Source organism: Pagrus major, chromosome 1 (assembly GCF_040436345.1).
Source record: "Pagrus major chromosome 1, Pma_NU_1.0".
NCBI lineage: Eukaryota > Metazoa > Chordata > Actinopteri > Spariformes > Sparidae > Pagrus > Pagrus major.
This window is the reverse complement of record NC_133215.1, coordinates 32,194,623-32,259,863: the sequence shown is the minus strand read 5'-3', so window position 1 is coordinate 32,259,863 and position 65,241 is coordinate 32,194,623. Positions and strand designations below refer to the sequence as shown.

At 40.0% G+C, this 65,241-nt stretch overlaps 4 protein-coding genes across 10 annotated transcripts; 3 read left to right on the top strand and 1 right to left on the bottom strand.

The window, feature by feature from the left end:
* Positions 1–8,736: 8,736 nt before the first annotated feature.
* Positions 8,737–21,603, top strand: scrn2 (secernin 2). Of its 3 annotated transcripts, none has more exons than XM_073474899.1 (9): positions 8,743–8,924; positions 9,553–9,715; positions 10,700–10,881; positions 11,386–11,585; positions 15,235–15,450; positions 15,559–15,724; positions 18,150–18,330; positions 20,388–20,544; positions 21,225–21,603. In XM_073474899.1, the coding sequence occupies exons 2-8, from the start codon at positions 9,554–9,556 to the stop codon at positions 20,538–20,540; spliced, it is 1,260 nt and encodes a 419-aa protein (XP_073331000.1). In that variant the 5' UTR covers positions 8,743–8,924; position 9,553; the 3' UTR covers positions 20,541–20,544; positions 21,225–21,603. The 3 variants fall into 3 exon arrangements, with proteins under 3 accessions (XP_073331013.1, XP_073331000.1, XP_073331004.1); XM_073474903.1 differs by lacking the exon at positions 8,743–8,924 and adding an exon at positions 9,045–9,431; XM_073474912.1 differs by lacking the exon at positions 21,225–21,603 and having other exon boundaries at positions 8,737–8,924; positions 18,150–18,353; positions 20,388–20,469.
* Positions 21,604–27,272: 5,669 nt separating this feature from the next.
* On the top strand, positions 27,273–42,614 carry LOC141003481 (uncharacterized). 5 transcript variants are annotated; one of them, XM_073474834.1, is made up of 8 exons: positions 27,299–27,445; positions 28,320–28,992; positions 29,088–29,189; positions 34,169–34,712; positions 34,857–35,000; positions 37,409–39,061; positions 41,435–41,506; positions 41,878–42,614. In XM_073474834.1, exons 4-7 carry the CDS (start codon positions 34,209–34,211, stop codon positions 41,486–41,488), a joined length of 2,355 nt encoding a protein of 784 aa, XP_073330935.1. In that variant the 5' UTR covers positions 27,299–27,445; positions 28,320–28,992; positions 29,088–29,189; positions 34,169–34,208; the 3' UTR covers positions 41,489–41,506; positions 41,878–42,614. The 5 variants fall into 5 exon arrangements, with proteins under 5 accessions (XP_073330968.1, XP_073330935.1, XP_073330960.1 ...); XM_073474859.1 differs by lacking the exons at positions 27,299–27,445; positions 28,320–28,992; positions 29,088–29,189 and adding an exon at positions 33,691–33,711; XM_073474842.1 differs by lacking the exons at positions 27,299–27,445; positions 28,320–28,992; positions 29,088–29,189 and adding an exon at positions 33,718–33,861.
* A 784-nt stretch (positions 42,615–43,398) lies between these two features.
* On the bottom strand, positions 43,399–46,300 carry LOC141003471 (group XIIB secretory phospholipase A2-like protein). Its single transcript, XM_073474822.1, has 4 exons — positions 45,973–46,300; positions 45,223–45,311; positions 44,545–44,710; positions 43,399–43,932 (listed from the first exon to the last, which is right to left on the bottom strand). The coding sequence occupies exons 1-4, from the start codon at positions 46,229–46,231 to the stop codon at positions 43,814–43,816; spliced, it is 633 nt and encodes a 210-aa protein (XP_073330923.1). The 5' UTR covers positions 46,232–46,300; the 3' UTR covers positions 43,399–43,813.
* A 1,904-nt stretch (positions 46,301–48,204) lies between these two features.
* LOC141005985 (uncharacterized) lies at positions 48,205–58,166 on the top strand. Its single transcript, XM_073478062.1, has 11 exons — positions 48,205–48,572; positions 48,657–48,735; positions 49,365–49,727; positions 51,385–51,498; positions 51,614–51,729; positions 51,863–51,971; positions 52,070–52,206; positions 52,344–53,866; positions 55,161–55,262; positions 56,040–56,110; positions 57,486–58,166. The coding sequence occupies exons 1-11, from the start codon at positions 48,490–48,492 to the stop codon at positions 57,801–57,803; spliced, it is 3,015 nt and encodes a 1,004-aa protein (XP_073334163.1). The 5' UTR covers positions 48,205–48,489; the 3' UTR covers positions 57,804–58,166.
* The last annotated feature ends 7,075 nt before the right edge of the window (positions 58,167–65,241 follow it).

Genomic DNA, 65,241 nt, shown 5'->3' with positions numbered 1-65,241 from the left:
CCTTTAAATGTTAACGCCGCTGAGACCAAACCCATCCACCCATACAGGATACTTCTCACTGATCGCACTATTAAACACACACAATGAGTGCCAACAGTGTTCTTCTTTGGAACTCAGTATTAGGTCATAAGTGTGCTGTGCAATGTGGGGAAATTAGGGTGTGTGCTTACAGATGTCAATTAAATGCAGTTTTAGAACAAACAGCCAGAAATCAAATTTGAAAACTGCATAAATGCTAGTGGAAATATTTTGTCAAGGATACATTACTACTTTAATTTTGAGTTTTTGTGAGCGACAGTGGGACAATAGTGTCTATTACACCAGACTGAGAAAATTCCAATGCAGTCTGCCTTTCTTACATTTTGCAACTTTTCCAGTGTGTATTAATGTGTGTGTGTGTGTGTGTGTGTGTGTGTGTGTGTGTGTGTGTGTGTGTGTGTGTGTGTGTGTGTGTGTGTGTGTGTGAAACTGAGATGGACCATAATAGGATCAGAGTGGTGGAAAACTTGACCAAAGAACAGAGGCAGCAACAGACTCGATCAGCAACCAACGTTAGCACAAAGCACACATCTACAGCAGTGAGGGGTAGCTTCTCGGGCGGGGGTACTTTCGCGATGGCTATTTTGCTTCTGTTTATATGATTGTTTCATTTAACATCAGTTGTTTATATATGAATTTACAATTCAAAATCTAAGAGAGCTTGTTGTACTTAGTGAACTAACCGCTAACACATCTCCCTGTTGGCAGCGAGCGCTACAGTGCAGTACCTGTTCATGTGTACTGGAGGAGTGGGTCTGGAGGAGTGGGTCTGGAGGAGTGGGATTTTTTGCGGTTGGATACCTTCAAAATTTTGCTTGCTCTTGCTTGTTTCTACAATCTTATCAGCCGTATCTTTAAGTTATTTGACTTTTTTCCTGTCGAACCACAGTTTCTTAATTCAAGAATGACCTTTTAAACCCAACATTTTAGGAGTTAGGCCTAACAGCTTTTCTGCTGAAGATTGATACCATTCTAACGTTTGTTCGCCAGATATGAAGCTACAGCCAGTTTAGAATGAAGAACAGGGGGAAACAGCCAGGCTGGTTCTGACCAAAAGTAACATAATGTGTCTTCGCATTAGCATGTTATGTCTTGGAGTGTAAAACTATTTTTTAAAGGGGTTAGTAAGAAGCGTGACTAGCCAAGTAAATAGTTCAGCACATAACACTCACTTCTGTCTTTTACAGATTAAACAACCAAGACGTTATGAGTTGATTATTGAGCTGTAGAAGTGTAACTCTGGTAATAGTCTTTAGTCAAGGAAGTAAATCAGCTTATCTCCAAATGTAAAACTATTTATTTAATTGGTATAAATGACAATCCTGTAAGGAATTCTTCATCACTGCTTACTGCTGGAACGGTTTGGCTGTCCTATGTCCTACACACCCTGAACAGACTGTAGCATTGCTTGTTAGAATCTATTGTATTTTTGATTACAGTAATTAGTCAGGAGCAAGCTTTTGTTCCCCTGAAGGTCAAAATAATTTACGCAAGACATTAATCTGTTTTCTTGTGTGGTTGTTTTTTCTGTGTGCATAACTTGGACTAACTAACTCTAAAAGGAAATGTGTTTAGTATACAAGATTCCCACCATATAACGTTGGTTCTGATTCTGATTCACTGTCTGGTTTGACTTGCCTCTAGTCCCACGGGAACCACACCGGTGTCCCAGACAAATCCTCCTGCCAACACGCCAGCCTCCAGAGAGCTAGGCCGGCTAAAGCCTTACTTCCCCTCCAGAGGCAAAAAAATCCAAACAAAGTAAACAGTAAGCACCTAGTAGTCAACTTCCTTATCCTTGTTAATTATTCAAAATCCCGGAGGAGAGACCGGCCCACAGTTGTCTTCTGAGTCACTTTTTTTTCTCATACAGGCACTCACTCACCACAACGGCCCCCCTCTCCCCCTGCCTCCCCTTTCAACTTCAAACCCAGTCATTTCAGCAAGCTGCGCTTTGATTGTACCAAACACCTGTATTTTTCGAGGAGAGACTTCCTTGTGAGCCCCCGCCTCCCATCTTTGATTGTTAAACAGCAGTGGCGCCGTCATTACTGTCTGTGCGACTGATGCCGCCCAGCTTCCCCTCCCATCTTCCACCTCTGCCTTTTAACCGGAACTTTAATTGCTCAGAGAAAATTTGGATTGCTTTATTTTATCTAATTTTCAAAAACCCTCAGTTTTTTGTGGGTGAAGGGTTGTAAAACTTGAAATGTGCCTCGCTGGATTTATCAGATGAACTGGAGATGATTACACATTTCCTAACATCTTTAAAAAATGTGCTCAGATATGTTAAAAGATGCGGGAACTTGTTAAATGTAGAGCATAAAGTTGGCAGTAGCCAGATGGACACAGACACCGAACATTTTTTCTCTAGCTCACTAGTAATCCTCCAGGAAGACAGACAGACACTTAGACACACATACACACACCTTTGCAGCAGTAATACCATGCTTTATTAGACGGCCTCTCCTGCCATCCTGTCTCCCCCCTCAGATTAATATCCTCTGGGCTTCTCACCAGCTGTTTCCGTCTCTTAACACCCCTCATCTTCATCTGGCCGGCCCTCCGCTTCACATGGCAGGGCTTACGAACTGGGCCGCGACGCCTTTGTGGCTCTAGGAGAGGTCTTGGGCTTAGCACTGTGTGCGTACGTGTTGATGTGTGAGTTCACCAGGCGAGCTGAATGGTGGATCTCTTGTCCATGCAACTGTATCCCAGTGAGCTGAGACACAGTGTTGATAAGTTGATGAAATCTTTGAACTTGTGTGGTTTACACCATCTTATTTGCTCCCACTTGAGGGTGGACAGCCGCAGACAGACATAATTTCATACACCAAGTTTTTTCCTAATGGTCGGCCATTTCGCCACACTGGAACTGATTTTAAATATCAAAGAAATGTTTTAACAGGAAAAGCAAATCCATAGCCAATCTTTACTTGATTTAATCTGCGTCATAAATCATCATCACTTAATCATTCAACACTACTGTTTGTTGCCAACATGATTGGATTTATTGGTGTATTTACAAGGTTTGTTTTTCATTTGTGCATGTAGTTTCACTCTGTCTCTGCTTGTTTCTGTGCCAGAGTGTGTGTGTGGTTGTGTGTGTGTGTGTACTGTACATGTGTGCTAGCTCTTACTTGGGTGTGTCTGCCTTTGGCTCAGGTGGGTGTTTACCTCTCATGGTGTTTTTACTGTTTGTGTGTAAGGGCAGACAGGATGTGCGGTGCTTGTCAGCACACTACAGGAGATGAAAGGCCGGGGAGGGTGTGGAAGTAGACGAGTGCTGTTCAGGTAACAGGTTGTCCTCTCAGAAATCTCTCAAGAATTCAGCCCCATTGCCTTCAGCATTCCTATTGAGCCACAAGTGAACACCACTCACCACCAAGCTGCTTCAAAAATAACTCAACACCTCCGACAAATCTGGGCATAACTGAACACCAATGGGGTCCAGGTGGCGAATCTCAAAACACAACCATTTAGTTGAACATTTGGAGCAGCTCGGTTGGCGCTCCTTACTTCCTCGGAGCTCAGATGTGCGTGTCAACTCTTATTTCACAACTGCCATAAAACTGATGCATCACCAAAACTTGACAGACGCCACATGAGTCAGTTTTAAGAAGGGGGCCCACTGACATGCATATTGATGAGCAGTACCTGTTGGTGCGACAGCAGCCTGGTTATTACATTGGGAATGTCATTTCTAAGAAATGTCAGTCACTACAATGCAGTTAGGCAGGTTCATACCATTAGAGTGAGAACTCACAGGAACCATATCCATTATGATCTATTGTTAGCAGAGGTTAAGTTATTACCTTGAAATAACTGTGAACAGACACACTGTCAGTTTAGACAATTGGATGAGGTAACTAGAAAACACATGTGATTTATTACCTGTAGTAATTAATAAACCATACAGTTTTCTGCCTCAAACCCCAACTACAGTGGAAGTGAAAGGAGTTCTGTTTGCAGTGCTCACACTAAAATCTAAATCTGTTTTTACTCATTATTCAGTCTGACATCATGTTCATGTTAGATCTGTTAACCAATCAGTACTGAGTGATGTATCAATTCTATGGATGTCATTTTCAGTGAGCACATCAATGTTTAGCTTTAGCCAGCTTTTTACAGCTAGATTAATTCATATTCTTGTCTACTTGGTGGCAGCGAAACAATCTGTAAACACAAAATTGAAATTTGAAGGTCATATTGATAACATTTTTATGTATTTTTTTTTAAATAATACATCTACAGAACATGTAGAAAAGGGCTCTTTTTCTTAATAACATTATTAGGATTTTGAATTAGGCCTATTAATCTACAAAAAAATGGTCTGGTCCAAAATGATTGCTTTATCTCTGTGTAAGAATTTTGATAGTTGGTTTCAGCTTCTTACAAGGTTTGTCAGCCAATAGTGTAGCGCCATTGCATTGCAATCATGTGGTATCCGTGTTTCGTCAGCATCATGAGTCTTCGTAGTTGCCAGTTTGTGTAAGAAAAAAATGTAACAATGACTTGAGTTCTACAGTATACGCCCAGTTTACTGTACTGCCCTAATGTAAGCTAGCTAGTGTTAGCATCATTTACGTTAGCTAGCTAGAGTTATCAACGTTAATGTTAGCTAGTGCTAGCAATGTTAACGTTAGCAACATTAGCTGGTGCTACAAATTGGCCACTTGAGGCGGCAGATGATATTTTCTCAGTGTTTTGTTTTTAATGTATTTCTAGGCCCCTGCACAGCGCTTGGAATTGCCTTACATCCAAAAGATGTATACAGGATTAGCACTTACTGGGATTGGTGCTTCTGGACACCTGATGAATCTCCAGTCTAATATTAACTCTCTTTTTTATATTATTTTCACTAGCTAGTCGCTAATTTTGACTTTTGGTGCGAGGCAGGTAGAGGTAGTGTAGTCAGTAGTGTAGTGGTATAGGCAGACACCGGGTTCAATGGAGCTTTTTTTGTGTTAAACAGCTGCTTCCTACTGCTGGAAATTAAGCGTTACAGCGGTAAGAGTGAATCAAAACAGTAAGAATGCGAGCCATAAAACTGAACCAGATGGAGCTGCAGAGTCATGTAATAGCCATCTGTAGTATTGTCACTATAAGCAATGTCTTTTATATTGCGTGCAGTTATTTGATCCATTGTTACTATAAAAATATTGATGAGTGCAGCTTTAAAGGGGCTCCATGTAACAATTTGTAGTAATTTATATTAATCACTTTCGATTGGTCGTGTGCAGATTGTAAAGTGACGTGAAAAATGACACCTGCCCTGTCTCTCTTGGTTGCCTATACAAGCCTGTGGATGATTTGTTTTAAGTTGTTTATGCTCCTGGACTGTGAATTTCTTCGTGAAGTACTCAGGTCGGATTTTCCGGGACAGTCCAAAGGGTTTTTCTCAGGAAGGTGACAAATATAATTAGGATTCTTGCGTGAATACAAGCAATGAGCACAACAAGACATGTATTTGAATTTCTGATAATTAATAAATTCGAGGCTTGGGCAGAAATTCAGAGGCATGGAACCAGGCAAGGCTGAAAATGGCATTTAAAAGAATCAAATGTGTCTTTATAGAAACAGACACAATGTACACCAGAACCAATATCATACAGAGTAGCAGGGACATTGCTTATGACATGTTGCTGTGGATTTTTCTTTCTTAAAAACATTTCAAAATGATTTTTAGATTTCATTTTTAAATAATAAATCAATTCACTTCCACTGTAATAGGGTGGAGACAGAAATCTGAGAGACAGGTATGTCAAACTGTGGACAAACATGCAATGAATCAAGCCTTTACGACAAAGTGAAGTGCAACAAGCAGGTGGAAGGTGTTGGGAGGTGTGTGTGTGTGTGTGTGTGTGTCTGAGACTGAGCCACAGACAGGAAGTGTCAGCAACATAATTCAATGAAACACCAGTGATGGGAGACGCCCACTCGATAAAACCCACTGACACACAGGAATTCGCCCAACTTTAATTACACTGATTAGCCAACATGGGATCTAGAGTACTGGTTAAAAGCAGTAGTGTGGTTTTCACTGTGCCAAAAACTGTGACTCCTCAGAAAAGAGACTCTTTGGACTGCACAAGAAACATACAGTTGTGGTCAGGAGTTTACATACATTTGTAAGGAAAATATATATCATGGCAGTCTTCAGTTCCAATGATTTCTTCTTTCATTTTTCTGTGATGGAATGAGAGGAACACAAAGTACTTTGTGACAAATAACATTGATGAAGTTTGGTTTAAATATGAATTTATTATAGGTCTTCTGAAAATGTGACCAAATCTGCTGGCTCAAAAATATACATACAACAAACTGAATGACCAATTGTGGTGATGTATAAAGTTGTCTGAATCAAATTTGCTTTGTAGCATGGCCTCTTAACTTCTTCTGACTGATTCTGATTGATAACAGCCGGCGCATGGCAGAGTTGTGTCACTGCCACGATCAGGAAGAAAACACAAAATATCACCTGCTGCTGAGAGAAAACTGGTCAGGATGGTCAAGAGTCAACCAAAAACCACCAAAAAGAAAGTCTGCAATGAATTAGAAGCTGCTGGAAGACAGGTGTCAGTGTCCACAGTCAAGTGTGTTTTACATCAACATGGGCTGAGAGGCTGCCATACAAGACAGAAGCTCCAGACGTGGCGCCTTAAAGCTCGACTGAAGTTTGCTGCTGATCACATGGACAAAGAAAAAACCTTCTGGAGGAAAACTCTGTGGTCAGATGAAACAAAAATGTAGTTGTTTGGCCACAATGAGCAGCGATATGTTTGGAGGAGAGAAGGTGAGGCCTTTAACTCCAAGCACACCAGACCTACTGTCAAGCATGGTGCTGGTAGTATTATGCTGTGGGGCTGTTTTGCTGCCAGTGGATCTGCTGCTCTAAAGAAAGTAAATGGAATAATGAAGAAGGAGGATTATCTCCAAGTTCTTCAGGAAAACCTAAAATCATCAGCAGTAGATTGGGTCTTGGGTGCAGTTGGGCGTTCCAACAGGACAATGATCCCAAACACACATCAAAAGTGGTAAAAGAACGGCTAAATCAGGCTAGAATTGAGGTGTTGGAACGGCCTTCCCAAAGTCCTGACTTGAACCCCATCGAGAACATGTGGACTGTGCTGTAGAAACAAGTCTGTGACAGGAAGCCAACAAATTTAGTTCACCGATTCTATCAAGAGGAGTAGTTAAAAATTCATCCAGAGGACTACCAGAAGCTTGTGGATGGCTTTCAAAAGCACCTAACTGAGGTGAAAATGGCCAAGAGACATTTAACCAGATATCAGAAGTACTGTATGTATAGTTTTGAGCCAGCAGATTTGGTCACATTTTCAGAAGACCTATAATAAATTCATTATTGAACCAAACTTCATGAATGTTTTTGTGACAAAGTATTTTGTGTTAAATTACCCAACAGTGTAAAAAGCAGTCAAAATCAATTCCACTGCTGCTATCATTAACACTGTGCATCAGTAATAATAAGAATCCAGAAATAAATAATATAAGAAGTACTTTACATTCAAAAATTGTAACTAACCTTTTGTTTTTCACAAATGCTTTTTATCACTCATTTCTTTTGCTTTTTCATCACTTATAAACCATTAATAAGAACACCTTTTCTGTTGCCAGGTTATGTAAAAACCCTTCAGACACAGACTGGTTTTGTCTTTTTAGGTTGCAGACCATTTGCTGCTTTCTTTTGTAATAGTGTACTACAAAGTAAGGTACAAGTATAGGTATACATGAATTAAAATAAAAAATAAGGCATAAAGATAGAAAAAAAGTAGTTTTATAATTATAACTTATTATTACTATTTAAGCATCCATTTATATAATTCTGTCTTTGTGAGGAGCGTAAAGGGAATAATAATCATTTCATTGTACAATCCTTCATTTTATAATGGTATATTAATTTGATAATTTATTAATTTTATAACAAATTAGAAAATACATAAAATTGACAGAGGTCTACCTTTAGTGAAAATAGATACCAACATACACAACAACTTATCAACAAATATACAGGAATCCATGTCTATACCTAAACACTCATCCCTGACCCTCGTTTAGTACTTTTTAATGCATGGTCAGAATCATAGTTCTGACTTTCTCGAGTATGTGTTGAGCTCTTGAAACACAGGATCCTACATTTCCCATAATGCAACGCCATACAATCAAACCCTGATGACATCACAAGGGTTATTTTTCTCAAACTTTGTAAGGTTCCCTCCAGAGCTACAAAAGACAATATGCAGCTGTTACAGGCCCAGCCGTGCTCTTCTGTGCCAGTGAACTGGACCTCAGGCTCAGTTTGCAGCGCTGCTCCTAACTTATAACAAATATGAACTTGTTTACTTTAGCGAATGCAAGGTAAGACATTTGTCCAGCTCATCACTTTGAGTCACACAGACATGAACTCATGAGTTTAGCTGAAGCTGATAATCAGCAACTATGATGAAACAAATACTTTGCATATAATTACAGTTTTATACGCTCTTATTTTTATACAGTGGAAGTGGTGAAAGGGCAGAAATAAAGAAGAAGAAGAAGAAACAAAGTCTGTGTTTAATGTCAACTTTTTAGTAGTAACACAGGATTATGAAACATGATTCTCATGGACTGATTTCAAACCAGTCTTGGCTGTGAGGCCGACTCATGATGAAGAGCTGCATCATCATCACTCGGGCTCTGCTGTGCAGCTTTCCACAGGTGTGGACCGGACGCCTGTGCCTGTGTGAGACGGTGAGCTGTGCTTGTGGCCAGACGAGACGAGACCTTTAAGTACATACCTTTGGATTTCTCGGTCACGTGACCCGCTATCCACAACCTGCCTTCTCGCAGCCAGCCGTCCGCTCTCACCATTGAAAAAAAAAAAGGTAAACATTTTCCACACCAGCACGCACACACTAGCTCTAGTTTACGGACTATTAGCCTTGAACTCCCCCCCCCTCCTTTGACTAAACCCCCCGAGAAAGGCGGAATGACACGCGGCGACAGGCGCGACGCTGCTCCGGAAAGAGCCGGGGAGCGACAGTGTGCTGAGCCGGGCCTTATCTCTGGGACAGGCACTGCTCTCACACCGAGCTCCGCCACAGGCTACGTCTGAGATCAGAGCCGTGTTTTGGCGACATAATTTCCCGACATGAAAGCGTGTTCGTGTTCGCAAATGCGAGGCGAGGCGAGGCGAGGGGGGGTAACAGAGCAACGTGGCGGTCGGATTTGTGCAGATTACAGTCAATAAAGTGCTCGCACAAGACTGCCTTCCTAATCCTCGGGTGAAAGGGATGGGCAGTGCACCGGCTCAATCTGACTTTCTGCACAGAGCCTGGGTGGGGAAGGGAAGGAGACTCTTCCTCCTGACTCTACACATGTGGTCAGAAAAGGTGTCGTCACATTGTCAGACCCTGACGATTAGTTTAACTCAGGTTGTTTACATGAGGCGGTTACTTGGTTTGACAGACACTTCTGCTGCCCGCACATTATTTGGCTCTTTCTCTGTTGCAGGATGGCACAGGCTCCCATGTCATGTGACTGTTTTGTTTCCTTGCCCCCTGGCTCCCGCGATGACCATGTGATCTTCGGGAAGAACTCCGACCGTCCCCGGGATGAGGTGCAGGAGGTGGCTCACTACCCTGCAGCGTCTCACCCTCCAGGCTGCATGCAGGAGGTAAGGCAGGCCTGGACTCCTACAGTCTCACACCGCCAGACACAAACAAACAGGCATCACTGAAATGCACAGGTTGACTGAAACACTGTGCACTCCCACAGTCTGGTGCACTGCAGAAAAAGAATTCAGAATAAAAAGATTAAAATGATATTTTTGCTCATGGTACAAAGGATTATTATTTGCAATAAGCTTGTCTGCAACAGAATAGTTAATATTTACACAGGGCCTTCATGTAGTCACATTCTTTCCTGTTAATGTTTAAGGGGAAGGAAGTGAAAGTTTAAACCCACTGATTAAACCCCTCCTCCTTTCACCTCTTATGCAGTTTTTGACACATCTGTTTCTGAGATGCGTCCACCAACCAAAATACAGTCAAGGTGAAAGATATCATGTACACAACTTACAATTACATTATACATACATATAAAATCAGTAGTGTCAGTAACATAACACAGTGTCTTCCCTGTAAACATGTTTCAGTCGAAGAGAAAAAGTCCCTATACAAACTGTTGACAGCTTGTTCCATACAGTCTCCTACTAAGTTTTTAAAGGTAAAAATTGTCATTGCTTTTAGTTCCACCAACTGAACTGCATTCATACAGGTAGCTATTTTGGAACCTGGGCAAATTAAACCCAAATTAAAATCACCAGCGGTACTTTAAAATCATAATATAACTATTTCTTATTACTGTTAATTCTGAATGGATTTAATTGTTGCATTGATATATCTTAGAAAGTTCACCCAAATATGAAAATTCAGTCATTATCTACTTGCCCCCGTGCTGATGGAAAGTCGGGTGAAATCTCGTAGTCCACAAAACATTTCTGGAGCTTCTGAGCAAAACCGTGTTGCAGCATTCTTCTAAACAACTGAAGTAGATGGGGACTTGTTTTAAAACATATCAAAACAAAAACAAAAAATAATTTTTTGGTGAATTGTTCTTTTAATGTCAACTGTCTCTCACTCATTAATTTTGTCTGCAGTGCACATACATCCAGATCCCTCAGGTGGAGCACACTCATGCTGTCATCCTCAGCAAGCCTGCCTGGATGTGGGGGGCTGAAATGGGAGCCAATGACCAGGGAGTCTGTATTGGGAATGAGGCTGTCTGGACCCGAGAGCCCGTCACCCCTGGTGAGGCTCTGCTGGGCATGGACCTTGTCCGGTGAGCACTGAAAACCTTTTGATACTTAAATAACCCCACTATATTGATAATAAACAGCTTATCCAATTTTAGCAATTAAGAAAACATAATCTTCAGGGCTGATCAGAGCAACTATTGCATCCTCTTTAAGAGCAGTTTGAATATTGGATATTCAGTGGAAGCATTAGTTTAATCCTCTCAGGCTTTGATCAGGAGGGTGTGTAGATTGTCACAAGCATGTTATGACAGGTGTAGCAAGTACTGTTGGAGCGTGGCACTTAGAGTAGCATTTCCTTCTAAACATATTCAAAGATGAGGGTGTAGACAACAACTAAACCGGTTTTCATGGTTAGTTTGAAAGACTAACTGATCCAGCTATAAACTGATAAAGAAGTAAAAGTAGCTAAATACATAACAATGCAAGACTTTAATAAATAACAATATTATTAATAACATTAATACCTTGTATAGAGGAAACTAAGACTTTAGATTTTGAAGTAACCCGGCATGACTTTGGATCATCAGACTGGGGTTGGAGCGTGGTGACAGTGCCTGGGCAGCGCTCACGGTGATCACCGGCCTCCTGGAGCAGCATGGTCAAGGGGGGCCGTGCAGGGAGGATCCTGAGCCCTTCAGCTACCACAACACCTTCCTCCTGGTGGACCGCAACGAGGCCTGGGTCCTGGAAACAGCTGGAAGGCTGTGGGCGGCGCAGAAGGTCACAGGTGAGGCTGCATTGTAAAGTGTGCATGTATAGTCTAGATGGTTATTTGGTTCAATGGCTGCTGAGCTGTTAATGTATGCAGAACTATAGATATAATTCAGTGACTTAAAGGTGCAGTATGTAAGAATTGGCCTATTATTGAATTCATACTCAAATACAGGCGGAGCATATCACCAAAGTAACCACTAACTGCTGCTAAATGTCACTGCCCATAGCTAGCTAGCTCAGTTAGCCATGCGGCTTACAGTTTGAACTGGGAGCTCGAGGACCAGGGGAGTGTTAGCGCAGGAGCTTTGGACCGGGATGAGCTGGGGCTAGCTAGTTAGCATGCTGACTTCAGTAGATATCTCTGGAACACAGTACATAGACAGCATAATGTCAAAACTGCAATTTATTCACATTCTGTTGACAATTTCAGTTCATTTTTGAATGTTTTCAACTAAAGTTCTTACATATTCCACCTTTAAGGCTGCTGCTGGTCTTGTAAAGACCTCATGTTTGTCCTGCTCATGCTGAACAACCATCTGTGCTCGCTGTTTTTTCTTCTAATTTAAAGTGGCACACAATATTTGTATGGATTAAAGTTCAGTTTTTACTCATTGATTAATTTATATCCTCCATTTGTTCACGCCATATTGCAATAGCCGACATACAGCTGTTTGACTTCAATAAGTACGAAACTCGTGTATTATTGACCTGCTTAAGTGAAGCTGTAGCTAAATGTGCATGTGTGTGTGAACTTAGTTAATGTTTGTCTTGAGGAATTTGTGCAGAAAAAACATTTGAGAATTTGAGGTTAATTATGAATAATGAGGTCTAAAGATATAAACACAATATCTAGCTAGACTTTGTGCTGTTTGATATTTGCACTGTGTATGCAGCATCATATCTTGTTGTCAAGCTTATTTATAAAACCTTATAAAGAGGCCTTTGCAATCTGTAAAGCATGATACCTTTCTGCCTTTCTCCTTGTTTTAGATAAGAAAAAAACATTTTAAGGAAAAGAAATAGAGGGAGAAATCTCAAGAAGAGTAACTAAGGAGGGATCCCTCGTCCAGGTTGGACCTACAGTGCAATAGGTGCCACATGTGCAGAGTAGACAAAAGCAGCAAAAAGCATTACAATATGTAAAATGGTAGTATAGTATAATAGACAACCCACATATATCAGTGATGATGCAAAAATCATAATGATTATCACGAGTCTGAAATCTCAATGTACTCTTCACTATTGCGGAAACTATTAAGTGTTTACTATATTGTATAAGGCGGGCCTATTTAACTACTTTTTTTAGGTCCAGATTTGGAAATAAGCAAAAGTCCTAAGTGGCCAGATATTTACAGATTCTCACTGTCTGACCTGTAAAACTAATAATACTAATTATTGTTTATTAGTTTTCACAATTGAAAAAGAGACATTGTGTACACAGAAGTACAGGAGAACAATGCACCTTTTTAATTTTAGGTTGTCAGTTTGATGCTTTGCACGTGTTAAAACTTACATAACATAACTTACATTACATAACTAAAGCATGCTTCAATTAGTCTCATAATAAAATGATCAAAGGGCCAGAACGAGGTTGTTAATGGGCCACATTTGGCTCCTGGGCCGCCAGTTTAATAGGTCTGATATAAGGAGTAGTGAATGAGTTAAAAAAGGGTGGATTTTAGACCTTTGTAGTTCTGAGGCTGTATTTAGACACAGGGGTGTTTTGAGCTATATGCTAACATGATCACACTGTCAATGCTAATATGTTGCTGTTTAGCTGGTATACTGTTTACAAACATCAATTACTTAGTTTAAGATTGGCTAACTAGCACCAGACACAAAGTACAGATGAGGTTTATGGGAATCTGTGTTCTTTATGTATTTGGTTATAAACCAATGTACCGTTCAAATAGAACTTTTTCCTGATGGTGGCACAAGATATAATGTCAGGGATAATCAAAGTCTGTCCAGTAGCTGTTGAGATAGTTGTGCGCCGACTCACAGGATACATCTGTCACACTGCTCTATGGCTAAACGCATTTACAGAGCTAACGCTAAATTAGACCAAAGTTATGCATAGAGTGTTCAGCTGCTTAATCAGCCTTAAAAAACAAATCAACAACAAACCACAAAGGAGTGTTGAAAATCCATACGATTTTATCCATACTTACATTACATCAAACTCACACTAGCTCTTTAATGTGGGAAGCTAAACTGCAAAGTAAATAAAGCCCATTCAGATCTCTTTCTTCATTCTTCAACATGAGACCACAGCTTATAGAGATGTGTCTGGGAATCCTGAAATTGTGGTAAAGAGATGCTTATTCGTCAGGGATGGATCACTCTGTCAAGAGGAGATAAACCTTGCAAGCTTCTCTGCTCGGTGTCTATGCAAATACAAACGAGCATGCCTTACATAAACAGTATGCTTCTGGCTAACTATTTGTAAAATTTCAAACATGTTGCACTCACAAACAGGAGACTGTCTGCTTTTAAAAGGTAAAATTTTCAACTCCTTACGGACAGCAGCCTTAAATCTTTTGCACAGTTAAGGGAGGAATTCATGCTTCCAAACACAGACTTTTTCAGATATTTACAATTAAGAGACTTCTTCACAAAACATAAAGAATAGTGATAAGTTGTGAAGGCCACTCCTGTTGAGGAGTTCTTGATAAAAATACAAACAGAGAACTGGGATAAGACACTCTTAAGCTGTTTTTACCAATTATTTCTGTTTATGAATTTGAATAATACACTACAGATCGAGGGAAGATGGGAAACTGAGATGAACCTAGACATACCACAGGACATGTGGGAAGAAATATGCACCGAAGCACATTTATCAATGAGTAACCAGTTCAAATATATGGCGGGAATTTAAGTGGAAGGTAATCATGAGATTTCTCCGAACACCAGAAATTCAGATAAATGTTGGAGAAACTGTGGTACACAAATTGGCAAGTTTGGTCTTGCCCTAAGTTGGAGATATTCTGGAAGGAAGTGTTCAAAGCAGTTAAAAGACATAGTTCACCAAAATATTACAATAGATCTGAATAGATCTGGTGGAGCTACTGGATCTAATTCCAAAAGGCATTGATAGGAGAGCTAAAAAATATCTTTTGCAAATATTGCTAAAAGCAGCAATTAAATGCATTACATTAAGACGGTCAAAACCTGACCCCCGAATACAATATTTGGATTGAGAAGGTATGGGAAATTTTCCAGATGGAGCAAATAATGTAGTCCTTGAGACTCCAAAAATATATGTTTGTTAAATGATGGATGGAGTCTTACCTGGACACAACTTCTAAATCAAATATGTATCTTAGTCTCCCCTTGTCATCCTACACATGCTTGCATCCTACACATGCTTGCATCATTCATTCTTATTTATTTGCTTCATTTATTTGTATTATTTATTATATTTCCTCTAATTTCAACCTGTGTTGTATTCTAACCACTTCAATTAATATTTCCCACTGAAATGTGTATTTGTTTTATTTTGTTTTTTCTTGTTTTATCCTTTTATTTTCATTTTATTTTTTTGCTTACAAAAAAATGTAGTCAAAGTTGTGAATATGATTGTTTAAGTGCTGAAACTGCAATAAAACTTGTTTTTAACATGGCGTCTTCAAATGCTAACAGCCGCTTTCTCTTCTCAGAGGGTGTGAAGAACATCTCCAACCAGCTGACGATCGGTGCTGAGGTCTCGGCAGAGCACCCGGAGCTGCGGAGCGTTGCCCAGGCTCAGGGCTGGTGGGACGGTGAAGGAGAATTCAACTTCTCTCAGGTGTTCAGCCCAGAGAACCCTCCTGCCAGGATGGAGCTGGCCAAACAGCGTTACAAGGGAGGCACAGAGCTGCTCCAGCAACATGATGGTGAGGTTGCCCCACTACCATATTTCCCAGAATGCCTTTGGACATCACTGACAGAACACTTTAAGACTGAACTTCTCTATTACACTTTTGCACTGTCTCTGGTGTCAGGCTCAGTGACGGCAGAGGTGATGATCTCCATTCTGAGGGACAAGCCCAGCGGCATCTGCATGGATTCTGGAGGTTTCCGCACCACAGGCAGCATGGTGTCTGTCCTGCCCAGGGACACCAGCCTGCCCTGCATCCACTTGTTCACTGCCACCCCAGACCCCTCCAGGTATGTCACTGATTAAACTAAGAATTCCTCATAATACTGTTAATACAATGCTGCAGTAATCCATTAACATTACATTTGCTGTTCTAAATAAGCAGCACTGCAATAATATTGGAAAACCTTGTATCACAAATTGAACTCCTGTTGCAAGGTTTTAGCACAGAGTCATACTATATCTAAGTGTGAGCTGTTCTGGGTGTTCTCTTAGAAATTCTCAGAAATCAGGAAAGCAAAAGGTTAAAATACACTGCCTGGCCAAAACAAAGCAACACTCTAATATTTAGTGGGACCGCCTTTAGCATCATTTTGATAAGCTTATGCAATCTCACAACATTTATCTCTGTCCAGAGTCGCATTAATTTTATATTGATGATGGGAGAGTCGGGCGTCTTCAGCACATCCCAAAGATTCTCAATGGGGTAGTCAGCTGACCTCATGTTTTGGGCACATAACGTTGCTGAACCTAGACCTGACCAACTGAATCAACCCCAGATCATAACACTGCCCCCACAGACTTGTACAGTAGGCACTAGGTATGATGGGTGCATCACTTCATCCTCCTCTCCTCTTACCCTGATGCACCCATCACTCTGGAAGTCTCCAGAGTCCAGTCTTTATACTCCCTAACAAACTGAATCCTTTTTCTCTGGTCATCCTCACTGATAAGTGGTTTTCATAAGGCTACACAGCTGTATCCCTTGAGTTCTCTTTGTATTGTGTGTGTGGAAATGCTCTTACTTTCACTATTAAACACAGTCGTGAGCTCTACTGTTGATTTTTGATGATTTGATTTCACCAAACATTTAAGTGATCTCCGATCACGTTCATTCAAGATTGTTTTCTACCAAACTTCTCCCTTGAAGATGATGGTTCACCACTGTCCTTCCAGGTTTTAATAACGTGTTGGACAGTTCTTAACCCAGTTTTCAGCGATCTCCTTAGTTGTTTTCTTTGCTTGATGCAGGCCGATAATTTGACCTTCTGAAACAGAGTAACATCTTTTCCATGACCTCAGGATATGTCTTCAGACATGGTTGTTTACGAAATGAGAAGCTACTCGCTGCATCAGTTAGGGTTGAATAACCTGTTGCCAGCTGACACATATTAATCACTGCAGTAATTATCCAATGGAAGGCTCTTACCTATTTGCTTAGTTAAATCCAGGTGGTGTTTTTTTTGGCCAGGCTGTGTGTATTGGTAATGCCCCATTATACAGAGCCATTCATTCCATGGTCTTTCTTCACTGTAGGAGCATGCATTGGTATTAATCATAGGGAAAATAGAGAATGATTATTTCATACTTCAAAGCAATTACCAATGCCAAGCTAGCATTGCCTTGATATTTTTGGTCGCTGCAGGGCATATGAGTTGAAAAGAAATGTGACTGTCGTCTACAGACAAACATACAATTCAACATACATGTACATACACATACAAGAATAAAATTTCAAAAAATAGGTTAAAAATGAAAAGATATATACTTGGGTTCAAATACGTGCAGGTCTATCGGGAAAACTGATGATAAACTCATTAAACGGATTAAAACATCAGTCTTTAATCTTTGTTTCTGTGTGACAAAAATGGAAAAGTATGAAGTTATATTGTTCTTTTCAAAGAGACTTGCAAGAAATTATTTGGAAATAATGGCCCTGTAAAATAAAGAATTATCTATATGTTTTAAAGGTCCTACTTGTAATTTAAAATTAAAAATTTTGAATCTCACTCCCAACTCGTCAAAAACTGACGCTCTGGGATGGCGGCAGACCAGTCCTACAATCCTAAATGATTTTGTCTGTTGGTCCAAGGCTACTCCTGACTAAACCACCATCTGTGCTGGCATTATATAAGGGGAATTACCAAGGCAGGTGTTGTCATTTTAATTTATTAATCACAGGTGCATAAATTACAAATTGGCTTTTTTTATGCTCAACATTTTTTGTGAATCGAATTTAAGTATACCTTTTGGAAATAGTCTTAAGACTAAGGTCAGGCATAAATCTAAATGCATTTTTATAAATGAGGCCCCTGGTGTGTGGTAGGTTCCATCTGGAAAAACAAACTTCAATAGAAGTTATGTGTTTTACTTTTGTTGCATCAGAAACCAAGTTGGTAGCATAAGCACCAAAAGTTAATTGAATAATCAGGGAAAAGTCAAGAAAAGAACCTCTAAACTTGAATATAAATGGCTTCTGAAATGATTGATTGGTTGTAGCAAAATGTGTTTACATTACATTTATTTTTATTGAAATATCATTTCAATTTGAAATGCATGCATTACATGAAGGTGTGAGACTCCGGTGTTATTTCCCTCCTAAACTTTGCTTTTCCTGCATTCTGTGTCCACTTTGGGTCGATGGGAGTTTCTGAGTCTTCGTTTCTCTTTTCCTGTTCCTCTCCCTGTCAACCCACCCCACCTGTACTTCGGTAGGTCTGTTTTCAAGCCTTTTGTCTTCTCGGACTGTTGCACCCCAGTGCTGAGGGTGGTCTCTCCACAGTTCGGCGCAGATGACCCTGTCAGGAAGCAGCCACGCTTTCAGAGCCAGGTGGACAGAAGACATGACCTGTACAAGGCCCACCAGGTGGCGCTCAACACCATGGAAACCAACCCGGTGGGCACTGATGGATGACCTAGGTCAATGTTAGTCCTGATTAGATCCCGGCAGAGCTGGAACTTCACATTCATTTCACTTATACATCCAAATCTTTTTACTGAGAGTTGAACTTGGTCAGTTGCTGATAAATTACAGGCGAGTTGCACAGCTCAGGACTGACACTCCCAGTGGAGAGCAAAACATGACAGGACTTCACAGTTAGTACAGACAAGACACATGGCGTGAGACTAAACAAAAACATGCTGCACATCCAAACTCGAAGAGCAGGGTTTCAATCATAACTACAATGTGCAACCAAAGACCAAAATGAGATTGCTATTCGTGCTTCAGAACAAAGTAATATTTTCCATTGAAGCCGTTCAGCAGACTGTCCTGTCTGAGATGACTTGTGTTTTTTTGTTGAATCAGTGTCACATATGGTAAGTACACATATTTTAACCTCCATTGAGCTAATCATGTTATAATTTAGGTAGCATAAAATGAATTGACAGTCACAGAAGGCCGGTCTGCTGTCTACAGATACACTATTTTCAGGAGCTATAGTGACCAAATTCCCATTTTCATACCACATGCAAGTTCAAAGTGTTTTAATTGTGATATGCATTCATACTGTGAAAAGTGAAAAACTTAAGTATACTCAAAAGCTCGCCGTCCTTAACCAGCTGCTGTCGTGTCTAATGAAAACAAGAGTCCCAATTCTTACGTTCTTCGATGAAACACATACAGGAAAACATAAATCCGTGTAGTACATTATTTCACCGATACTTGTGCTGCATTTATCTAGCGTGACATGGCCCAGCGTTGCGGTCAAAAAACCATATGCCCTCCTCTAGAAACACCTGTTCCTCTATTAATGGTTCCTACTTATATAGGCTATGGCCCATAAGAGTGACACCTACTGGACCAATTAGCCTCCCACATATATTTACTCTAGGAATATAAAAAGTTATCTTTTTGATTTTACTGTGGATGTACACTACCTCCCACAATGCAATGCAAAATGGAAATGTATATACTTTATGAGCTGTAAAACTTTAAAGCAAGTTTATGTTACTTTGACTGAACAGCGGCCAATATGTCCACAAGTGACAATTAACTTTAAAACATGTGCACAATGTCAGTTTCACATTAATATCTGCCTAAAGGTTGCTAATGTTTGCCACTTTAAGCTACCAGACCAAGTCAGGCTGCAGTAGTCTGAGTGTACTTAATCAAGCAATGGTTTGTTTTATTACTTATGACTTAAACCTTTTATTTGTAATAGATTAATGAGATATTTTTGCTTTCTAACGTTACTTTAAATTATTGAATTAATAAATTGATGAGAAAAAGAAAAAGGGGTAAAAATATACAAAGCTCAAACTTCTAATTGCAATATTACAAAGAAGTGGACTCAAGTTCAACTTACTAGCTTTTATGGGGCTTTCAGCTTTACACAGTATTCATCAGCAAAGGGCTTTCCTTGGTTGGCAAGCTGTCATGACTTCACCCACAACAATTCAAGGACTTCACCCTGCTGGCTTAAAAATGTGCATACAAGTTTCTTTTTCACTTGGAAGCAGAGTCTGAGAGACCAATCACAATCAACTTACTAGCTTTTATGAAACTTTCATGTATTTCACATTTTGTGATTGTTACGTCCCCATAAGGCCAGGGGGTGAGGGCAGTAACATAGCGTTAGTATATATTACACACTGTATATTATCAGTATGTAGTATGGAATTGGGACACAACTATTGGTGCGTTTTTGGTGAGCAGCTAGAGATCCAGATTAGTCTGTAGAGGAAATGGAGTTGTGTGAGAGTAGGTGTGCGACTGCTGTCATTAAGTCTGCGCCTCCTACCACACACATCTGCTTCAATTAAACTCAGACTTTCAAAAGTTAGGGAGTGGGATCTGGATTCTTGTTAATGTACATACATATATTGCAAACAGATTCTTGACCAGGTTTGGATTTAGTCAAACGACTGCACTGCTTCAGCAAGTTTAAATGTACAAGTGTGTACTATTTGACCCAGGTGTTGTTTTGACATCTGTCTTTTCCTCTCTGTCAGGATGAGGGTCTAGCTATCCATGAGATCCTGAGGGAGCTGGAGTCACAGTGTCTGAGTGAGATTTCAGCCATGCTGAATGGAGAGATACCAGGAGAAGAACTGGGGGACTTGTTTTTCGATTGCGTGGACACAGAAATTAAGTTCTACCAGTGAGGAGGTGGGAGGCTTCAGGAGCTCTAATTGGTGTTGCATTGTGCATTAATGTGTTCCGGTTGTTGAATATGCATGACTATGATAATACAGGTTATGACTTTCAGTAACTCTACATGTTATAGAATATATTGTCCATATAGGGTCAGGATCTTAGAAAATGGCATAGAAAGCACCTTAGAGAGGTGGAGAGCTCTGCTTTGTCAGCAGTCCAAGAACACACTCAATAATCCCATCTGGTTCAAAACAAATGTTATGCTAATATTCAAGATCATTGAGAGTCTGTATTTGTCTGTGAAAGAGGAACAGGCTGCAGGAACAAAGGATTCAAATGTCATGCCTAACTGAGTGTGAGGCCAGCCAGAGCCGCCAGAACAACTTTTACGACTGAAATCTGGACAAACCTGATCATGATCCTTTAACAGCCGCTAAGTTTGTTTTTGGCATAAGCCAGCAGCTCTTTGACAATGTTCCTGAAGAGTAAATCACATAAAACAAACACAAGATTACTCAGTAAGATCAAAGCTTTTATGAAAACTTGAAAGTTGTGATTCTTACAAGTTTCTGGTGTCTCTTAAAGTGTGTGTCTGCCGCTCTAACACTTGTGTAAGTTTGATTGTGAATGTGTTCTCAGCAAAGCTAAATAAGTCCTTAACGTTTGCTGTGTTTAACTGTCCTCTGTTACAGCGCCCTCAGGTGGAAATCCCTAGCACTCGCAGTTGCAGGAGAAGGCCCAGGGACTGACAGAAACTCTGTTTCTCGTCTGATGGGCCTCTGCCTCACTCACACGACAAACATCTCTGACACCATTCCATCATTATCAATGTCAAACCTGCACTTGTGATTGGAGCATATTAATCATCTGTTTCACCCAGGGAGCAATGGCTGCACCTCATTAGTGAGTGTAATGATGTAGACTGCACAGGCGCCCATGTAGAGCTGTGTGAAGTTGCACAAATACTGTGAATATGGCTTTTTGTTGAACATTTTGTTTGTTGTTGCAAATAAATGGGTTATCAATTGACGGCTACCTGTAGAAATGATCTAATAAAGAATGTGCATAGTCTGTCCTGAGTATGTTGTGAGCTTTCTGGCCACCCAAGTGGTGCAGCTGTAGGTATTGGTAATGTTAGCATGCATCATCACATCACATTAAGCCGGTTGAAATTTGTACATCTCTCCATTTCAGCCCTCCATCCAGACTAATACCCTAAAAAGATTTACCAAAAGCCTTTTATGGCTGGCTTAGTGGTTCAGTGTGCGTGGGGTAAAAGGTCATCTCTAACTACAGTGCCTATTAAAAGTATTCACCCCTTTGGATGTTTTCCCCTTTTAATGCGTTTACAAAAAAAAACCTTTAATGTCAAAATTAAAACAGATTTCTACAAAATGATTTAAATTAATTCAAAATATATAATGTAAAATAAGTGATTGCATAAGTATTGCAGTGTTTGTTGTCTGCCAAACATAGCATCTAGTCTGATGGCTAAAAATACATTTTCTCATGAGACCAAAGAACCTTCTTCAAGTTGACCTTGGAGTCTCCCACATGCCTTTGGCTGAACTCTAGTGGAGATTTAATGAGCTTACTTCAACAGTGGCTTTCTCTTTGCCACTCTCCCACAAAGCTTTGACTGGTGAAGAACCCAGGGAACAGTTGTTGAATGCAGAGTCTCTCCCATCTCAGCTGCTGAAGCTTTTAACTCCTTCAGAGTAGTCATAGGTGTCTTGGTGGCCTCCCTCACTAGTCTCCTTCTTGCACAATCACTCAGTTTGTGAGGACGGCCTGCTCTAGGCAGATTATTTACACATGTGCCATATTCCTTCCATTTCTTAATGATGGATTTGACTGAACTCCTCTGACTTATACTTTTCAATAATCTTTTCACAGAGTTGCTTGGAATGTTATTTTGTCTTCATGGTGTAATTGTAGCCATGAATACTGATTAAACAGTGACTGGACCTTCAGACACAGGTGTATTTATATTACAATCACTTTAGACACATTCACTGCACTCAGGTGATCTCCATTTCACTAGTTGGCTGTTCCTCTGTTGAATTAGGTCAGTCACTTTAAACTTATGCAATCACTTATTTTACATTATATATTTTGAATTAATTGCAATTACTTTATAGAAATCTGTTTTCCCTTTTGACATTAAAGTTTTTTGTTTTGTAAATTCTCAAAAAAGCCAAATTATATTGACCATGATTCCGTTTATAAAAGCAATAAAAGGGGAAAACATCCAAAGGGGTGAATACTTTTTATAGGCACTTTATCTCTGTGATTGTGTCTTTTAAATGGCATGTGAAAACCGACTAATACGGGTGAACTTTGATAACGAAGCCAACAGTCAGTATGGGTCAAAGTACCATAACAGGCTGGTTTATTACAATCAGGGCCGCTAACATTGACTCTGCAAAGACAGGTTTAAAGCTGAGACGTCTTAATAATAATAATAATAATAATGATAATGATAATGCATTTTATTTAAAGGCGCCTTTCAAAGCACTCAAGGACACCTTACAAAACACACATAACATAACAACAGTACATCAAACAATATAATCAGGTAACAGTTGGATGCCAGTTAGGTTGGTAGATGGGGCAAAGAGCTGGATGGTAGAAGAGGATCGGAGAGTACGGGGTGCAGGGGTGTGCTATCAGTGGATAACCAAACTACACAAAAGAAAACCTCTTTAGCCAACAGAAGAAAAAAACACCCAAAATACTACTAGTTCCACAGCAAACCTTAAATGTTATCACCACAACTCAACACACTAAAACTATTAACACTATACTCAATCTACTAAAACACAAGCGGTAAAGCAATGTAAAATGAACAATGTAAAGTAATAGCAGCACCAGTAACACTTGTGAATTAAGCATAATACATTAATCTCAGTCTAACCACAGTTAAACAAAGCTCAACATTAAAGAGACATTCTCAGGAAGCAATAGCACTACACCAGAGGCCTGTACTACCTAGCCAATTCAACATACCCAGGATATGTTTATGTATATGCACCTCTGGACAATGTCCGAGCTTTATTCTGTGGGAATTGTCTGGAGTTCATATGAGATAACGGTTCGAGTGTCTCTGCCTCTGTCAGGGCAGGCTACACAGCAAATCAGAGCTGGATTCTTAAGTGATATTGTGCGTGACATCCAGCTGCCCCACAGGGTGACGTGTTGGGCAGCAGGACTGCTTACCACCTTCTCAAGTGACACGAGAGCGACAGTTGCTGCGGGTAATGCACCTCTATCACATCTCTATTGTTCTCATTCAAAACCTTAAAGCTTCCATTTTGTTTTTAACTTGTGCTGTCTCATGTGAGGCAGAGAAGGAAATAAACAAACATGATAAAGTACAGTGCGGTATGGTTATTTTAAATAATCTCTTAATTGAATTTACTGCATAATTACTTAACTATGATACACAATTAAATTACATACACTGTGATAGAATATTTTGGCCATAATGCCCACTCCTACATGAATGATATGTCAGTCAAAAAACAGGACAGTACCTTTTTGAAGAATAAAATTCTACTTCAGAGTGCAGATGACAAGATGACTGATGAAGGTGGGCTGCAGTGTTTGAACCGTACTGCTTAGTGGAAACAGGCCCTCAGATCACTGGAGGAACTCTGGATCAGTGTTTTGATCACTGGGTTCCAGTTTTGGCGGGGTCTTGTGCTCTACTGGCATGAGCACAGGACACACATGTAGGTGCGTGAGCATGTGAGTGACATGAAAAACATTTGTGCCGACGCTTTCACAGTTGTGAAAAGTTGTACTGAGTTACAACTGGTAACAGCAAGATTATTACTTCCACTGACTTTCACTTCTGATTCTGTTATAAGGCTTCACACCCTAATACTTCCTAACCTGCCCAGCACATGAAGGTGGGCGTTTCAAATGGTGGCGTGTTTATAAAAAGGCATCTAAAATGAAATTAGCTATGTCATTGCCAGTAAAGGGGATCACAAATCACAAATAAATGCACATTCTCTATTGTTCACTGGTCTTACCATATTTAAATTGTCGTGTGGAGGTCTGGGGTAACACCTACAAAAGCTCACTGCAATCACTATTCACACTTCAAAAAAAGAGCCATAAGAACAGTTCATAAAGGAGGATATTATGATCACACCAACTTATTGTTTTTAAATACCCGTGTGTTAAAGTTCATTGACCTGGTCGAATATCAAACTGCACAAATAATGTATAAAGCGAGAAACAAACTACTACCATGTAATATTCAGAAACTTTATTTTGATAGAGAGGGTGGTTATATTTTGAGGGAAAAGTTGAATTTCAACATGCTAGCTGTTCAGTAGACTATAAAAAGTAAGTGCATTTCAATCGGCGGTGTGAAATTGTGGAATGATATGAGCATGGAGATAAAGCAAGCAAGCGTCCAAGCATGATCCAGTTCAATAAAAGGTACAAGGAGATGAAAAGATACAGGGATGAGGGAGGGCCTTTAAAAATCACTCAGTGTTTTCTTAGATGTATGCATGTGTTTGTGTGTATGAAATATAAATATGTTATAAAATATAAATTTGTGGTAATAACTTAAATTTTATAATACGATATAGAAATTTGGTCAATGTATATACTGTATATTATGTATATTATAAGCTATGTATGTATATTTGTATGTATGTGTGAGTGTATGTATGTACATGTGTTCAGCACATGCATATATGGGTGTGTATGTAAATATATTTATATATAATATGTTATATATTAATTGCACATATAGTATATTGAATTATATATAGTTAGATGGGAGCGTACACAGGTTCAGGAATGGAAGTAAATTGATTATGATTAATTACTGAGTTGTGGAGAAGAGGTAGGATTAAATAAGTGTTTACTTCCTCCTACTCCTTTTTGGGTATGTCAATGCTTGTTAATAGAATATACTTTGTAACATGCTTTTCATTTTATTATGCTCATTTGTTGAACTAATTTAACTTTTTGTTTGATTTCACATGTCTGAAATAAATTTGCATTCATTCATATAGGAGCCAATCCTAGGCCTAGTCCACACGTACACAGGTATTTTTGCAAACACATTTTTTCCTCCTCCAGTTTAAAAAGAAAATCCCATCCACACCAACAGCATTTTTAAAAAAAATCTCTGTCCACATGAAAACGCAGGGTGTCTAGCACAAGCCAAAGCAACAGGTGGTGTTTTCCTGTCGACACATAAACACAGACAACGGAGTTTCTGAATGTCTTCACCCTGTCAGGAGTTTTCCAAAAGTTCCATTTTCAGTGACCTGAAACACTGTTTACATGTGTATGGAAGGCCAAAACAAGCTTCATTTGAAGAAATACCTGTGTACATGTGTACAGGGCCTTAGTTGTGAGTTTACCGAAACATTCAATCGATTATCAAAGTTGCTGATTATTGATTGATGGGTCATTATTATTGTTTCAGGTCTAATCACATCCATGGTCTGATTGAAGTTATTTTCATCAAGTTATCAAAACAAGACTGTATTTAGATTATCTGAAAATCCTACATAAAGTAACGGTGCTCTTCAATCCTGGTCCTGGACCCCTCATCCTGCTCCAACACACTTGATTCAAATGATCAGGTCATCATCAAGTTCTGCTGAAGCCTGATAATGACCCATTCATTTGATGGTGTGTTGGGGCAGAGAAACACCTAAAGCGTGCAGGACAGGGGAACTGACTTAATTTATATGAACACAGAGGGAGACACAATCAGCAAGTTTCACTTGAAAGCATTTATTCCCCTTTTTGGTGTAGCTGGTTTCATTTCTATGAAAGAGAGAAAGTATAAAAACACATTCAAATCTATCACATTATCTGGAATACAGAAATCAATGAGCAACTCTGCATCAACTTTATCAGTACATTACAATACATTTTCTAAATTCACAGATCTAATAATGTGATAATAAACTATAGATATTAGATGAACAACTGTACAGTAAGTATATGTGACCAAGGATATCAAATGAAATTTAATAAACAACCCATTCAATGCACTGAGGGACTGAGGACAAAGGGAACCAACTCAACTGGAACTAATGAACTTGATACACTCAATGCACCTGTGTCAGCTGCCCAATAAGCACCAGGTGTGCCTGTCTCCATGGAGTCCTGTGCTCCCCAACCCAGCAGCCATGTGACCGTCTTTTCTAACAGGCCTGTTGTAGAAGAAACAATTGTCACTGATAACGTTAACGATGGCTCAGCTCTATTCCAGTGTCCCATGTACAATACATAGACTTTCATAGAAAATTCAGCCATCATTAATCTTATTATTCACAGCCGTAGTTTTTCTACTGGGACATCTCAAAATGTCTATTGGAAATAAAAAGACCAACATTTCTATAATGATGTGCAGCTCTGTTTTGAATTTGAAGACCTCAGCTGGGACCAGAAAGCCGGGGGAAGACTAAATAAAATCATTCAGATGGAATAGTACATGACACAAAGCCTCTGTCAGGCCACAATGAACCTGTAGTTTAAGGAGGTCTGTGCGTGTGACTTCACTGTCAAGACGATCTGGACTAGCTCAAATATGTTTGGGTGGATTTTTCCTTTAGCATTAGATCGTTTCCTGACTCTTCAGGCCAAAAGGCGTTAATGCACCTGACGACTATGCTGTTGTTCGCACTCCATCCAGGTGGTGGCGCTACTTAAAAAAAATCCTCGATTATTAACTGGCCCAAGGTGGATGAACCAAACAGCTCCGTGGCGAGGCGGCACCGTCTGCCAGTTTTCTGTAACAACTGTTAACTAGCTGAATGTTTAAGAGTTTGTCGTTGTTAGGAGTGTTACACTTTGTCAAGCCTAATTTCAGTTTTGAACCCCTGCTCTCCCCAATTAAAGAAGGTGGAGTCGTCCACCAGAAAAGGTAGCTATTGTAACGTAACGTTGCGTTGCCACCTAATGCTATGCTGAGCTTAAGCTAATAACTTAACCAAAATCTCTTTAACTGTCGCTCTAGTTATTTATCTGAACACCAGACTAAGGGGTTTGTGCTTTTTTTTTATTTATTTTTTTTTACAGTAAATAAAATGATTTAAGCTCGATTTTGCGTACTAGCTAACGCTAACTAGCTAGACATTCGTTGCTATGCTAACTTTACCTTGCAGCCGACCTACTAGCAAAGCGCAAGCCAGTTACTGGTAACATTAGCTAATATAGGTCAATAGGTACTAAAGCCATTGCTAACCATTCCGTTGAATCTTTTTTAACTTTTTAAAATAGTCTCTGGTTGAACGCTGTCAGTGTTAATATAGTCTGGAGTGAAAAAATGCACAGCTTTAGCACACGGTTTGTGATTCCTGCTATCGTGTTTCTAGCTTCATAACTTCACTGTAGTCCTTTTACAAGGTATTTGAGGAGGCGTTCTCCTTTTTGGCCTGTTCTTAGATTTGCGTCATAAATCAAAAGTTTTTTACTTAGATGTGCTAATTGATAATTTCTGGCATAAGGACTGAATTGTGTACTGTGCATCCTTGAAGCCCTGTCTGATAGAAAGATCTCATTCTTCTCATGAAGTCCCCGAGCAAATCCTTTTAACTAAAAAAGATTTACACTCGAGATTAATGCATGAATTCTTCATAATGCTGTTAGGGCTCTTAATAGACCAACTATTATTATTTGTTAATAAGTCAGTGGAAGAACTGGGATTGTTGCATCTCTGATTTTATGGTTGGCTTATCAATCTTTTTGAATTCTTTACCTCATAATTTTAATGGTTATTTTAAATGTTTGTGTTGCAGTCTTTGACGTCCACTCAGCTGCTGGAGTTGCTGTGAGATAATGTACTCAAACAGGTCTGAGTACAGTCACAGTCGGCAGTACAGTGACCGAAGCTCAAGGCAGTGGGACGGCCATGATGACAAATGGGAAAGACGTGAACCTCACAGAGATACACAGCGAGATTCCCATCACAAATATGGTGGGGATGGACATGGTAGCACAGAGAGGACAAGCAGAAGTAGAGAGTATAGTAACTCACCTAAGAGGCTGTACAGTAAAGACTCATTGAACAGAGACAGGAGCAGAAGGAGCCCAGTAAGGAGACGCATGTCTTCATCTGATCGGGGTGCTTCTGAAAAGAAAAGACAAAAGTTTACAGAGGGGGGTGAAGATGATTACAGATACAGGCGTGTGCCTGAGGATAAAGCAAGCAGGCGATCACCAGACAGTTTTTCACATGGTCACGTAACCACAGATTTTAAACATGCACTACCACAGGAAGAAGCTGTCAGCTACAGGAAACCCTCTCAAGACTCCAGACACAGATATCGGCAGGAAGAGTTCACTTACAGGCAACAACATGACGATTCAACTTGCAGACGATCATCTGGATATTACAAAGATAGAGATGGTCATGAGAGGAGCTGGGACCATTCACCAGAAAGGACACGATCACAAGATTCCTCTATGAAGGTAAGTTACTGTAAACACTGTGTGTTAGGATCAGTCTAAGTATTTTGTGTTCATTGTTAAAGTGGTTTAATAAAATATTCTTCCTTCTCAAACAGGGTTATGTCAAAACAAGAGTGAGGAATGACAGCCCTTACATGGATCATGAGGATCATTGTCAAGATAGAACAAGGTTTTCATTGAATGCATCTAGTGGACAGGTGGGTTTGTTTTTCTCTTTTGGTAATTGGGGACTACCTTCATCATCAGCATGAGGTGCAGGCAGATCTGTTCGGGGTACTAAAGGCAAAAATGCTTTGCACTTTTTCACCTCATACATTGTTTCGCTTACTCTGGAGACAGTATGCCAACATTTCGACTCTTTTCTCTCCATAGAAGCAGTATTAAGGAAAATATATCCATCAGTGGAAAGTTGGGGTGCACATTTCTTAGGCCCTGTCCACACGCACAGTAGTACTTTTGAAAAACAGAGCTTTTCTATGCAGTTTGGCCTTTCATACACATGTATACAGCATTAGAACACCAGACGCCTTTTGAAAAAATTTAGGGTGAAAACATTCAGAAACTCATTGAGTGTTTACATATGGACGGGCAGAAACAGATTTTTGGAATGGATGATGCAGACACCTGCGCTGCGACGTCACTTGGGCGGTCCGCCTAGGTATAGCAATGGCCTCCAAGGTATATTTTCCGTCCCATTTGAGCATTTTATATGTATTTTTTTTCTCACCCGTCAGAGAGAACATCGTCTGTCCTGTCTACTGTCAACCACAGACAGTAGAGAGACGCTCTCTGGTATTACATCCCTCTTATAAACGCTCTGATTGTGATGCGACCTCTCCTATTTACTGTAGGCCTACTTATGTTGTTTTGTAAGAACTTGTAAGTGCACCTGGTTGTTGCAATGTCTTTGAGTGCACGTTGGTTTTGATCGACTACATAATTAACAAGTTCCCTCCACACGTGGCTCATCTGCTGTTAGGACAACGGAATAGTGGAATAATGAAAAAATCCTAAAGACGAGGGTTTTTTGGTCGACTATATAAAACTAACGTTGCTGAAAGAAAGAAAGAAAGAAGAGAGTAGACAATCTGCTTTCTATTAACACCAAACACGCATGCCCAGTGTACGTGATATGTGTTTTCAGGTGTGTATGGACAGAGATTATTTCTAATACGGTGCTAAAACCCACACCTGGATAGAGATAGTTTTGGTATTAAAACTCTGTTTTTAAAAATATCCGTGTACATGTGGACTAGGCCTTAATGGACAAAAATGCAGCTGTCCTTGGCTTTACTCATTTTATGATAGTTATGTGTATGTATGTGCCTTAAAATATATTATGGAAGACAAAAAATGTATATACATTTGAAATGAATATTGAATCAAACGGAATACTGAGGCTCAAAAAAATGGGACTGAGACTAAGGTTGGGTAGGTTTCCGGTTTTCCTGATCCAGTCTGGATCTTAAACCAATGTGACTCTGTGCGAGCTGACTGAACTGGTTTTGTTTTGTTGGGTGTAGGCGGAGAGAGCATGCAGCTAGTTAGCAGGAGCCCCGGGATAGCTACTGAGCTCAGCACCACTGTGCCTCCCTATTTTTTGTTGTGTACATAGTGCTACTACTCAAACCAACTCTTACTTTCTTTTATTTACAACTCAGACAATGAGGAGGTCATCACAATTTGTCCAATCCTTTGTCAGCATAAAAGGAAATCACTCATCTTAGTCAATTTAAAACACTATATTCCTTTAAAAGAAGCTTCTTTTAATTAATTAATGAAATAAGAGAGGGCCCCAATTCACTCAGCGATGTTGTGTGTGATGGCTATAAAATTCTCACAGGTTGTTCCATATACTACAGATGTGTTTGCCAAACAAAAACTACAGATATTAGTTATATAAACTGTGGTTGCTTCCGTGTGTTTCTCATCAGTCTTTTGAGAGCGATGTCCCCCACGACAGTGCTGCTGTTCCTGAGCGGAAGTCATCAACGAAGGGTTTCCAGCGTTTCCTCGATGTGCTCAACAAGGGTGTGAATGTCGATACACTCACCAAGATAGTGACTCAGACCTCTACAAAAGTGGATCATCAACCACCTTCTCCAGTTCCTTTTATAAACACTGCAGCACGTCCATGGTCTCCCAGTTGTGCTGGGAGGCAACAGGGAAGCCATCAAAATACCAGGCACTGGAGTGAGAGCGAGGGGTCCCAGACACTGCCTCCTCACCGGTCCTTCAGCCCACTGGGGCGCTGTCTGTCTGCTGAAAAATCTCTGCAAAGGGGTGATGAAGAACAAAGCTACATCAGCTCCAACAATAGATCCAGGTCTCCCTCAGCGGTGGAAAAGGTACCGCTGACACCTGAAGAGGAGCACAAGCACAAGCAGATGCAGGATGTATTGCAGGCTATTGGCATGAATTTAGGATTTGAGGAACTGGGCCAAATGTCACATCGGATCCAGGAGCGGTTATATGGAAAGAAGGATTGTGATGGAGGCCGCCATCGTAGAGGGAGCAGGGAAAGGGACACAAGACGAGCATTTTCCCCAAGAAGGCAAAATAGATCATCATCAAGCAGGTCTAGTTTTAGCCCACTAACTCAGGACATGATAAAAGACTCAAATAGTGCTCAGAGAGATGTAGTACATATACATCAAGCTGTTGAATATGGCCAGAACAGCAGCAGTAACATTTTACAGGAGCCTGCCGCATGTGAAACTAACTCCCTGGAAAGCACTGCTGTGTGTCAAACATTTTTGCAAAATCCCAGATACACTTTGTCAGAGCCACCTCCTACACCTGTGATGCCGATGTACTCTCCAGTGAGCTGTTCACCGCTGCCGTACCCAGCTCTGCCTCCGAATATGCCCCCCGTTGGACCAGGGCTTTTCTTGCCTCGTCTACCTCCTTTCCTCCCTTACCCTCGTGTCCCACCTTTGAACATCTTACCAGCAGTACTCGCTCAAACACAGCAACTACTCCCACAATACATTGGTAACCCTCAGCCACTTCTTAACCTGCCACTTCAGCCCCTGAACAACATGCAAAAATCCAAGACAATGTCAAGGCCCCGCTGTTTGCAGGTTATTGAAACCAAACTACCTGGATAGACATTTGCAGCGGGTGACTTTAAAACTACCCGATGTAGTTAAAAAAGTATCCTTTGCCTGTGAAGAATAAGATATTCATAAAGTAAACAGCTGGGCCTTCAGGGAGTCTTGTTTTAACAACAAAACATACATTGAACGTCATCCCAGTAAAAATCATCGTCGAACATTGGCAAGCATTAAAAAACATTAACAGAGTTTTTGACCACGTTTTTTGATAAACCTACAGGTGATGTTGGAGGTCTCTTCATTTGCTGGTCTGTTCTTATACCCAGAGCACAATGTCATGCTAGAGAAAAACAAAGTGTTTTTCATTTGCGGAAAATTTGTCATCTTATTTTTGTTTTTCAAAATTTGTTTAAACAACATGATTGAGGCATCTTGTCTAAAGAGGTCTTTTTGTGGGATGACCTAAGGAAAGAGCAACATTGTCCAGTGTTAAGTCTTCAGTGTTTTGGTTGACCTGTGGTTTCCTTCAGTATCCTTTTGTGTACAGATGCAGAAAAGTGTGTAAATATTTGAAATGCATAATATTAAACACATTGATTCAAAGTACATGGCAAATATTTCTTTATTTGTACTGACTTGTCTTGACTGTGTTGTAGTTTTTTTTTCCTCAGAAGAAGCAACAATTAGATGGGTCTGTGATGTATAAAAGTTGAAATATCATTGTCCTCGGTATGCTGCGTAGTACATTCACTTATTGTAATGAATTTGTACAGAGAACATAGAAGACTACAACATCAGAATATGAAAAATGTGGATGTTGGGAAACATTAAGAGAGATGTTCTCTGTATATACAGAGACTTTACATTAGGAGTAATCATTTAATTTAATTAATTTAATTTTAAGACAGATGCTAGTCAGAAATTGTTTGTCTTCAGTCTTTCGCTGACCAAAAGTATTCAATTACTAAGAGGTTATTTGTATTTTTTACGTGTTAATTGACTACAATGATCACTTATCAAAACTGGAATTGGTCAATTTCATTTCAACTCTGTCATGCCCTCGAACTAAGTCAGAAGTGAATGAAAAGCTGAAAAATTCCTTGAGAGCCTTATAATAGCTTTATTGGGTTAAAAGCGTGATGCCGATATCTGTCTCAAACCATTGTAAGAATTTGTATGGTCCTGCAGTGCACCAGGAGACTGCCATACAAACTCCTCAAAAGGTAGAAGCTGAAGAATTCACTGGTGACTATGCAATCTGGTAATGCTTCAGACACTAATAAAGAACCACTGTTGATCTATAAGATTTTGTTTCAATTTTTATTTTTTATTTATTTGTTGGTAACTGCACTAATAACTTGTGGTCAGCAAAGGTAGTGTGACATTAACCATATCCAGCAATGCCTGATTTTAAATCCCAGTGACGGCTCATGTTCAAGTGCTCAGACTCTAACTAGTTACTTTTATTAGAGGAGAAAAGAGTAGAGGAACATGTCAATGTACATCATTAGGTTTTTGTCCAAGATGAAAAGAACACGTATACAAGTCAAGGACTGCGATGGTTTCATGCATATGGTCACAGGTACTCCATCCAGCAGGTGTCGCTGTTATATACCGAAGCAGTGAGAGGGGTCCTGGTCCTCCTCTAGTCGAATTTTTTCATGTATGGGTAGTCCTCTCCCCCGCTTTATCTTATTTATTGTAACTTTAGCATTTTACATTGCAAAGAATTTAGTTAACGAAGTAATAGCCATATTATAACATTGTATCACTCCCAGATGCGACAGAGAAAGCGGTCATTTGAGCAGTTCCAGTAGGTAAACACTGTTAGCTGCCAAGCTAACGTTCATCTGAAGCCGTCTAAGAGAAGGATTAAGTCCGCTCTGTTGTCCTTAAATAACTAATACTACACACTGTTATCAGACACTATGCTTTGTATTTCCACATAAACTAAGTTAATGCTTTTCGTACTGAAAGTCTGTTAACAGTGGCTAGGCAGGGGCTGGTCCGTGAGACAGTTATTTTCTAATAAGCGAAGAGGTAGTCACAATACTGTCGGTCCAGTCTGCACACAGGTCATTAACTCACAGTCATTTGTCCACATTGTTTCTATTTAACAGAGTGTACTGACTTCATAAACTGTACGAGACTGGCTGAAGGATGAATCCACTTGACTGGGGAGGTACTTTTCGAAGCCAACAAAGAAATCTGGACTCAGCTCATCAGACTGTTGTTGACAGCAGCATGGAGACTGCCTCAGGAGCTGATAACTACTGGGACACTCACTGCAACTATCCAAGATACACTGTTGACGAACCACAAAGTATGCTACCAGGAGTGAACCTGGGATCTAAGGGACTTTGTCCACCCCTGCATAACTCATATGATCAGGAGGTGGATCTCGAGGACCCAAGTGGAAAACCCTTTGAAACTGATGAGGATCCAGAGCTGAGAAGAAAGCGGGAAGAGCTTAGAGAGATAGAGGAGCAGATCATTCGTAAGAAAGTTTCTATCGCTCTGAAAACAGTTAAACCATTGGTGGAGGAGACATCGCTCACAGGCTTTTCCTCTAATGAACAATCAGCTACCTGCAAAACTGCAGCTCTCAAAGACAGGGTGAATGCAATTATTCAGCAACGACATCCTGTCAGCTTTCTGTCAAAGGTGAGTAAAGATTAATTGATCAGATACTCATCTCTTTTAGACCATTAGTTTACTTTGAGAATACAGTGATTTTCAGCTAACAGGGCCACCTGCTTTTCAGATAATATACTCTATATTGTATTTCCTCCTCCTTTTGCTGCTCAGGTCCACTATCGCAAAGACAGAATGAACTCATCCAGCCTAAGCAAAGATGGTCTGCTGCAGGAAGACCATCCACTGAAGCTCAGAGTGAAAGCACTAATGATGCAGAGATGTAGGGATCCCCATGTTTTGCCAACAAACATTAAGGTTTGTAGTATTTTAATGCCCTCCACTTTGGATGGTAAATGGACTTTCATTTCTATAGCGCTTTTCCAGACTACTGACTACTCAAAGCACTTAACAACACTTCACCCATCCACACACACATTCATACACTTGCATGGCATACACTGCTATGTGAATTTGTGTCTAATTGCGTCTTATTATTGACTTTGTATGTAAACTAGTTGCACAAATAATTTGCGTTGCGTTTGGTCTGAACACAGCATTAGAGGTTAACCACGTCTCTGTGAAGATGTGCACACAGCAGTCTCTAATTTCGCATTGCTGAGTGAACCTCAGTCGCATCTCATCCACTTTATTCACCTGCAAACCTGTTGCAAATAAATCATGCTTCAGCAGAAGCGGGCATGGAATCGAAAAAATAGAAAAATATAATCATAAAAGTAGCGAGGATTTAAGGAGCTATTGGCCACCGCCGTTGTCATAGCAACAGATTATTTTAGTATTTAGAGTAATTATCAGCCAATACATCATTATCAGGTTTTAAGAACTCAAATATCGGTATTGCTATTGGCTTCCAAAATCCAGCATCTGTCAGAAAAGATCCAGAAGAACATCACAAAAAGGACACTTGAGCTATATCATCAAATGCTGAGAGGCAAAAATGACCAGAATAACAGACCGTATATATTAGAGGTGTGAATCTTCATTGGCCTCACGATTCGCTTCGAATACAATTCAGCTGTCAACGATTTGAATGCAAAACGATTTTCATCATTTAAATTCCCCTTTTATTCAGAAAGTCCTTCCAATAATCATACTATAGCAGTCTACAGATCATCTTTTCAATACATAAATATTACAAAAACAAAACATTTATCCATCTGCAGTGCCTTACACGTTTGTTGTAGTATATAGTACATATATTGTACAATAACATTGTTTTCACATAGCAGCTTTAAGATAAGGCATTTATTGACTCTGCTGCACACACCTCTCTCAAAGTTGACAGTGCCTCCTCCTCCTTAATATTTATGGCTGCAGACGTTAGCTTCAGGTGAAAATGGCTAACGTGATTAGTAATTGTTGTGAGGCAGCGTGGGTCTCGTCCAGTTCGTCCTTCCCAGCAAGTTAATAAAATCCGACATGTGCCCCGAGATGTCAGTTTAATAAAATATTCAGCAGGTTTTACACTCGCAGATGATCTCTGCCTCCCTCCGACATACCTCCTTCACAAGTAACTTTAGCCTAATGAATGTGTTCAATGCATGGGAGCAACGTTGCGACGTAACTTTATTGTCCAGCTGAGGCCGGACAATCAACATAAGCTGCAGACTCTCGATTATGTTCTGTCTTTGCATTGATGCAGAATCTTCGATGTCCGCATCACGATGCATCTTATAATCAAGAAATTTCCACACCTCTAGTAGATATATTGAAGTCAGTATTTCTTTCCAGGCAGTGCCTTTCAAAAGTTCATAAACTTTCCTGTTCATTAAAAAAGTAATTGGGTTGTTTTTAAAGGCGCAGTATGTTAGAATCGGCCCGTCGATGTATCTAGTGACTCAGACTGGGAGCTCCATGCACCAGGAGTGTTATTGTTTATACCACTTCCACAGGAATAGTGAACAGAAATGGGCTGTTGCTAGCTGGTTAGCATGTTAACTTTAGTAGATATCTCTGCATCACAATACATAGCCGTCATAATGTCAAAACTGGTATTTCTTCACATTTTGTTGATAATTTAAGTGGATTTCTGAATGTTTTCCACCAAAATTCTTAGTTATTGCACCATTAACGTTGTTAAAAAACTTGTTTGGACTATGAAACTTGAGCTGTAAATTTCTGAACAACCATTTGGGACTCATTGTATGAATGGACCATATTTATAGCTAAACAAGCACACAGAATCTAGCTTTGAGACAGCTTCCCACAGTTTTTTTTTTTTTTTTTGCTTTAGAATGTAACCGCTGTGACACAATCAGAAAATAACGTGTTATTTCACTGATTAACTGCTTTTTTCGCGATACCACCGCTCGCTCTCTTCATTCACTCTGTAGGTCACTCGACCACTGCTGTTCTGTCTCTCTGTCTCCTTCCTTGAGGTAGGGAGTCTGTGTTAATGGTGTTTTAATAAATAGCAACCGTCAAAATAATAAAAAGCATCATCTTCTACCTCCTTCTCATTTCTTCCAAGCAACAGTTTGGTCACTCTTCATGATTTGACTGTCAGCGAACTTCTGTGTGTGGGGCGGGGAGAGCATCAACGCTGTAACCTGCATGCAGCAGCTGAGTGGGAAACGCCTCCCGGTGACCTAATAAGCGTTCTTACAGATTAATTTTGAAAGGCCAGTGACCACTGAGCAAATGCTACTCAACTGCCTTGACCACTCACTCACTCTCTCTGTTTTTGTTAATCTGACCTTTCCCAGGTTCCTTGTGTCACACCGCCTCCTCTGAGCCAAATCGTTACTTCACCAGCCAAGGAGGAGAACAGTGTTGACCAGGGTTTCCAGCGCTTCCTCAGCGTGCTCAACAAAGGAGTGGACATGGACTTGCTCAGTAGAATTGTAAACGATGACAGTGAAGATCTTCCTTTAGGTGAGGAGCTCCTGAACATTCAGCCCCTTGCTGTGGAGAACAAGTCAGATCTGCCTCTCAGGGGCGAGAGCCCGTGTTCTAACAGCTGTGCCTTTCTGCTGGGCCACAGTCGGTCCAACAGTAGAGAGAGGAAGACCGACCTGCCCAGTCAAGAGAGATACCTCAACGATCATGTACGTGATGATAACGAGAAGAAGAATGAAGGAGGAGTCCATTGTTTTGGCTCTAGTAGTCGATCCAAGTCTCCCCCGCCAGTGAAGAAGAAGAGAAAGAAGAAAGAAGAAGAGAAACCAAATGTGGATAATCAGCATGCAGACCTTCAGAACATTCTTAAAACTCTGGGCTTTAGCCTGGAAGTGGAAGAGATGAGCAAATTAGCAGATCGGACTCAGGAGAGGCTGTATGGGAAGAAGCAAGAAGGCGTGAGGGCTGACAGCAGAGGGGAGCAGGAGAGTCAGCAGAGGGACTCCCACAGACAGCACAGGAGCTCCTCCTCTTCCTCTGACTCCTCCTTCTCCTCCTCCTCCTCAAGGTCGACCTCTAGAAGCGTTAGTCCAAGCCCCCCGCACCAAAGACGAACGCCTGAGCACAGCAGCTTGAGAGACAGAAGCAGAGATAGACTGACATACAAAGATAGCAAACAGGACAGCAAAGAAGCTCAGAGGCACAGAGACGGAGAAGACTCCAAAGAAACTTCCACTTATCAACATCCATATCTACAAAACCAAATGTATCCCCATCCCCATCCTGTTGCTTTGTCCCCATTTCCAGATTACAGTTCATCCCAGTACTCTCAGTACTTCAACAGTGGCACTTACAACGCTGCTACAAACTCTTACTGGACATATACTCAGGATGCAATTCCTCCATCACGTTATCCCACTGAGCACCCTTATCCACAGAACACCTACCAGCACTTTCCCACCTCTGTATCAGCACCTACAAAGGTTCTGCCTCATCAAAAAACTCTTAGAGACGTTAACCTGCTTATGAATCCAGATCTGTCTAAGAGTGAAGGCCAAACTGGAGCGACCTCTGGCCCTCGCTGCCTGAAGGTCATTCCCACCAAGCAGTTAACCCATCAGATATGTCTGAAGCAACTCACAAGCCACAATACTAAAAGGAAGAAGAAATCTATAAAGCAGAAACGTCGAAGGCGAAGAAAAGCAGAAAAAGACCGGCTTGCAAATTCTGTGAAGAAGGTGAAGAGACCACAGGGGGCTGAAGATGACTCCAACTCCAAACCTGAAGCCAAGCAGACAGAAGAGGAGAAAAAGCAGCCAACCAAGCAGTCAGAAGAGGAGAAAAAGCAGCCAACCAAGCAGACAGAAGAGGAGAAAAAGCAGCCAACCAAGCAGTCAGAAGAGGAGAAAAAGCAGCCAACCAAGCAGTCAGAAGAGGAGAAGGAGGAGCCAGCTGAGCACTTAGAAGAGGAGAAAAAGCAACCAACTGAGGAGGAGATAAAGATGAACCTGAGGAAAAAGGTTTGTAATGTTTGTTATAAGCTTCCTAATCCATCTCACGGAGGTTAGGCTAAGAAGAGGACATTTATATCCCATTTGTTTGTATGCTTGTAAGCAGGATTTATTTATTAGGATTTTAATTCAATTTGCTGCAATGTTGGGCCATGAGCCACGCAACAAGTGATATGTTTCATTTTTGGATCATGGCCTCTATTTATCAAGGTTCTCAAGGTACAAAATCATTCCAAAGTGACATGAATTTTGTCCTACTTTTAGGACCAAGGGCAGAAATATTTTATCAGCTTCCTTATCTGAGGAAACCACTTCTATTTCAGAGTTCCAGTGATGTTCTAGCATGTAAGAAGTTGCCAGGACATGACATTAAAGTAGAGATATACACACACATTTTGTGGAAGGTGATGCTCATTGCAAGCAAGCAAGCAAAGAATCCAGTCACAAAGTGCTTCACAGTCAAACAAAGTAAAATCAACAAAAATACAAGATAAAATGCCACATAAAATACAGAAGGACAGCTGATAAAACACAGGAGTAAAACATAAAACCTAATATTCTACCCAAATGCCTAAAAAGGAAAGTTTTTAACTGCTTTTTAAAAGAGTCCACGGAATCCAGAGATCTCAAGCATGCTGGGAGACTAATCCAAAGCTTGCTGATTGAAAGGAGCACACAAGTCTTGATATGTGTCCGAGGGACACTAAGAAAACTCTGGTTGGACGACCTAAGGGCTCGACTTGGAGTGTAGGGGTATAGAAGGTCATTCAAGTAATGTGGAGCCTGGCCATGTAGGGCTCTAAGTGAGCACCAAGATTTTAAAATTGATTCTAAAATTTACAGGAAGCCAGTGCAAGGTTGTTAAAATCGGTGGAATGTGTGACCATCAGTTGGATTGCGTTAGGTTTGCAGCAGCATTTTGGACGGTTTGTAGGCGAGGTAATGAGGAATGCTTAGGCCGCTGAGGAGAGAATTGCAGTAGTGTAAGTGTGAGGAGATGAATACATGTATTAGCATCTCCATTCTGTGTTTTGATACAACGGACCTTTGATACAAGTTTGGTTCCTAAGATGAAAAAAGCACGATTGGGTCAACGTCTGAATGTAGGCATCAAAGCTGATGGAATGGTCAAAGATTACGTCAACATTATGGAGACAGGGTTTACAGGATGATGATAGGGAACCAAGTTTCTGCCTGAAATCCGTCTGAAGGTTTTCAGGGGCAACAATCAAAACTTCAGTTTTGTCTGCATTTAGCTGCAGAAAATTATTCGCCATCTGGCTCCTGATGGCGTTTAAAAAGTTTTCCAGGATGTACAGTTTATGAAGCGCATGTGGTTTAAATGAGAAATGCAGCTGGATGTCATCAGCATGAAATTTCTGATTATCTGCCCATGGGGCAACATGTATATGGGAAATAAAATGGGCCCCAAAACTGATCCATGGGGGACACCACATGGCATAGCAGCAGAATCAGACAGGAAGTCACCCACAGTGACTGACAGTTCTATCTGAGAGACAGGAAGAGAACCACTCTAATGCAGTCCCAGAAATGCCCACCAGATGTCTTAGCCTATGGATTAAAATTTGGTGATCGACAGTGTCAAATGCCGCACTAAGATCTTGTAAAACCAATACTGAACAATGACCAGTATCTGCAGCCATTAAAAGCAGACTCTCTGAGGAGAGCTGTTTCTGTAGGATGTAGTTTACAGAAACCAGATTGAAACTTATCAAACATCTTCTCCAGTGTTTAAACATGTTGTTTTTCGACAACCTTTTCTAAGATTTTAGAAAGGAATGGATGTTTGGATATTGGTCTGTAATTCTCAGGCAAGGAAGAATCCAGATTAGGTTCCTTCAATAAAGGTTGGACAATAGCCTGCTTAAAATGACTCGAGACAAATCATGATAAAAGAGAGTGGTTAAAAATATTAGTAATGCCCGGGCCAATTGTGTTTTAAAAACCTTTAAAAGCAGAGCGGTGGGTAGGATATCAGAAGTGCTTGAGGATGGTTTAATTTTTCCTAGCAAGGCTGCTATATTATCTGTGGACACAGGAGAAAGGGAGTTTAAGATGGATGGGTTAGAAAAACTATCAGTGAGAGGACTGGATGAGGGTGAGATATTTGCCCTGACGTTAGCAACGTTGTCTATAAAATGAATGAGAAAGCTATTGCAGTCTCTGTTGGAGAAGATTGGTAAGTTAGAAGTGGTGGGAGAGACAATTCTGTGATTTTTAAAAAAATCAACATTTGTGTTGTGACTATGCTACAGATGAGAAATTTCACAATATTTTGTATGATTGAAATAACAGAAAAACATATTGTAATATTAATTACAAGATTTTCTTTGTCTTAATACACCATTGTTTTTTTTCTAGCTGGAAGCATTTAACCAGATGGTGAAGCAAAAACTGACACAGTCAGCTCTCTAACCTCTCAGACTGGTTAAAGTAAGTAAAAATATGTGCGACATCACTGACATTTGATGAACATGAAAAAATGGGTTTCTCATGAATTTCAAATTAAATTTTAGTTAATTTTCCAATGCAATATAAATTGTTATATTGTACTACTAAACTAATGCCGACCAAAAAACAGCACATAATATCTTTCTTTCCTTACTGACATAATATTGTAAGAAATAAATCTCCATAAAAAAGAAATTAAAATGTGTGAAATGGATGGATGGATGGATGGATGTTTTTTTTTAAATTAAACTCCTCATGAACTGTATGATTTATAACAACGGATATATGCAAGCAGCATTGAGTTACTGCCATTTGGTTTGCATGCTTATCATTTTTTTCTCCTTTTTCTATAGGCCTGTGGAGTGTCCTGAGTGTCTTTAATTTGAACTTGCTGTGAGCCCCAACAGACGATGTGGACCTCATATTTAACATCATTTACACATGCAGTTCATAGGGTAACAGGACCATTTAGTGTTCTAGTCATATTTCCAGATTTGTACCGAATTTGAACTCTTTGAACTCCTACTTTAAATGAGATCTTCTTCAAAAGAATATTCTTGTGCAAATAATTGCCAATTTGTGTTAAGACAGGTCTCTATATTTCAGCACTACATCTTGGTGAATATGCCTACTTCTGTTCTGAGGTTTTTTTCTTGGAATGGTATACATTTGATTAAGCAAAATATGTTTTACAAGGTAAATTTCAATACCTTTTGTAGGCTGTCTTAATTTGTTTATATTTTTTTGTTTGTTTGTTTGTTTGTCATAAAGGGTTCACTGTAAAATTGGTCAGGTCCTTGTATTTTGTTTTCACTACCTAATGGTCCTTCCTATCCCTTTGAAATAAAAAAAATGGAAACGTGTTTGCCGTTTACACAAACACTTGTTGTACCAAGGCCATTAATGTTTTTTGTTGAGGACAAAAGCTAGCCTGAACATTTTAGAATACTCATGGAGGAGTCACTAGAGGATGAATCCTAATGACTGTGATGTGTTCACTGTCATTATGTCAAGTCTGGATGCTGTGAGACTAATATTAGCTGCTGATAGACAGACCTAAAGAGTACAATAATAAAATGCAGTTCAATTAGTGCAGCCTGTACTTCTTCATATTCCTGTACTATAATGTGGTTGAGTATTATTTCTCACATACATGATTCAAGTAATTTTTTAATAAAGTTATTGTTTTACACATTCACAATAAGTTGTATAACGTCAAATTGCAATGAATTGTGGGTAATTATGTGAAGTTCGGTGAAGTCTGCACTTCAGGCAGACTGAAGGTTTGCAGAAAGTCTGCTTGAGGGCCCTTGTGGACTGGATTAGTTGTGGGTTTGGAGCCTTTTATGATGTTTCAGGCATAATGCTAACATTAGTATACTAAAGTACCACACATTAAAGGGGGATCGCCATGGGTTTTACGCATTAATATTCTGCTTACAGTTCTTGGGGAGTACTCCTGCATATTACAAGTTACATAAGCTACCACCATAACGCATCCGAAATGCATGGGATAAAAAAGACTGCATCTCTGGTTCTGCTGCATTGTTTCTTTTAAGCTTTGATCATAAGTCCCAGAAATTGACAGGAGTGAGATGCTAAATCGGTGAAATACTCTCTTTAAGGCAACTCTGTTAGCAGTGCAAACATTAGTACTTTAACATGTTAGCCTTCAAATGTAAGCACTGAGCTCAAAGAAGAGCCTCTGGCAGTCAAAGGACAGTTTAAACTGACCACTTTGATGTATGAGTTATGTTTTGTTTTTGTCCTATTAGGGCTGTAGCTCAGATTTGGACACACACACATATTTTATTTTCTTAAAGGTGATGAACACTGTTCATATACCATGAAATGAAACAAGGAATACTTAAATGTATGTGTTAATAACATTTATTTATCAGGTAGGCTAAGTATTGTATGGTAACATGCAAAGACTGAAACATAAAGGCTATCTGTGCATTTAAAGTATAGTTCACACCACATACTGTATATTTGTACTTTTCTAAAATCATGCTCCATCGACAACTGCATAGGTGCTTCACCACAGACAGCACTGATGCAAGACACAAATACAGTTTTGGCTTGTGATACAGTGTGCTGTTGAACTTAAAACAATTCATTAAAAATGTTGTTGCAAAGTAAAACAATGTCTTCAGAGGGAGAACTTCCAAATAAATTACTCAAGTAGTCAGACGGCAGTCTTTGCAACACCATCACTCAGAGCGCTATCATCTGATATGTCGTACTAGTTGATACTGTAATAAATAGGAGCGTGGTTCATTTCTAAATCTAAAGTTCATCTTTCTCCTCTCCTTGACAGAAGCATGCTGCTCTCTGGCTGTTCATGTAGGGTCTGCAGCCCAGAGTCCACACTGTGTTGAACAAGGTGTCTGCTACCGTTTCACATGCTGAAGAGAGGAAGTGAGAGAGAAACACATAAGAACATCAGTCAGAACAGAGCAGTGTGCACAGGAGAGGGTAATGTTCAACCTTTAACTTTGATCTGAGATTTACTTAGCCTACAGTTAATATTTTAATAATACAGTACATTTAATTACTAGTACTTGAAGCAATTTTAATTGTTCAAGAATCAAAACCAATTTTTATATTATTAGGGACCGATTTTTAGGGATGTTTGGATCACTTCTAACAGGTTTTATATACTACACCAATTCCCCATTCATAACTTTTGAACTTGATGGAATCACAGGCTTACGAAAGGTCACTGGCTCAAATCCCCAGACCAGCAGTGAACTATTCAGTCCCACATCCTTTTATAAGGAGGAAGATTTAAGTTTTAAGTATCAAACCTGGTCATTTTGACATAATTTTAGCTGTCACATAACTTGGTTTTTGTAAGTCAACTCAGGTTCATGACCATGCAAGTGTCCTCAAATCTGGTTTCATTGATTCCAGCTTTTTGATTATTAAAGGTGACACTGAGGCTGAATAGTGCTGAAGAATGGGGATGGGATCAGTATCCCTGGCCTGGAAGGACCAAGGGTTTAAAGGTTACCGACCTTCAACTTTTGACACAAAGCCAAGGCTCTTCTTGAGGTCAGAACAGATGCTGTGGAGGCACCAGCGGAACTTGCAGTCGCAGCGGTACTTGTTGGAGCCGCAGGTGTCGTAACACATATCCAGCTGGTTGCAACACTTGGTCATGGCGGGGATCCCCATGTCCATCTGGTACACAACAAAGGTGATTAATGTGTTTGTATGCAAGTGTGGGGAGTTTACAGAGTATTAGTTTTGCTTCACACTAAAAACTCAATTATTCAGTCAAATGTAGACTTGTGTGAACATTTAGGGACTGGGTTAGGGTCCCTGTTCACTTACTCAGTGTCAGTGGTAATAATTGATAATTTAGTGGAACTTGATGAAAAATAGTCAATAGTTGAATGTTAAACTGCACACATTATTTGTTACATTTTCCACAATTTTGGCAATTGTCAGTTGCATAGCTTATGTGCAGTTTGGGCTATGTAAAAAGTTCAGATATTAGTGAGGAGGGTGTAGCATTTTTCACAATAAATTTGAAAAATCAAACAAGTTTTGGCTCTTCCTCTTACAGTTTATTTTTCTATATTCTATTCTCCCTAATTAATGTTGATTCAGGTTTTTATAACGGTATCAATTACATTTGTAAGTAACATAAATCTACTTAAATTTGCCCTGAACACATAGAAAAAGCATACCCCCTCTGGAACAGGAAGACCAAAGAAGTAGGAGCTACATCCATCAGGTTCAGGCATCTGGTAGCCAGGACGAGGAAGTGGAGCTTTACCTGAGAGAGGAAGGACAGCAAATTGTCAGATGTAGGTAATGTCTCACAGTGGGCCAGTGGAAATGTGCTGGACTCTGTTTGACAACCATGTGGGTTTTGAAATAGATCCATGTTGCTACACAGAGGCACAAAGTTTACTTGTTTAATTCTGTTCACATGATATTTGACACATTCCCCAGTCACCACATGAAACCTCTCCTATCATGCTTGGGTCACAGTCCAGTTCCAGGCTTCTTACAGATGATAACAAAGATGATAAGAAGAAGTAAATCCTATTAGGTGTTTAGTATCAGGGCATTCTTGTTATTGAGTTTTAAATTGTTGCTTTTTTTTTTCTCAATACAGTCAGTTTCCAAACAATAACTACTTACATTAATGGTGTATTATGAATGTACTATTCATTAATATACTGTCAATTACCTCAATTATTGATTTTACATGATTATAAAATGCACTGTTCATAAACTCCCTGTCCTGGGTGATGATTTGATTAATATTTTATTTGGATTTTTTTAAAAGTAATAATGTTAATGTAAAAATCTTGTCTTAAGACAATTTACAAAAATGGTAATTCTAATGCAAGGTTTGACATACTCCACAGTATAAAACTCATATGTTATCAGTTAAACGTCTACTCTAAAGTATATTCAAACTGACTTACCATATCGACAGCGGTATTGGCACACTCCATCACGTCCGCCCATGAACTCCAGCATCGAGTCAAAGTAGCCTCCGACAGACTCAAAGCCACCTCTAAGGGAATTTAGTCCCCATTCCTCGTCCTCGTCCTCTGCCTGCGTGCCATCAGAGGCCTGGCCTGGTGGTGGTGGTGGTGCAGCTGGGTCCTCAGCCTCCTGGCTAACAGCAATGTGGATGAACAGGCCCAGCAGGAGGGAAGCAAGAAGGGCCCAACGGGTCATCCTGTAGCACTCAGTATGAACAGAGTTAGAGTTTAGAGACTGAGGGGAAACACAAACACAGTCACAGAGGCAATACTGAAACTGTCTGCATGACCTGAACTTTGAGCCAGATGCAGTGACGGCCTCATATGTGGAGGAACAAAGTCCAGCTTCTATCTTGTCTTTTTGACATATCTGAGCTTTTATCACTCATGCTGATTGATCAGAGTGTGCTTGCTCACCACTGAGACAAGGGAATTACATTACATTTTAATGAAGAGTTAATCTCCCTTGACAGTAACACAGCATCAAACGGAATTGAGTGAATTTGCTGTAAAAAAAATAAAATTGGAGAGCATCACCTCTGTGCCCTGGTGCCTTGTTTCTCATGTTAGTAAATTCATATTCAAATTGTGTGTTAATATAAGCAAATGATTCAAAATACTTCATGGTAACTACCACATCTGGTAGTATTTACCAATGAAACCCTCAAATTAGCTCATAACTGCTATTTTTGAGGGGGAAACTGCTTTATATTAAGATGCTGACCAATGTGATCACCAGACTGTGGACTGAATCTTAGTACTCAATCAGTGTTTGTGTGTATGTAGGCATCCAAAAGCACATTTTATGTTTCTCTTTGCTTGTACTTTGCTAAAGTATTTGGATGGAAGACTTTGTTGTGGGTTAGTACAGATCACAGTTAATTATGGCACAGACTAGAACCTGGAGGGGGCTGCTAGGGTGGCTTTTTCTTCAAATCCCTCATAAAATGTCAAGGTGTTTCACCACAGGGAAACACATTTGATACATGAAAAATAATTATAATGTGACAAATCATAAAAATTAAAATATGTTTATTTACTGAACTTGACATTTTTATGGGCTAAATTAGGGAACTTTCAATAAGCAAGTGGGTATAAATCACTTACAAGACAACACTTATCACATGTACAACCACTGATTTGTAGTGAGAACATGACAACATTTCAAACTGAGTGATACAACAATAATAAACAGAAAATAATCACTTAACACAGGTGGATAGTCAGGTAAAGGCCTCATACTCATCTAAATAATAGTAAAACATGAGATATGAGGACATTTCATTTCTGCCTTTTTTGTTGAATGAACACACTTTTTAGAATTTAAAAATATAATTTAAGTCATAATTAAACCGTGTAACGTTTGGATGAGTGTTTCTGTTCATTTGCATAAATGGATATAATATTTACCAGGTAGTATTAGAGGCAATGTCGCAGCAGACATTGCACAGGTGTTACCTATAACATAAACAATGGCTCTGTTCTATTGAAGTGTCCTAGTAAAGCATGATAATGTGACAGTGAGCCAACATGCACTGTACCAGGACACTGAGGATGAAGCAGCTAAGTGGGATTCCACCATCATTAATTGTATTATTTACACCTGAGCTTTTGCTACTGTAACATTTCAATATGTCTTTGGTGAGAAAGACTTAGTAACTGGCAAATTCCCCAAATGAAGTAGAGAATATAAGCAAAGAGACATGAGTAAAAAAGGAAAACAAATAAATAGTACATGCATTTTATGGACACTGAGTAGGATTTAAATGAAACCTTAATTTCAGGAAATCAGCAACAGAGAAAGCTGCTGTGACAATTAGTGGCTTTTTGTTAATGTAGAAGAAGACACAATATGTTCATACATGACGTCACCAAATAAACCAGACAATACAAACTTTACTACTAGATGGCGCCACGTGTCATGTATCCATGTGTTATACTGTTTCATCCATACATGTAATTATTTACTTTATTCTATTAACTGATGCTGTAATTCGTACGTGCTTTTATTGATTTTAAATAGTTTTTCATAATTGTGCCTTGTCAACACGAAAATGTCATGCTGAGATGAACTGACCCATATCTCCTCCCCCTCTGTCCTTATATGGTAGAGTCCAGGGAGGTGACGTTTGACGCCAACCCGGAAGAAGCGGCAATCGATGGAATCGTGCAGAGAAGTCACGTTCATGTAACGAAGCCGTGAACCACTGGACTGCAACTCAAACCAATATGTTTGGGCAAGTCAGGGTCTGACAGAGAAGCAGGCTAAGATAGATAATACATTCAGAAGACTTGTTTATGTGCGCGAAGTAGCTTTTGTCATCACGAGTATCTCTTGTGGGCAGTTTGAAAGTTTGTTGTAGCTATACATGTGAGTGGTCACATCCTCGGTTATGAGCGCTGTGCTAGTTTTTACACAAGGAGAAACAATGAACCAGTGAAGAGTGAAATAAAATGTCTTTCGCTACGTTGTTCACAAGACTATCTGCTGTGGCAGAGGAAGTAAAAGGCCCTGGTCACCGAGCCTTCAAACGCAGGTATTTAACGATACATTAGCTTGTTTGAAGTAGCAGGTCTTTTTAAATCTACATATTCATTAGTGGCCCCGTTTTGTTTTATAGAAACGAGACTGACGATGGTAATGGAGGCAATGACAGAAAGAGGGGGACCCAGGGTGAGCGGACGGGCCCTTACACAAAGGTGAGTTAATAAACTAATGTTTATAATTACACCATAAAATTAACATCACATATTTAAAAGTAGGCTCAGAGATTCTGTGAGAAATCCACTGAGCTAACTGACCAAAAGGACACACCAGCTCCAGACTGGATACTCACAACCTTTCTGCTGCTGTGGCTTACATGTCTGTTAGTCAGAGTACAGAGTGACCTGAAAGTCTGTGGGCAATTTAACCTAGAACCTTCAGTATATAAAAAAAATAACTAAACTGTTTTAGTCTTTCAGACCTTCATTACACTATTTTGGAAATGTAACTCCTTGAAAAACTTTCAGCCCATTATACAATTACCTAGTCAGTGATTTTAATTTTCCACTACCTAACTAATGGCAGGGATACTACGAGCCAATAGTTCATGAATGTGTCGGCACAGAATTGATGTGACGCAACAGACGAACATCGACCACTGCCAGTGGTAAATAGGATAGGCTGATGGCAGTCAATAAGGCAAATGTCTTTGGGACAATTTTTTTTTGTTCAGTCAATATTCTTTATCTGTGCATTCCTAGTTTGTGCTGCTTGCCTGCACAACATGGATTTGTATTCATAGACTTCGCTTGACATTCACTTTGAATGCATTTTCTTTCCACAGAAGCGATGTTACCAAGCCCAGACGACCAGAACGTATAATGCTACAGAGGATGACTCCGAGGCCAAACACTTTCATATGCATACCACTGACAGTGAACATGCAAGTGTTGGCTTCACCAAAGAACTGAGACATCACATTAATCAAGCTGGCCACATTAACATGTGGCACAAAGGTCAAAAGTACAAAACTAGAAATGACCGTAATGTGAACAAGCAACAAGAGCAGAATAAGAAGATGGAGGGGCAGAAAACTTGGCATCAACAGAGGGGTAGAGGTAGACCTGCCTATAGAGGTGCAGGCCATCAGACTGGACCTACTTTGAGAAAACATGGAGAGGACAGGACACATGAAAATTATAAACAGGTAAGTTTGAGGTATGACACTTGGCTGTGCCTGTCAGGACAGATATCATCCATCATTGGCAAATTATCTGTTGCAGTTTGAATGAAAGAAACCTGCTGTTGTGGCAGAAGCAGCATTCAGATCAGTCATGTTGCATATCTAATGAAAACAGGACCAGAAATGAAGCGACGATGCCCAGTTCTGACCTTTGCTGCCTGTCATCCTCCACTCTGTCTCTGCATGCTATGCCTCCCTCTCAGCTGTATACAGTCAAAATGAAGGCAAAAATGATTCAAATATTTTTCCAAACCGGGTCAGATAAAAAGCAGCAACTGGGCTTAGGTGCTTTTGACACTTATGGAAACACCCTTTAAAAAATGGCATGACATTTTGCAACACTGCTATTGAGTGTTTCAACCTGTCAACACTTAAGTGGCAATATTAGCCCAATACTATCTTGAAAATCAAAAAATCTCAAGTCTGTTATAATACATATATTTTTTAACATTTTGCGTCAGAAACAGTAACTTTGAAAATCTAATGCCGTTTTTACATTACATCTTGCGGCCTGGCTCTACTCTGTTTGACTCTGCGTGGCAGCTGGCCACGGCCGGGATTTGCATTTTCCACCACAGCTCCCAATCCCTGCAGTACTATCTCAAAATCACCTCTAACAAAGAGACTCCGCTAATTCAGTTATAAACATTTTTTAGCAATTTTACTATAACTTCTTCACAACAAAATCCTCCATTATTTAGTCATTTAAAAGCTTTTATTATGAAGCAGCATTACAGGAATCGTTGTGTTTTCAGCAGCAGTAACTAAACATGACTCCCGAAACAGCTGAAAGTGAACACGATGAAACAGTAAAACACAGCAGATGTTTGAGAGAACACACAGGATGAGAGAAACTAAAGAGATTCAGTTAGAGGCTACAAAAATACTGAGAGCTGAACACACTGACTTTTAAAAATGGCTTTCTCTCAGGTTTCCTTCACATACTTGAGCTGAGAATCAATTTTAAGGGGAGACAGGTGCTTGTTATGAGTTGGCCACAGTCGCGAGACAACACTGCAGCCCGCTTGGAGGCGGGGTGGTCACAGCTTGGCCCTAACCTGCTATTGGCCCTACTTGGCTCAACACGGTAAACTGGTAATGGAAAAGCAAATTGATGCGGCTCAGTTTGACTCGGCGTGGCCAAAAGTGCTGGTGGAAAAACTGCATATGTTTTTGTTGTGCAGTGAATGCTACAGGCATGTCTGAATGAAAACTAGGTGTTTATGTCCTGAACTCTCAAAGGGGCCCTGTGGAACTTGTGCTGGAAGCCAGTAGTTAGTTTATGTTAGCGGACTCCATTTCTAAGCTAACGTTAGCTACTGTTGCTCTCTGTTAGTGGAGGAGACAGAGGCACTGAGACGAGGAGCTCGAGAAAGGTTGAGGGAAAAGTCACATCCAGGCTTGTATAGGCAACTGAGAGAGATGGGGATGGTCTCATTTTTCATGTCATGTTACAATCCGCTCACATATGGCCTAAATTATGGCCTGAATCCTAACTGCCCCTAACCAAATCTCAGAATTCCACTACAAATTGGTTAAGGGGCAAACAAAAAGGTTTATTTGAGAATGTATTAATGAAAATGTTTGGGAATATTACTGTCATGCTCATCTTTTCTCTTAGGGCTTCCAAGAGAAGCGTACAAGGTTCATGACACAGGAGTTCAAGGACCAGAACGTTGTGGTCGTGGATGGGCGGTCACTTTGTCGACATTTCCTTTATGGAAGGTGCATCAAGGTGGGTTGTAGGATAGAAAAACATCTTATTATTCTGCCCTCAGGCTTTTATTGAATGCTGTTATAACTCCCTCTGTGTTGTCCTAACATTGCTCCCTTCCCTTTACTGTACGCAGGGTGACGACTGCCAACTGGAACATGTTCAGGGTTACAACAATCTCGTCAAAGAACTGTGCAAATTCTACGTCCAGGGATTCTGCGCAAAGGGGGACAGCTGCCCATACATGCACAATATCCTTTGGTTCAAAAGCAATAATCTGCACATCTTCCTTCCATATACTGATTGCAGTGATGAGTATTGTACTGCTATTTGTGAGAAACTGGAGGCTGTTGAATATCTGATATTTCCTTTACTAAGCTGCACAGTCCTTCCCCTGCAAGTTCTTCCATAGAAAAGGAAAATGTTCTCAAGGAGCAGATTGCAGGTTTTCCCATGAGCTGCTTAATGAATTCACTAGCCAACTCTTAGATGAGGTGTGTATGCAAAAGTACCATGGTGGAAAATGTCTAAAACGTTTTATATGCATTGCTGTGTGCTGATTTCGCATGTGCTTCATTTCCTCTCACTGCAGGCATTAAAACGGGAAAGTGACCTCTCTGAACTTGCAAAAAAAGCTGGACAGGAGTCCCCAGGACAGCCAGCGAACACAGACGAGTCCAAAATTATAGAAGCAACTAGAACCCCTGATATGTTAAATCAACCAGTCAGGTGTGCACATACAAACTTAAACCTGCCATTGTGATTCAATACATGAGTGTGATTCTTGCATAAGATTTTATCTCATAAATGACATTTGGTTGTGACATTTGGGATTTTCCCCTTCACCTGACATTTGTATTTTTCAGGCCAAACTTTTACAGAAGCGCAGACACAAATGCTGACCAGGGAGCTGTCCCACCACATGCATCAGATGCTGCCCAACCCCAAAGCCCTCCATCAACTAACCTCACTCAGGAAGAGCCAGTGTGTTATTCAGTTGAAGCAGTGCTTGGACCTCAACTATCCAAACCTTTCTCTAGTTTCTTAACAACTCCAAGAAGTCAAGGATCCGCCTCTCTCTCTACTTCTGATTGCGCGACAGGCTCTGCAAACCAAAGCCAAGTTCCGTACTCTGTCAATGCTGTTCTCAGGTCTTGTAAATCTGTGGAAAATTCTTCCTTCAGTGACAAACCTATCCCTCCTACTGCACAAACTGTATTCTTTACCCCCAAAACTCACTTTGAAGAGATCACTGATCCTCAGCTAAGCTCAGAAACCCCAAATAAGGAGGTCTTGAATTCTGTTAATACGAGAAAGGAAGCAAACAAATCCCAGGAAAGACTGTTCAAAAGCCTGCCATCTCTCCAAGTGCACACCAGTCTGATGTCAGAGACCTTCCCTAATTGTACTCTGGCCTACGCGGACAGCAGGAAACAAGCTTCTCAAACAGCCGCTCATGAAGTCAAGTCGGAGTTGTCGTCTACAGATATTACATACTCTGTAACCTGCAAAGGTGGAGGTGTTCTTCCATCAGGGCCCCCTAGTCAGATGTCCTCTTCCAAACATCCTGCACAGTTGAGGCCACACCTCTCTGCTCTGGTATCAGATTCACAAGGATCCTTTAAGCCTTTTTGTCCCTCGTCTGGCCCCATTAAATCAAGTGGTTCGGCAATCTCAGTCAATCATTATTTTGCACCAAAACAACCCACTAAGATCTATATGCACTCCAAAGAGACACAATCTGGTCTCAACCTTGGCTCAAAACAGCATTATTCAACTGAGACCACAGCAGAGTGCAGCAGGAAAATGGTGCATTGTGGTGATTCAACAGTTGGATGTAAAAAGACCAAGAAGAGTCCCTATCGCAGCCTTTTCGCAAGCCCCATCACTGACGCTCCACAACCTATAGACGATTGTTTAACAAGTTCCTTCCTTCCCCAACCTTCATGTACTGCTCCACCGGCTTCAGATAGCAGAGGTACTCATCTTAAAACTGCACTTGAACCTGACAAAGCCTCTGCCAGACCGTTCCTCAGCCTTTTTGCTGCTCCTCTCAGTGCTGCTCCTCTCCCATGTGTGCAGTCCCAACCAGATTATTCAAAGACTTACTCCTCTTCTAAACAGTCAGTCCACTCACTTGTTAATACATCTCATTTATCAGACTCCAAACAAAAAGCTACTAATGTAGAGGCACTTCTCTCATGCCCAGTCTCTCATGCACCAAGATCCCCTGATTTCTCCTCTGATGCCGAAATAGGAAAAGACAATTCAACTGGGCATATAAATCAACCTGTGAAACAGCTGGTGAATCCTGTCTGCAGCCGTGTGTCTAGCAGTCCAACTTGTAGTGGTGACAGTCCATCGACAACCACAGCTCATCGACACAAAGGTGGGATGCCACATACTTCTTACCAATAATAATAACCCCCTTAGATGTTTTCCCCTTTTATTGCTTTTATGAAGGGAATCATGGTCAATATAATTTGTTGTTTTTGTTTTTTTACGAGAATTTACAAAAAAACCTTTAATGTCAAAGTGAAAACAGATTTCTACAAAGTAATGTCAGTTAATTAAAAATATATAATGTAAAATATGTGATTGCATAAGTTTCCACCCCCTTCAAGTCAGTATTTAGTAGATGCACCTTTGGCTGCAATCACAGCACTGAGTCTGTGTGGATAGGACTCAATCAGGCCTGGACACATCTGGACGCTGCAATTTTATTCAATTCTTCTTTGAAAAAATGCTCAAGCTCTGCCAGGTTGCACAGGGATCAGGTGTGAACTGCCCTTTTCAAGCCACAAATTCTCTATTGGATTGAGGTCTGGGCTTTGACTCGGCCACTCCAGAACATTCACCTTGTTGTCTTTAAACCATTTCTGTGCAGCTTTCGCTGAATGCTTTGGGTCATTGTCTTGCTGGAAAATAAATCTTCTCCCAAGTTGTAGTTCTCTTGCAGACTGAATCAGATTGTCCTCCAGGATTTCCCTATATTTTGCTGCATTCATTTTACCTGTACCTTTACAAGCCTTCCAGGGCCTGCTGCTGAGAAGCATCCCCACAGCATGATGCTGCCACCGCCATGCTTCATGGTGGGGATGGTGTGTTTGTGGAGATGTGCAGTGTTCGATGTCCACCAAACATAGCGTCTAGTCTGATGACCAAAAAGCTAAATTTTGGTCTCATCAGACAAAATAACCTTCTTCCAGTTGATCTTGGAGTCTCCCACATGCCTTTGGGTGAACTCTAGTGGAGATTTAATGAGCTTTCTTCAACAGTGGCTTTATCTTTGCCACTCTCCCATAAAGCTTTGACTGGTGAATTAAGACACATTCACTGCACTCAGGTGAAGTGAATTTCCATTTCACTAATTGTAAGACTACTAGCACCAATTGGCTGGACCTCTGTTGAATTAGGTCAGTCACTTTATAGGGGGTGAATATTTATGCAGTCACTTATTTTTCTTTATATATTTTTAATTAATTGACATTACTTTGTAGAAATCTTTTTTCACTTTGTTTCACACTTTTTTTTGTAAATTCTTGTGAAAAAAGCCAAATTATATTGACTGTGATTCCATTTATAAAAGCAATAACAAGGAAAGGGAAGGAAAACATTCAAGGGGGTGAAAACTTTTTATAGACACTGTACATAATGTTGTTAATGTCTCGTTCATATTTTAGGATCTGCAGGAACAACCGCTGCAAATTCAGTTCTGAAGACTCTGTTTCTGTCCCTGAGCCCGTATCATCAGGATGGAGAGCATCAAGACGGTGTCCTGTCGGGTATGCTGTTCATCCAGTCCTCACATTTATATATTAGAGAGCCCCTTCCGGTTTCGCTCATGGGACATTATTTTGGAAAATAATTTGTATGGTAGTGAATGGAGAGAGAATAATTTTTTGATCCCGCTTGAATTGTGCCCCGAGTTACACACGTTTGTCAATTTAAAAGATAATTTTCCAAGTCAAGAAAGTTGCAGTTGGTCATAAAACTAATGAAAGGTGAGACTGTGAAAATACGTAATTTTAAAGACTACACAGCCAACAATCACGTCGGTGTCTCAAGCGGCACCAAAACCTGTAACTTAAACATTGTGTGCTGGTCCTGTATATTATCTTGCTCACAGAACTACCAAACTCTTCTTTCGCATAACTACAATTGTAAGTATGGCCAGATTTATTTTGATTTTCATCTTTTTAAGTACCTTTTCTGTGCCAAGACGGCGGCCGTGTTGGTGACATGTGTTGAGAAAGACGATGTGGTTCACTGAGTGGTAAAACACAAAAACTAGATGGTATTTATCTTTAGTTACGACTAACTGCAACGTTCTTGACTTGGACAATTATCTTTTCAAAGGAAAAACATGATATTTGTGTTTCATGGCACAACTCAAATGGGATAAAAAAATTTTGTCTCTCCACATTGATTACTGTACAATTTTTTCCGAAATGAGGTCCAGCGGAAGGGGCATGACTTCGGCTCTCCATATCCATGTATAAAATGTGTCATCCTGGCAGAATTGAACAATATTTTTTTTTATTGTTTTGATTTTATTTTAGGAATTGAAGAGAAGGACAAAAGCAGCACAAGGTGTGTCTTTGTGAAGCAACAGCAGAAGAATAAGTTCGAGGTAGGTACAGTCATTGTCAACAGTTTACATACACTTTCTACAGCTCTCATTTTTCTGTGGTGGAATGAGCGGAACACAAACTACTTTGTCACAAAAAGTGAGACTTTTTGCAGTGTTTTGGCTGACAGTGATACTCAGGCAGGATATGTATTGAAGTCAGAGTAAACAGCTGAAGAAATCCAGTGGAGAGAGGCCGAGCTGCAGCTGAATTAACGTTAGAGGACATGGTTGACAGTGACTGTCCAGAGCTGTAGACAGAAAACAGCGACTGGTAAAGCCTTTGCTCACTTTACCCTCCGACGGCATCAGAAATGGAATATTTTTATTGCAGTGAATTTTAAGCATGGGCAGTTTTTGTTCAATACTGTCACTTTGAAAACTCCAAAAATTACTTTCTTTAATGAATTTCTTTTGCTTATACAATGGATTACTTTTAAAAATCATTTTCATGAGGCTCTTCTTCTCATCAGACAGACCACAGGAAATACACTTGGCATGTAATATTCCTACTCGCAGCTGTAGCAACATTTGAGCTGAATGTTTATTAAGTGCTGTTCTTTTGATCATTACTTTGAATCTTTATGAGTGTTTCTCTCTGAAACTTTGTATGGATAAATGTACCAGTTATTGGATGAAATGGTTGCTATACCTTAATACAGCTGGGAATTAACAAAAACTTTGTTTTATGTGATCTTGGATCCTGTACATAGATATTTACTTACTTATTTTTATGTATAGGGTACATTGATTTGTTAATTTATATTATCACTGCCGAACATGTGCTCTAATTGGGACATACGCTGTGGGAAGTTATAATTTGGTACTTGCTGGTTATGTAAGGTGCAGTTGTTTTCTAAAATAGTTGGGCACTGGAGGATTTAGTAAATGTTAGTCAAATAGGAGCAAATGCATTGTAAGTGGATTTACTGGGGACTGTTTTCAACGGCAGATTAATACAGATTTGGTGCACTAGTAAACGTGCTGGTGATCAGTGTATGTGGGATTGACTTCAAATAAACTACAGTGCCTAGGCTCATTGTAATTAAAGAACATCAACCCTTTTGCCCACTGTGTGCTCTTAACAGCTTTTAGACAAAAATGAAGCTCTACGGCACAGAATACTTGTTAGTAAGATCATTTGTTGATTTTGGTCTTTTCAGGGATTTGTTGAAGATAAGGAAACGCGTGCCAGCTTTATAGTTTAAACTCACACTTTGCATGCTGTTGGGTTGATTCTTTGAATTTCAATTGGGGACTTTCTAGCTTTATGCTCTGTAGTTCTGTTGTATCCTACAATTTCCGGTTAGTGTTTGAAAGCTGATAACTTTGTACCTTTCTCCTGATTTCCTTTTATTGTCTGTCACTGGTTCCTCAGACTCAAGATTCCCACAAACGGTCCACTGTGAAATCAGTTGCACACTCAGGAGAGCACCAGCCTTTTCTTCAGACTCCTCAAATCTCCTTGGAGGCAACAGGCTGGTCAACCCTCAGCTGTCCAGGGACTACGGAACCAAAGGTTACAGACTCCGGCACCCACAATTTACCAGTGGTGCCACTGATGCTGCATTACACCCGACCAAGACTGAAGCACACATCAGAGGAAGCAAAGTGTGTGAATGGGAATGCCGCAGCCACACCACTCAAGGACCTTTTTAAGACTTTAGACACCACTGTCGTCCACTCAGGACTTTAATGTGGGAATTACTATTTGTGTGTAATCAGACTAATAATCTGGATACATTTTTTTTTTAGTTGTTGTGCAGTTTTTATTACTTCATTTTTGGGCACTGTCAACATTTTTTTAAATAATAAAGGTGCAATATGTAAGAATTACTCACCTTAAATTTGTACTTGGCATAACACCAGAGTAACTGCTAACTACTGCTAACTGTATGCTATTTATACCTCCATGACTGTAGCTACTGTTAGCTGTACAGCTAGCGGGACTACCAGGAGTGTGGTTGTGTAACACCACTAGCACAGGAGCTGGTTAGCATGCTAACTTTTTGTTTAGCTGTTTGGAACTAAAATTCTTACGTACTGCACCTTTTTAAAATATTTCATATATATATATATATATATATATATATATATATATATATATATATATATATATATATATATATATATAGTAAAACAATAACCTCCCAAAATACTGATCTATATAACCTATAAAGAAAAAGAAAAGTAAAATGTTCTTTAGTGATGCTGCATAAATAAACTTGATGCAAAAATATCCCCCTGGATTGTCAACATTTTGCATCTGAACCGCTTGATGGCAATTCTTATTTGTTTTTCAATGTGCATCAAAGATATTTTTTCAGTTTAAATGATATCTAAATATTTAGGACCCCAGTATAACACCTCTCCTGTCCAACCTCACCTGGCAATTGGTTGATGTGGAACGGACAACATTTGTTGTACTCTGTTTCTCCCTTCCTACAGCTTACATCCAATCTGCATCACTGTGTTTTGTTTTGCGCCTTCAGCACCTCCATAGCACATTAAACACACCTCCATGCACTGCTCTCGATGCTGACATTGTTGATTTACATACTCCATTGTCCATTTTTGTCGACTTAAGTTTTAATAAATTACTTGTTTTGAATACATTTCTTGCCTGGACTCCTTGTTACTGTCATTGAGCTAGTTTGTGACACTTAACACATGTATCACCACCAAGGCTTCCTTTTTCTGTGTTATTGCCCCCCCTGCTGTTGACCATAGCCAGGTGTACACCATCACATGTCTTCAATGTGTCAAAATGTGGTCCTTGTCACTGTATCTAGTGTGATACTGAAAAGCTACAAAATTATCAAACCATCTGATGGCTCATGTTTCCAGCAGACACAATCAACTAAAAGCTACTGCAATGGCAGCTATAGCTTGAATGACTGTGGTTTAGTTTACAGCCCGCCTTACCAATCAGCAAATAACAGATTAATGATAATGATAATAGGAACAACATACATTTATTTTTCAGGATAAAAAAAAAAAATGATGAAAGCAAGTAAGATCCAGATCTTGACAAAGTTTGAATTTAAGAAGTTCAGATTCTCTGGAATCGTCATGAGAATTATACGTTCCATGAAATAAAAGCACTTTCAATCTAAAATCTGTCTGGCAACTGACTATCAGGAGGGAGTGTGTCAGGGATGAGAACTACCAGAGAAAAAAAGTGGGCACCATCATTGAGACGATGTCGACAATGGAGGCCTTTAAATACATGTGTAATTGCCTGGTATATTGGTAGCTAGTACATTCTACTTTGGAGCTGGGTGGCATTGATGATGACGTACTTGTTGAAGATATCTATTGACCTGAATGAAAGCGTGTGTCACTCGCCCCCCACTCCCCCCAACTCCCACTGCTGGCCCGAGCCACCTGAGCCAATGCATACAACCCAGCTGCAGGGAGAATCGACTCTGGGATGCTACCATTTTGTGTTCTCCAATGCAAAGAGTTTGATGAGTATGACAGGAATCTTGTTTTTTTTTCAGCAAAAATACGGAAACGCCTTCTTGTCTGTTCGAAGACTTCAGGCTGTATTAACCTGTATTATTCTATTGAATTTGATGTTTTTTTTCCCCACAGCCTGGCCTTGAAATGATAGCAAATCAGAGATCGTTGAAGTGAAAAACACACAGGTCTTGCTCTATAAGACCAGTTGTCTCACTTGCCAATTCAAAAGGTGGATAATATCTTTTTAGGAGATTATAATTTGCTCCAGTGGGGGAAAGGCAACGCGCAATATTCAACCCCTGCCAGGCTGCAAGTGTCTTATGAATTTGGCAGGTGAACATAGCGTGGTTAATTTCTGTTCTGTAATAGTGGTTTCATGAATTCAGTTACTTGTTTGGAAATTCATATTCAATGTCCCCAAACTTGTTTAGGAAATCCTGCACGTTGTCCGATCGTCTGATCGTCCGGATCACTATACCACAGGCACTAATGCAACACTGGCTAAGAGGCGATTTTTGTACAGTTAAAAGACAATTGACTCCAATATCCGAGCGGGTAAATTTGCTAATATTTTCAATTTTGCTTGTGGGCATGCTCAGAGACAGTAAGATCCGACAGTTGGCGGTTCGAATGCACCCAGGGACAAGTTAACTTAACACAAACTGCACAGTGATACGTGCAACGCTTGTCTCTGCATGCATTGTGCATTTGTAGCTAACTAAATAAGAGTAACACCTCTCTGTACTCATACAGCACATCTGGTTGCCGTTCTATTGAAATACAGTTTCACAAAGGAGGAAAGTGTGCAAAACATCGGTTTTCTTTAAAGAATATTTCCAAACTTTTGAAATCACATCACATCAGGTCAATGTAATATGGCAAAGATTGAGTTTGCGGAAGATGATATTGGTGACTGATATTTTTCATAGTAACAATTTCAGCACATTCAACAAACATGATGAGATACAGCTATGTGAATCCAATACTTTATTGTGGAAATTAGATGCATAATTAAAATACATTCAAACGATGAGTTATTTTCAAGTGGTCAGGATGACTTGTAGATGATCCCTGACTTTTCAGCTAGCGTGATCATCAGGCCAGATTGTTCAGGTTTGTTGATGAGAATCATTGAAATTGTGAACAAATTAAATAGATCTCTTGAAAAAGGAGGAAAGATTATTACTTCACTGAATCTTGGTTTGGGACCACACTGCGGTGCCAGTTGTACTGAAGTCAATGGAAGATGCATGGAGAAACACACTAAAACCCAACATATCTACATCATATGACTTCCGATAAAGAAATGCTTTCAGAAAATGAAAGCACACACTTCAGGGAGTAGGTTAACTCCTGATTTTTTTCTCCCAACTCGTTGACATGGCTGATAATGTGATCAAAAGGGGCAGTCCGACTGATTTCAGTTGACTGCACTTACACTTCGAACATCGGCGCAAACAGGAGCCTTTTATACACAAATTCAAGGAATGAACAATGTGTCGATAAAAAAATCAGTGGTGAACCTACTCTCAGAAATGTGGTCTTGCATTTTCTGGAGGCATCTCTTTATTAGAAGTCATATGACACAGATATGTTGAATTGTGTTTCTTAATGCATCTCCCATTGACTTCAATACAGCTGTCACCACAGTCAGGCCCCAAAGCAAAATTCAGCAATGTAATGACCCTTCCTTTTTATTAAGTTCCTTTTTTTCATTTAGATTTTTTCGTTTTTCTTAAACACTTTGCAAAAGTACAGTACAAAACATAACAAACATACAAACTGAAAACAACCAAACAGCACAGCAGCTGCACCCGAACATAACACCCCACATGACATACATTAAGGCTTTCTATCACATACTATCATCTAATGATCCACGCCATTAATAAATCTGACGAAGCTACCCCCAGTTCAATGAACTTCGACACAGAATCTGTCAGTCTGGCTAGCATTAAGGCTGTAACTGTCATGAGTTTGATCCAATCATTAAAAGAAGGTGTGTTTGTAATTTTCCAGTTTTTCAGTATAATCCTGGCTGAATTAAGGAAGCCTACAAAAGTTAACCCAAACTGTGCCTTTAGTAAGTCCAACAGGTAGAACAGATTCATTTTCAAGAGGGCAACAATGTGGGTGGTGTGCTTGGCAAGGGCTGATCCAGCCACTCCTCAGTTGTCCCAACCACTTAGGTCCAAAATGGGGAAACCAGCCGACAGTCCCACATGAGGTGTAGAAAAGTACCCATAGAACTCTTACATTTCCAGCATTCATTGCTTCGAATTAGACCAAGTCCTTTAAGTCTGACTGGAGTCCAATAATATCTGTGAATTATTTATAATGTAAAAAAATACTTTTAATATCCCTTACCAGCCAACCCATGTTACAGACTATATTCTCCCAGACCTCTTGTTCAAGCTCAGTGTCCAGGTCCCTTTGCCATGTCATCCTCAAACTCTCACTTTTACAGTACAAATCATTTGCTGACATTTTATAAATTACAGAGGATGATTGTACATTATTTGGAAGCTTGAAAAAACCTTGGAATACACGTTCATCCTGTCCAGTATTGTAACCCATAGACTGTACACAACTCCATAATTGGCAGTATTTCCAAAAGTCTCCTTTATCATTTAGATTGTATCGATCTTTTAGCCTCTGATATGAGTAGAGCACTCCTTCCTCAAATAGATCAGCCATTTAAACCCTTAGAGTGCCAAGCCCTCCAACATACTGTTTACTTCCCTATCTTAATCCCAGGATTATCCCATTTAGATGATAACCTTGTTTGTATTGAGACAGGCCAAATATTTTATGGACTTTATTCCAGACATCCTGTGATTGCTTAAGTATCGGATAATGTCCCTTTCAGGAGGGGACTGTGAAGGTTTTTGAGACAAAAAGCATCTATAAATCTTAAAGGTGAGCTAAGTGACTTCTCCATTTCCATCCAGCCCAGGTGTGAACCACTTCCTGAGGAATGTTTGCATAATTTAACCAATTCAAAGGCAATAATTTACAACTCTATGTTTTGCAATATCAGTCCCCCTCTCCCTCTAGTGATAAACAGACTAATATGGGGTTTCTTTCCATTTCACAGGTACTCCCTACTGTAACTACCTCATCATACTGCTTCAGCCCTGACACAGAAAAATTAAAAGGAAGCATCATAGCGATATAATTAATCTTTGAAGATACCATCATTTATTTTGATAAATTCAACATTTTCCACTTAGCAAAGCTAGTCTTAATGTTTTGGCGCACTAGATTCATATTTATTTGAATTCTCCTGAAAGTCTGTAGTCATTCTTAACCAAGATATTTCATCCCAGACAGTAGCCATTTAAATGGAAATACTCCAATGCCAGCAGGGGAGCAACCCAAGGAGACTGGCGTCACTTCTGATTTTTGCCAGTTAATGTTGTTGCCTGAAATCTCAGAAAAACTCTCAACAATGCTGATAACACCTGGAATATAGGAATCTGGGTTTGATAGTAACAACAAAATGTCGTCCGCATATAAAAACAATTTATGCTCCCTACTTCCTGCCATCACTCCGTTAATTCTCAAATCATCTCTGATTGACACTAACTGGGTTTCCATCCAAAAGTATCGAATTTAAGAGCGGATTTTGTGAAAATGTGCAAAAAGCAAATGCAGATTTATGCCCGTTTCCATTCGTTATTGTTTTGCGATTATTGGGAGAGGAGGAGTGCGCCGTGAGATTACGTCATAAGAGAGCGTGAATGTATCCATGACAACAGTTGACACTCAGCTGACACTCAACATCATGGACAATTTACTGGTGAACCTGTTGGCTCTTGGGAGAACATTAGCTACAATTTTGTCACCGTTCACAGCCTACAAAACCCTCCTGAAGAGGAGAAGGAAAAGATGATTTTTAATGTTACGAGTGCTGTCGGAGTTTGCTGGAGGGAGACCGCGTCGTTCTCCATTTGTTTGGGAACGTCGCCGGGTGAAGGACTTTTGGGAAGTCGTTATCCAGCAGCACTTCAGACGTAGGCTACCACGACTTCACATCCGGGTTAGTCATGATTTATTCGCAAAACCTGTTTCCATAACAAAAAGTCGTATTTTCCTTTTATCGATACGCTGACAAATCCACCCCCTCCAAGCGTAAAAACTTTTTTGCGAATTTTTTTCGAATATCTGGCGTTTCCATCCAAGTATTTATTCGCAATTTTTGAAAATGCGAATAAGAAAAGGTGGATGGAAACGCAACTACTGCCAGTGGTTCCACGAACAAAGTAAAGAGTAACAGAGACAGAGGATCACCCTGCCTAGTCCCACGTCCCAGATTATAGAAGGGGGATGTAATGCCATTGTAAAAACTGCTGCCCACAGTGCTGAATAAAGTACCTTAACCCACTTAATAAATCCTGCCCCAAAGCCAAATGCCTGCAGAGTATAAATTAGATAACCCCATTCCACCCTATCAAATGCTTCCATGTTTTATTTCAGCTGTCTTACAAGCAACTTGCCAGATTTCTCCCCACTTTCATAGAAGCTTGTTTTCAACATAAAGAGGGCATATTCTGCTCTCTTCATTTAGCTGTTATTTCAAGTAAAAAATGGCTTTATTCTGATGTCACTGTAATGTTGTGATAGCTCACATTCCATGTCTTTAATCTGAGATTCAAGCTCTTTAATTCTCATGTTGGCCCTTTTTTTTTTTTGAGAACTAGTGTGTGAAATTATCTTGCCCCTTACGTACGCCTTTGATGCTTCACACACTGCCCCCAATCTCTCTGTTGAGCCAATATTATGTTATATAAAAAATCTTTAAGGTAAGTTTCAGAGCACTCTTAGATGTGGGGTCCTGAAGCAACGATGCATTTAATCTCCACCTATTTACCCTAGTTCCACTTGACTTAATCATTATGCTTAACTCTACCGTAACATGATCAGACAAAGCTATCACCCCGATCTTACAATCCACCACTTCCTCAATCATTTCTCCAGATACCAGGAAGTAGTCTTAAACAAACCGTAGTGAACAACAAGAACACTGAAAATACTCCCCTTACCCACCCACCCCATACCCTCGACCGTCCCTTCTTCAAAAGGACGTCCCCACCCACTCATGGTCCGTGAGGAACAACAACTGGAATTACTTCCAGAAAGAAATAATTATACATATCTGTATGCATACATAAACGGCCAACAGGGTATACTCACAACCTCTGACACCACAACTAATTTGGTTGTGTCTAGACTGTCCCGCACGCTCCATGTGCGCATGCATACCTCAGATATTGAGTTCCTTGATTTACAACAGGACGTGTGTTGGTGCATACTTTAAAATTCAACAAAAGAGTACCCACTGCTTTCCTATCAATGGCATCTGTTGTTACAACCTAGACATTGACAAATGAGTGCATTTCATCAACAGTACACTGCAAACTTTATATCTTGAGTGTATATATACGAACAATATACACCGATTATACATGATCACAATTTGTTAGCATGAGTGTGTTGTAGCGTAAGTGGCATACATGTGAGACAGGAGAGAGGAGAGCGCAGGAGGTGGAGCCTGAACATTAGCATTGATCTTAAATTCATGAAGTGAGTGCATTGTACTGCAAATGTAGGAATACACAAAAAGTTGCCTATGTCAGTGCAGTGGAATAGCAATATACACTTCAGTT

Coding starts and splice junctions, on each gene's coding strand:
- scrn2 (XM_073474899.1), top strand. CDS start 9,554: ATGGCACAGGCTCCCATGTCATGTGACTGTTTTGTTTCCTTGCCCCCT. Junction 11,586..15,234: donor GGCGGCGCAGAAGGTCACAG/GTGAGGCTGCAT, acceptor TTCTCTTCTCAG/AGGGTGTGAAGAACATCTCC. Junction 15,451..15,558: donor GCTGCTCCAGCAACATGATG/GTGAGGTTGCCC, acceptor CTCTGGTGTCAG/GCTCAGTGACGGCAGAGGTG.
- LOC141003481 (XM_073474834.1), top strand. CDS start 34,209: ATGAATCCACTTGACTGGGGAGGTACTTTTCGAAGCCAACAAAGAAAT. Junction 35,001..37,408: donor TTTTGCCAACAAACATTAAG/GTTTGTAGTATT, acceptor GACCTTTCCCAG/GTTCCTTGTGTCACACCGCC. Junction 39,062..41,434: donor AGATGAACCTGAGGAAAAAG/GTTTGTAATGTT, acceptor TTTTTTTTCTAG/CTGGAAGCATTTAACCAGAT.
- LOC141003471 (XM_073474822.1), bottom strand. CDS start 46,231: ATGACCCGTTGGGCCCTTCTTGCTTCCCTCCTGCTGGGCCTGTTCATC. Junction 45,312..45,972: donor CCAATACCGCTGTCGATATG/GTAAGTCAGTTT, acceptor TTCCTCTCTCAG/GTAAAGCTCCACTTCCTCGT. Junction 44,711..45,222: donor GTCTTCCTGTTCCAGAGGGG/GTATGCTTTTTC, acceptor GTTGTGTACCAG/ATGGACATGGGGATCCCCGC.
- LOC141005985 (XM_073478062.1), top strand. CDS start 48,490: ATGTCTTTCGCTACGTTGTTCACAAGACTATCTGCTGTGGCAGAGGAA. Junction 51,499..51,613: donor TTTATGGAAGGTGCATCAAG/GTGGGTTGTAGG, acceptor TACTGTACGCAG/GGTGACGACTGCCAACTGGA. Junction 52,207..52,343: donor ATGTTAAATCAACCAGTCAG/GTGTGCACATAC, acceptor TGTATTTTTCAG/GCCAAACTTTTACAGAAGCG.